At 48.8% G+C, this 69,522-nt stretch overlaps 1 protein-coding gene across 3 annotated transcripts; it reads left to right on the forward strand.

Annotated features, from left to right (window-relative positions):
- The first annotated feature begins 18,562 nt into the window (after window positions 1-18,562).
- Window positions 18,563-48,195, forward strand: USP18 (ubiquitin specific peptidase 18). Of its 3 annotated transcripts, XM_069762872.1 has the most exons (12): window positions 18,569-18,647; window positions 20,780-21,009; window positions 24,000-24,146; window positions 26,153-26,249; window positions 40,508-40,653; window positions 41,053-41,132; window positions 41,554-41,700; window positions 41,863-41,955; window positions 42,142-42,309; window positions 43,960-44,091; window positions 46,733-46,782; window positions 46,886-48,195. In XM_069762872.1, the coding sequence occupies exons 3-12, from the start codon at window positions 24,029-24,031 to the stop codon at window positions 46,962-46,964; spliced, it is 1,110 nt and encodes a 369-aa protein (XP_069618973.1). In that variant the 5' UTR covers window positions 18,569-18,647; window positions 20,780-21,009; window positions 24,000-24,028; the 3' UTR covers window positions 46,965-48,195. The 3 variants fall into 3 exon arrangements, with proteins under 3 accessions (XP_069618974.1, XP_069618973.1, XP_069618975.1); XM_069762873.1 differs by lacking the exon at window positions 20,780-21,009 and having other exon boundaries at window positions 18,563-18,647; XM_069762874.1 differs by lacking the exon at window positions 18,569-18,647 and having other exon boundaries at window positions 20,690-21,009.
- The last annotated feature ends 21,327 nt before the right edge of the window (window positions 48,196-69,522 follow it).

Below are 69,522 nucleotides of genomic sequence, written 5' to 3' on the forward strand. Positions count from 1 at the left end.
TGATGCAGCGCCATGTGTCAGGGCACAGTGATCCGGGTGATGCAGCGCCATGTGGCAGGGCACAGTGATCCGGGTGATGCAGCGCCATGTGGCAGGGCACAGTGATCCGGGTGATGCAGCGCCATGTAGCAGGGCACAGTGATCCGGGTGATGCAGCGCCATGTGGCAGGGCACAGTGATCCGGGTGATGCAGCGCCATGTGGCAGGGCACAGTGATCCGGGTGATGCAGCGCCATGTAACAGGACACAGTGATCCGGGTGATGCAGCGCCATGTAACAGGACACAGTGATCCGGGTGATGCAGCTCCATGTAGCAGGGCACAGTGATCCGGGTGATGCAGCGCCATGTGGCAGGGCACAGTGATCCGGGTGATGCAGCGCCATGTAGCAGGGCACAGTGATCCGGGTGATGCAGCGCCATGTAGCAGGGCACAGTGATCCGGGTGATGCAGCGCCATGTAGCAGGGCACAGTGATCCGGGTGATGCAGCGCCATGTGGCAGGGCACAGTGATCCGGGTGATGCAGCGCCATGTAGCAGGGCACAGTGATCCGGGTGATGCAGCGCCATGTAGCAGGACACAGTGATCCGGGTGATGCAGCGCCATGTGGCAGGGCACAGTGATCCGGGTGATGCAGCTCCATGTAGCAGGGCACAGTGATCCGGGTGATGCAGCGCCATGTAGCAGGGCACAGTGATCCGGGTGATGCAGCGCCATGTAGCAGGGCACAGTGATCCGGGTGATGCAGCGCCATGTGGCAGGACACAGTGATCCGGGTGATGCAGTGCCATGTGGCAGGGCACAGTGATCCGGGTGATGCAGCGCCATGTAGCAGGGCACAGTGATCCGGGTGATGCAGCGCCATGTAGCAGGGCACAGTGATCCGGGTGATGCAGCTCCATGTGGCAGGGCACAGTGATCCGGGTGATGCAGCGCCATGTGGCAGGGCACAGTGATCCGGGTGATGCAGCGCCATGTGGCAGGGCACAGTGATCCAGGTGATGCAGCGCCATGTAGCAGGGCACAGTGATCCTGGTGATGCAGCGCCATGTGGCAGGACACAGTGATCCGGGTGATGCAGCGCGATGTGGCAGGGCACAGTGATCCGGGTGATGCAGCGCCATGTAGCAGAGCACAGTGATCCGGGTGATGCAGCGCCATGTGGCAGGGCACAGTGATCCGGGTGATGCAGCGCCATGTGGCAGGGCACAGTGATCCGGGTGATGCAGCTCCATGTAGCAGGGCACAGTGATCCAGGTGATGCAGCGCCATGTAGCAGGGCACAGTGATCCGGGTGATGCAGCGCCATGTGGCAGGGCACAGTGATCCGGGTGATGCAGCTCCATGTAGCAGGGCACAGTGATCCAGGTGATGCAGCGCCATGTAGCAGGGCACAGTGATCCGGGTGATGCAGCGCCATGTAGCAGGGCACAGTGATCCGGGTGATGCAGCGCCATGTAGCAGGGCACAGTGATCCGGGTGATGCAGCGCCATGTAGCAGGGCACAGTGATCCGGGTGATGCAGCGCCATGTAGCAGGGCACAGTGATCCGGGTGATGCAGCGCCATGTAGCAGGGCACAGTGATCCGGGTGATGCAGCGCCATGTAGCAGGGCACAGTGATCCGGGTGATGCAGCTCCATGTAGCAGAGCACAGTGATCCGGGTGATGCAGCGCCATGTGGCAGGACACAGTGATCCGGGTGATGCAGCGCCATGTGGCAGGACACAGTGATCCGGGTGATGCAGCGCCATGTGGCAGGGCACAGTGATCCGGGTGATGCAGCGCCATGTGGCAGGGCACAGTGATCCGGGTGATGCAGCTCCATGTAGCAGGGCACAGTGATCCGGGTGATGCAGCGCCATGTGGCAGGGCACAGTGATCCGGGTGATGCAGCGCCATGTAGCAGGACACAGTGATCCGGGTGATGCAGCGCCATGTGGCAGGGCACAGTGATCCGGGTGATGCAGCTCCATGTAGCAGGGCACAGTGATCCGGGTGATGCAGCTCCATGTGGCAGGGCACAGTGATCCGAGTGATGCAGCTCCATGTGGCAGGGCACAGTGATCCGGGTGATGCAGCGCCATGTGGCAGGGCACAGTGATCCGGGTGATGCAGCGCCATGTAGCAGGGCACAGTGATTCGGGTGATGCAGCGCCATGTGGCAGGGCTCAGTGATCCGGGTGATGCAACGCCATGTGGCAGGGCTCAGTGATCCGGGTGATGCAGCGCCATGTGGCAGGGCACAGTGATCCGGGTGATGCAGCGCCATGTAGCAGGGCACAGTGATTCGGGTGATGCAGCGCCATGTAGCAGGGCACAGTGATCCGGGTGATGCAGCGCTATGTGGCAGGGCACAGTGATCCGGGTGATGCAGCTCCATGTAGCAGAGCACAGTGATCCGGGTGATGCAGCGCCATGTGGCAGGACACAGTGATCCGGGTGATGCAGCGCCATGTGGCAGGACACAGTGGTCCGGGTGATGCAATGCCATGTGGCAGGGCACAGTGATCCGGGTGATGCAGCGCCATGTGGCAGGGCACAGTGATCCGGGTGATGCAGCGCCATGTAGCAGGGCACAGTGATCCGGGTGATGCAGCTCCATGTAGCAGGGCACAGTGATCCGGGTGATGCAGCGCCATGTGGCAGGGCACAGTGATCCGGGTGATGCAGCTCCATGTAGCAGGGCACAGTGATCCGGGTGATGCAGCGCCATGTGGCAGGGCACAGTGATCCGGGTGATGCAGCGCCATGTAGCAGGGCACAGTGATCCGGGTGATGCAGCGCCATGTAGCAGGGCACAGTGATCCGGGTGATGCAGCGCCATGTAGCAGGACACAGTGATCCGGGTGATGCAGCGCCATGTGGCAGGACACAGTGATCCGGGTGATGCAGCGCCATGTGGCAGGGCACAGTGATCCGGGTGATGCAGCGCCATGTAGCAGAGCACAGTGATCCGGGTGATGCAGCGCCATGTGGCAGGGCACAGTGATCCGGGTGATGCAGCGCCATGTGGCAGGACACAGTGATCCGGGTGATGCAGCGCCATGTGGCAGGACACAGTGATCCGGGTGATGCAGCTCCATGTAGCAGGGCACAGTGATCCGGGTGATGCAGCGCCATGTGGCAGGACACAGTGATCCGGGTGATGCAGCGCCATGTGGCAGGGCACAGTGATCCGGGTGATGCAGCGCCATGTGGCAGGGCACAGTGATCCGGGTGATGCAGCTCCATGTAGCAGGGCACAGTGATCCGGGTGATGCAGCGCCATGTGGCAGGGCACAGTGATCCGGGTGATGCAGCTCCATGTAGCAGGGCACAGTGATCCGGGTGATGCAGCGCCATGTGGCAGGACACAGTGGTCCGGGTGATGCAGTGCCATGTGGCAGGGCACAGTGATCCGGGTGATGCAGCTCCATGTGGCAGGGCACAGTGATCCGGGTGATGCAGCGCCATGTAGCAGGGCACAGTGATCCGGGTGATGCAGCGCCATGTAGCAGGGCACAGTGATCCGGGTGATGCAGCGCCATGTAGCAGGGCACAGTGATCCGGGTGATGCAGCGCCATGTAGCAGGGCACAGTGATCCGGGTGATGCAGCGCCATGTAGCAGGGCACAGTGATCCGGGTGATGCAGCGCCATGTAGCAGGGCACAGTGATCCGGGTGATGCAGCGCCATGTGGCAGGGCACAGTGATCCGGGTGATGCAGCGCCATGTGGCAGGGCACAGTGATCCGGGTGATGCAGCGCCATGTAGCAGGACACAGTGATCCGGGTGATGCAGCGCCATGTAGCAGGGCACAGTGATCCGGGTGATGCAGCGCCATGTAGCAGGGCACAGTGATCCGGGTGATGCAGCTCCATGTAGCAGAGCACAGTGATCCGGGTGATGCAGCTCCATGTGGCAGGGCACAGTGATCCGGGTGATGCAGCTCCATGTAGCAGGGCACAGTGGTCCGGGTGATGCAGCGCCATGTGGCAGGGCTCAGTGATCCGGGTGATGCAATGCCATGTGGCAGGGCACAGTGATCCGGGTGATGCAGCTCCATGTGGCAGGGCACAGTGATCCGGGTGATGCAGCTCCATGTGGCAGGGCACAGTGATCCGGGTGATGCAGCTCCATGTAGCAGAGCACAGTGATCCGGGTGATGCAGCGCCATGTAGCAGGGCACAGTGATCCGGGTGATGCAGCGCCATGTAGCAGGGCACAGTGATCCGGGTGATGCAGCGCCATGTGGCAGGGCACAGTGATCCGGGTGATGCAGCGCCATGTGGCAGGGCACAGTGATCCGGGTGATGCAGCTCCATGTGGCAGGGCACAGTGATCCGGGTGATGCAGCTCCATGTAGCAGAGCACAGTGATCCGGGTGATGCAGCGCCATGTGTCAGGGCACAGTGATCCGGGTGATGCAGCTCCATGTAGCAGGGCACAGTGATCCGGGTGATGCAGCTCCATGTAGCAGGGCACAGTGATCCGGGTGATGCAGCGCCATGTAGCAGGGCACAGTGATCCGGGTGATGCAGCGCCATGTAGCAGGGCACAGTGATCCGGGTGATGCAGCGCCATGTGGCAGGGCACAGTGATCCGGGTGATGCAGCGCCATGTGGCAGGGCACAGTGATCCGGGTGATGCAGCTCCATGTGGCAGGGCACAGTGATCCGGGTGATGCAGCTCCATGTAGCAGAGCACAGTGATCCGGGTGATGCAGCGCCATGTAGCAGGGCACAGTGATCCGGGTGATGCAGCTCCATGTAGCAGGGCACAGTGATCCGGGTGATGCAGCGCCATGTAGCAGGGCACAGTGATCCGGGTGATGCAGCGCCATGTGGCAGGGCACAGTGATCCGGGTGATGCAGCGCCATGTGGCAGGGCACAGTGATCCGGGTGATGCAGCGCCATGTAGCAGGACACAGTGATCCGGGTGATGCAGCACCATGTGGCAGGACACAGTGATCCGGGTGATGCAGCGCCATGTAGCAGGGCACAGTGATCCGGGTGATGCAGCGCCATGTAGCAGGGCACAGTGATCCGGGTGATGCAGCGCCATGTGGCAGGGCACAGTGATCCGGGTGATGCAGCGCCATGTGGCAGGGCACAGTGATCCAGATTATACAACGCCATGTGGCAGGACACAGTGATCCGGGTGATGCAGCGCCATGTAGCAGGGCACAGTGATCCGGGTGATGCAGCGCCATGTGGCAGGGCACAGTGATCCGGGTGATGCAGCGCCATGTAGCAGGGCACAGTGATCCGGGTGATGCAGCGCCATGTAGCAGAGCACAGTGATCCGGGTGATGCAGCGCCATGTAGCAGGGCACAGTGATCCGGGTGATGCAGCTCCATGTAGCAGGGCACAGTGATCCGGGTGATGCAGCGTCATGTAGCAGGGCACAGTGATCCGGGTGATGCAGCGCCATGTGGCAGGGCACAGTGATCCGGGTGATGCAGCGCCATGTGGCAGGACACAGTGATCCGGGTGATGCAGCGCCATGTGGCAGGGCACAGTGATCCGGGTGATGCAGCGCCATGTAGCAGGGCACAGTGATCCGGGTGATGCAGCGCCATGTGGCAGGGCACAGTGATCCGGGTGATGCAGCTCCATGTGGCAGGACACAGTGATCCGGGTGATGCAGCTCCATGTAGCAGGGCACAGTGATCCGGGTGATGCAGCGCCATGTGGCAGGACACAGTGATCCGGGTGATGCAGCGCGATGTGGCAGGGCACAGTGATCCGGGTGATGCAGCGCCATGTAGCAGGACACAGTGATCCGGGTGATGCAGCGCCATGTAGCAGGGCACAGTGATCCGGGTGATGCAGCGCCATGTGGCAGGACACAGTGGTCCGGGTGATGCAGCGCCATGTAGCAGGACACAGTGGTCCGGGTGATGCAGCGCCATGTGGCAGGACACAGTGGTCCGGGTGATGCAGCGCCATGTAGCAGGACACAGTGATCCGGGTGATGCAGCGCCATGTGGCAGGACACAGTGGTCCGGGTGATGCAGCGCCATGTAGCAGGGCACAGTGATCCGGGTGATGCAGCGCCATGTGGCAGGACACAGTGGTCCGGGTGATGCAGCGCCATGTAGCAGGACACAGTGATCCGGGTGATGCAGCTCCATGTGGCAGGACACAGTGGTCCGGGTGATGCAGCGCCATGTGGCAGGACACAGTGATCCGGGTGATGCAGCGCGATGTGGCAGGGCACAGTGATCCGGGTGATGCAGCGCCATGTGGCAGGACACAGTGATCCGGGTGATGCAGCGCCATGTAGCAGGGCACAGTGATCCGGGTGATGCAGCGCCATGTGGCAGGACACAGTGGTCCGGGTGATGCAGCGCCATGTAGCAGGGCACAGTGATCCGGGTGATGCAGCGCCATGTGGCAGGACACAGTGGTCCGGGTGATGCAGCGCCATGTGGCAGGACACAGTGGTCCGGGTGATGCAGCGCCATGTAGCAGGACACAGTGATCCGGGTGATGCAGCGCCATGTGGCAGGACACAGTGGTCCGGGTGATGCAGCGCCATGTAGCAGGGCACAGTGATCCGGGTGATGCAGCGCCATGTGGCAGGACACAGTGGTCCGGGTGATGCAGCGCCATGTAGCAGGACACAGTGATCCGGGTGATGCAGCGCCATGTGGCAGGACACAGTGGTCCGGGTAATGCAGCGCCATGTAGCAGGACACAGTGGTCCGGGTGATGCAGCGCCATGTAGCAGGACACAGTGATCCGGGTGATGCAGCTCCATGTGGCAGGACACAGTGGTCCGGGTGATGCAGCGCCATGTGGCAGGACACAGTGATCCGGGTGATGCAGCGCCATGTGGCAGGGCTCAGTGATCCGGGTGATGCAGCGCCATGTGGCAGCGTCACCACGTTACCGTCATATAGGGCATCTCCGGTGGCTCATATGTTTGCAGGGTTTCATCACATGTAAGAAATGCAACAAAAATAATCATTCCAATTTCAAACAAAAATGACAAATGTTTTCTCCGCTTCCCTCCCGACTGATGGAGATGTTAACTCCTTAACGACCTGTATCAATCACTGACAGCGACATCTTAAGAAAGTCCGTCCAATCAACCTGCATGCCATCATTGTGTCAGAGATGTCCCATCCATCAACATAAGAATGTTTAACCCCTTAAGGACCGAGCCTCCTTTCACAATTCTGACCACTGTCACTGTGGTTATAACTCTACCGGATCTCGATGATTCTGACGTTGTTTATTCGTGACAGATTGTACTCTATGATAGTGATACATTTTGATCTATATCATTTATGAAAATTTTGAAAATTTGACAAAAACATTAGAAAATTTCTCAATCTCCAAACTTGTGGAAATGTGGAAGCCCCCTATATTTCTGTTAACAGGTGATGGACCTGAGTGGGGACTCTTTTGAGGATTGAGTTGAAGCTTTTATTGTGAACATTTTACATAGCGTTTTGGATCACAGTTATCCAGCACTCTACGCTGAGCACTTTGGGGTTTCCGTCTAAATCTCTGAGTGACGTGATTCAGATGAAACCGCCGAGGGATCCATTCACTATAATGAGGCAGCAGAGTTACTGTGGACTCCGTCTGGCCTCTGTTCAGCATTGCCCTTTTTTTCAGTGGAAAAAATTGTGGTAGACTGTGCTTTTATGCAATCCTAAAAAGATGGACACCGCTGGATCACAAGTCAGACGGAGTCCACAGTGCTTCCATCTGCCTCACTATAGGGAATCTTCCGCCAGAGGTTCCATCTGAATCACGTATTTCAGAGATTTACATGGAAACCCCGGTGTAAGCGCGCAGTGAAGAGCGCAGGATAAGTGTGAGCCGAGCCTTACTGGGATCTTTGGGAGGAAGAATGAACAAATCAACAGCAGGTGAAGAATTGTTTTTATTTTTTATGCCGTTCCTTGTGCGGTATAAGTGATTAGGTTACTTTATTCTTCGGGTAGGAGCGATTATAGCGATACCAGATTTATCTTTTTTTTTATTTTGGCTCACACAAAAAACTCTTTATTTAAAATATAGTTTTTGCATTGATTTATTCTGAGAGCTATAGGTATTATTTTATTTTTTCGCTGATGGAGCTGTATGGCGGATTGTTTTTTGCGGGGCAAGATGCCGTTTAAGTATTTACATGACGTCCGCTGTGCTGAGCTCCTACGGTGATCGTGCTGGGATCTGATGATATTTCAGCACTTCCCGGCCGATCACAGTGATCAACCAATCAGGTTGTCGGCACGGAACTGTCACTGTCATTATGGACATAGCACGTCATGCTGCCGGAACCTTCTCATGATTTTGCTATTTCCTTCATTGGTCACTAAGTGGTTAAATACCAAGATGAGTGCGAGAATGAAAAATCAAAATGTCTAAACTGACACTTCAATAAAGAAGGATCAAAATGTCGCATGTTCCCCAAAATGGTATCAATAAAAATGTCAGCTCTGCGTACAAGAAGCGCGTCCCCTCTACAGCGATGTGGACGGAAAAACGCAACAGCTCTTGGAAGCCGAGGAGGAAACAATGAAGAAAGTCTGAGCCCTGAAAGAGTTAACAAAGAAAAACTAATCTACAACAATAGTGCACAGAGCGCCCCCCAAACATAAGGGGTCACAGAATAAGGGTCTTCCCAACTGTGGGGTCCTGAAAGTTACAAGAATAAACACAACATAACTTCATTATAAGGACAGAAGAGATGGAAGAAAGCAGCCGAGAGAGAGTAGCAATGGCGGCACTGGGCATGAAGGGGCATCAGGAGACGCTCCTCTAGAAGACGTGTGGTGAAATATATATATATAAATATATATCTATATGTGTGTAGTGACATATGTCTAGGGTTATATGTGTGACTAGTGATAATGTAACATCTGTCCTGAAGACAAGTCGCACCTAGGTGTTAATAGGTACTTCTTTGGGACTAGTAGAAATTCTGTCTCCATATCTCACCAGGGGGTCTAGCTAGGGCCGAGAAGAAAAGCAACATTTGGCACCTTCTAGGTCTTGGAGGGGAGACACTAATTGCGGCCTGAGGGAAGCTATCCCTGGGAACCATCTCACACGTGTCTCCAGAGGAAAATAATATATATTCATTAGTAGAGCGGCCGTGCCCAGTGAAACAGACCGCAATTATGATATTAACCTGGGAGGCCGGTCTAGAAACCTGACCTCAGACCAAAGTTATAAATTTAGGCTGCAGACAGAGAATTGTGTTCACATGTAGGGGCAGCCTGAGAAGCTGATGTGTTCCACCAACTACATTTTTCCTTCCCTCAGGGAGCAGAAAGGAACTATCAGTTAGGTAATTTCTGTAAGTTTCTCCTGTTTATTTTGACACTGTTTTGCATAAGTTGTATCATATTTTTATACCTTTTTCTTATTGTAAGCATTGAACTTTTTGCTATTAAAGTATAAAACTAACAAGTTGAACCTTGAATGTTCTAAAAGAATCCATAGCCTAAAGGTGTGTGAGCCTTATGAGTGATAGACATATTTTTATTAGTATTATTAGTTCTGGGACTCATCGCCCGTGTATTCGGTGAGTGGTGGCAGCGTGTATGAGCGGGTGTGTGGTCTGGGTCGGTGTGTGATTTATGCTCCCATTACAGCATAGGACAGAGGTTGAATGCTGGACTGAGAGTGGGGAGATAGATTAACCCTTGCAGACACAACCCCAAGTCACGTGTGAGAGCAGGCACGTGACGAAAAAGTGACACCACGGAGAAGGGATCCGTGACAACATGCCTGTATGGACCTCGTGCGCTGGGCACAGTCATGGAGGGCAGATAAGGGTCTTCCCCTACCTGTTGCCTCAAAGCTGAAGCTATAAGAGTAAACATTGTCTCATGCTGAAGATGAAGATTTCCCATCACTGGAGCGGAGGGTCCAAGGCCGCCCCCTGATAACAGCCCATAGCATTATCTCCCTCCACCATCTGTAGAGGGGGCACAATGCAGTCAGGGGGCAACGTCCTCCTGGAATCACCAAACCCAGACCCCTCCATCAGAGGTATATAGAGAAGAGTGATCCGCAGTGGTGTAACTAGAGTCCGATGGGACCAGTGCAAAGTTTAGACCTGGGTCCTCACCTGCATGTTGATCTCCCATCCTGGTTTATATAGTTGTGTGAAAAAGTATTTGCCCCCTCCCTGATTTCTGATTCTTTAGCATGTTTGTCACACGGAAATGTTTCCGATCATCAAACAAATGTAAATATTAGGCAAAGATAACACAAGTTACACAAAATGTAGTTTATTAATGAAGGTCTTTTATTATTAAGGGAAAAGGAAATCCAAACCTACAGGGTGTGAGAAAGTGATTGCCCCCTAAACCTAATAACTGTTCGGACCACCCTGAGCAGCAATAACTGCAATCCAGCCTTTCCGATAACTGGCAATGAGTCTTTTACAACGCTCTGGAGGAATTTTAGCCGCTCATCTTTGCAGAATCTTTGTAATTCATCCACATTGGAGGTTTCTGGGCATGAACCGCCTTGTTAAGGCCACAGCATCGCAATCGTATTAAGGTCAGGACTTTGACTAGGCCGCTTCAAAGTCTTCATTTTGTTTTTCTTAAGCCATTCAGAGGTGGACTTGCTGGTGTGTTTTGGATCGTTGTCCTGCTGCATTAACCCAAGTGCGCTTCAGCTTGAGGTCAGGAACAGATGGCCGGACATTCTCCTTCAGGATTTTTTGATAGACAGCATAATTCATGACTCCATTTACCACAGCAAGTCTTCCAGGTCCTGAAGCAGCAAAACAGCCCCAGACCATCACACTACCACCACCATATTTTACTGTTGGTATGATGTTCCCTTTCTGAAATGCTGCGTTACTTCTACACCAGATGTAATGGGACATATAGACCTTCCCAAAAGTTTAACTTTTATCTTGTCAGTCCACAGAGTATTCTCTCCCAAAAGTCTAGGGGAACATCAAGATGTTTTCTGTCAAAACTGAGATGAGCCTTTATCTTCTTATTGCTCAGCACTGGTTTTCGTCTTGGAGCTCTGCCATGCTGGACATTTTTGCCCAGTCTTTCTTATTGTGCATAATAAAGAAAACTTGGCACTCAACTTCTAGAATATTTATTTGGATTCTTTAATGCAGCCAGAAAATAATATAGACGTTTCAGCCTTACTGGCCTTCATCAGTAACAGACTGCAGTATAGTAGTTAATCGTGTTCAATGTGATAAAAGAAGTGACACCATAGTCCCTGTATATGTGACTGGTCATGCTCTGGGCATGGAGCCTGTATCGGATAGGACCTGGGTGGGTGGGGGTGCTGACGGCAGTCACCAGCAACGCGGCGTCCACCGCTCACTACACCATTACTACCACACATTGGGTTTGGCTCCATGGTATGGTTCAGGCTTTTAGCAGCTCATGATGATATTTATGTTACTTGTTTGATTGACTAACGACAACTTAGAGCTTGGCAAGATCTGTGGGGATCTACATGGGATAAGGATCTGGTTCTGTGGCATCTCTGTAGCCTCGGAGGCTAATGGCAAATTGTTATATCGTCTGTTTAGCAGGATAAGATATATGGAGTTGATTGATAACGTTTATTTTTTCTTTGCATTTGGTGCCAATCATTGCTTCCTTACTTTATTGGATGAATGAGATGTAACACAGTTCCCAACCCACCCTGAACCACAATATTGTTTGTAAATGATCTCCTTCATGAACCCCCTGTAGCATTTCAGATGTTTAATATTTTGTAATATTACAGTCATATAAAGTATCTACAGGAGTTTGCTGGTATACCGTGGCTCCTGCGCTTTAAAAGGCAAATAATATGCCATGTTAAATGGTTTTAATTTTTATGTGTGTTGTTAAGTGTAATAATAAAAATGTTTTATTTATGGTGATCCCTTCTCTGTATGTATGTCTCTCTGTTCTTGGCTTACAGCAATCCTGGTATATATGTCTCCCATCCTGGTATATATGTCCCCCATCCTGGTATACATGTTCCCCATCCTGGTATGTACGTCCCCCTTCCTGGTATATACGTCTCCCATCCTGGTATATACGTCTCCCATCCTGGTATACATGTCTCCCATCCTGGTATACATGACTTCCATCCTGGTATATATGTCTCCCACCCTGGTATATGTCTCCCATCCTGGTATATATGACTCCCATTCTGGTATACATGTCCCCCATCCTGGTATACATGTTCCCCATCCTGGTATACATGTCTCCCATCCTGGTAAACATGTCCCCCATCCTGGTATACATGTCCCCCATCCTGGTATACATGTCCCCCATCCTGGTATACATGTTCCCCATCCTGGTATGTACGTCCCCCTTCCTGGTATATACGTCTCCCATCCTGGTATATATGTCCCCCATCCTGGTATACATGTTCCCCTTCCTGGTATATACGTCTCCCATCCTGGTATATATGTCTCCCATCCTGGTATACATGTCTCCCATCCTGGTATACATGTCCCCCATCCTGGTGTACATGTCCCCCATCCTGGTGTACATGTCCCCTATCCTGGTGTACATGTCCCCCATCTTGGTATACATGTCCCCCATCCTGGTATACATGTCCCCCATCCTGGTATACATGTCCCCCATCCTGGTGTACATGTCCCCCATCCTGGTGTACATGTCCCCCATCCTGGTATACATGTCCCCCATCCTGGTATACATGTCCCCCATCCTGGTATACATGTCCCCCATCCTGGTATACATGTCCCCCATCCTGGTATACATGTCCCCCATCCTGGTATGTACGTCTCCCATCCTGGTATATATGTCTCCCATCCTGGCATATATTTCCTCCATCCTGGTATGTACGTCCCCCATCCTGAGTCCATTGAGCTGAAGTATATTGCGGTGCAGGGACCCTCTGGCTCCCTGCACTGCAATTGCCACCACCGGCCAATCAGAGGCAGCTGACATCAGCGTGCCTGCTATGATGACGCATAATGTCACTGCAATGAGATGCCAAAGCCTCGCACTCGGAGTCCCTGCACAGGCATACACTTCAACTGAATTTGGGTCCTCAGACGCACCCCGAGCTGCAGTAAGCACAGGGATCGGAGGGCCCCCTGTAGCCTGGTTACAGTTGCACCCTCTGGCGATCGGTCACTGCACAGAACACGTCTCCTCCAGAGTCCAGTGATGGCGGCTTTACGCCACTACATCTGACGCTTGGCAATGTGCTTGGTGATGTGCGGCTGCTCGGCCATGAAGCTCCCAGCGGGGGGGCGCAGTGCTAATGGTCCGGACTCTGCAGTTATGGGGTCAACAAATATCTCAGCGCATTTGCAGCATTTCAAATAATATAAGTCACAATAATCTTATTATGAAGGTAAGGTTACTCATTATAATGCCGTAGATGATGGACTAAAATCATAGGCCAAATCGTTAACAAAATATGTGAGGAGCAGAGAAAAGGAAAAACCAACGATCAGTAAGACAAAAATATATTTACAAAGTAGAAAGAACTTTATTATAGACAAATACAAGGGACAAGTGTGACAGTGGGTATTCCCACAAAGCATATGTACAATAAACAAAGACAAGGGACAGGGGGAGACCGGCAAAAATAGATCAAAGTTTATTCAAATTCATATTGTTTGAAATACGGACAAATATAGTATTAGATAACTATATACCCCTACAGAAAGAAGGTGATCCTGGACAATAATGGTTCACCCATCATCATGTATAAACAACGTAATTGGTCACAAAAGGAACTATCAGTGGTGCAGAGGGAATAGACACTGCATTAGATGAAAAATATCAGCGATAGTACAGAGCGTCTAAGCATCTCATACCTAAGTGGACGACCAAGGGACCACCTGGATAATAAGGAGGGGAACTGCCGGTCCAACCCCCCTCACCCCGACGCGCGTTTCGGCAAAGCCTTCATCAGGGGGCATTATGGGGTCAGTAGCGTGGTGGGGACATTTCTGCCCTCATCTCCTCAGCACTCGGCGCCCCCCCTGCTCTGTAACGTTACGGGGTCTCCACTTTGGGGCTGGATGACCTGAATAAATGATCATCACACAAAAAAAAAAAAAAATGAGTCACTGATATGAAGAAAAGAAACCAGCGATCTGCGGCTTCTCCATCCCAGCCGGGGGAATAGTCTGCAGTGTAGATGTCTGGCGTCCAGATAACGTAAAGTTACCCTGCAAATAGCATGGAAGAGAACGATTCCCTCCACTTGTGCCCCCGGCAATAATCCCACCATCCGTGCTCCTGGGCTGGCAGGGGTTAACAGTGCCGGGCTCCAGGGCTGGCAGGGGTTAAGGCTCCTGGGCTGGCAGGGGTTAAGGGTCCTGGGCTGGCAGGGGTTAAGGGTCCTGGGCTGGCAGGGGTGAAGGCTCCTGGGCTGGCAGGGGTTAAGGCTCTAGGGCTGGCGGGGGTGAAGGCTCCTGGGCTGGCAGGGGTTAAGGCTCCTGGGCTGGCAGGGGTTAAGGCTCCTGGGCTGGCAGGGGTTAAGGCTCTAGGGCTGGCGGGGGTTAAGGCTCTAGGGCTGGCGGGGGATAAGGCTCTAGGGCTGGCAGGGGTTAAGGCTCTAGGGCTGGCAGGGGTTAAGGCTCCTAGGCTGGCAGGGGTGAAGGCTCCTGGGCTGGCGGGGGTTAAGGCTCCTGGGCTGGCGGGGCTGAAGGCTCCTGGGCTGGCGGGGGTTAAGGCTCCTGGGCTGGAGGGGGTGAAGGCTCCTGGGCTGGCGGGGGTGAAGGCTCCTGGGCTGGCAGGGGTGAAGGCTCCTTGGCTGGCGGGGCTTAAGGCTCCTGGGCTGGCGGGGGTGAAGGCTCCTGGGCTGGCGGGGGTTAAGGCTCCTGGGCTGGCGGGGGTGAAGGATCCTGGGCTGGTGGGGGTGAAGGCTCCTGGGCTGGCGGGGGTGAAGGCTCCTGGGCTGGCAGGGGTTAACAGCGCCGGGCTCCTGGGCTGGCAGGGGTGAAGGCTCCTGGGCTGGCGGTGGTTAAGGCTCCTGGGCTGGCGGGGGTGAAGGCTCCTGGGCTGGCGGGGGTGAAGGCTCCTGGGCTGGAGGGGGTGAAGGCTCCTGGGCTGGCGAGGGTTAAGGCTCCTGGGCTGGCAGGGGTGAAGGCTCCTGGGCTGGCGGGGGTTAAGGCTCCTGGGCTGGCGGGGGTGAAGTATCCTGGGCTGGCAGGGGTGAAGGCTCCTGGGCTGGCGGGGGTTAAGGCTCCTGGGCTGGAAGGGGTGAAGGCTCCTGGGCTGGAAGGGGTGAAGGCTCCTGGGCTGGCAGGGGGTGAAGGCTCCTGGGCTGGCAGGGGTGAAGGCTCCTGGGCTGGCAGGGGTGAAGGCTCCTGGGCTGGCAGGGGTGAAGGCTCCTGGGCTGGAAGGGGTGAAGGCTCCTGGGCTGGCAGGGGTGAAGGCTCCTGGGCTGGCGGGGGTTAAGGCTTCTGGGCTGGCGGGGGTGAAGGCTCCTGGGCTGGCGGGGGTTAAGGCTCTAGGGCTGGCAGGGGTGAAGGCTCCTGGGCTGGCAGGGGTGAAGGCTCCTGGGCTGGCAGGGGTGAAGGCTCCTGGGCTGGCAGGGGGTGAAGGCTCCTGGGCTGGCAGGGGTGAAGGCTCCTGGGCTGGCAGGGGGTGAAGGCTCCTGGGCTGGCGGGGGTGAAGGCTCCTGGGCTGGCGGGGGTGAAGGCTCCTGGGCTGGCAGGGGGTGAAGGCTCCTGGGCTGGCAGGGGTGAAGGCTCCTGGGCTGGAAGGGGTGAAGGCTCCTGGGCTGGCGGGGGTGAAGGCTCCTGGGCTGGCGGGGGTTAAGGCTCCTGGGCTGGCAGGGGTGAAGGCTCCTGGGCTGGCAGGGGGTGAAGGCTCCTGGGCTGGCGGGGGTGAAGGCTCCTGGGCTGGCGGGGGTGAAGGCTCCTGGGCTGGCGGGGGTGAAGGCTCCTGGGCTGGCGGGGGTGAAGGCTCCTGGGCTGGCAGGGGGTGAAGGCTCCTGGGCTGGCAGGGGGTGAAGGCTCCTGGGCTGGCGGGGGTTAAGGCTCCTGGGCTGGAAGGGGTGAAGGCTCCTGGGCTGGAGGGGTGAAGGCTCCTGGGCTGGCAGGGGGTGAAGGCTCCTGGGCTGGCAGGGGGTGAAGGCTCCTGGGCTGGCGGGGGTTAAGGCTCCTGGGCTGGAAGGGGTGAAGGCTCCTGGGCTGGAGGGGTGAAGGCTCCTGGGCTGGCAGGGGGTGAAGGCTCCTGGGCTGGCGGGGGTGAAGGCTCATGGGCTGGCGGGGGTGAAGGCTCCTGGGCTGGCAGGGGTTAAGGCTCCTGGGCTGGCAGGGGTTAAGGCTCCTGGGCTGGCAGGGGTGAAGGCTCCTGGGCTGGCGGGGATTAAGGCTCCTGGGCTGGCGGGGGTGAAGGCTCCTGGGCTGGCGGGGATTAAGGCTCCTGGGCTGGCGGGGGTGAAGCTCCTGGGCTGGCGGGGGTGAAGGCTCCTGGGCTGGCGGGGATTAAGGCTCCTGGGCTGGCGGGGGTGAAGGCTCCTGGGCTGGCGGGGATTAAGGCTCCTGGGCTGGCGGGGATTAAGGCTCTAGGGCTGGCAGGGGTGAAGGCTCCTGGGCTGGCAGGGGTGAAGGCTCCTGGGCTGGCAGGGGTGAAGGATCCTGGGCTGGCGGGGGTTAAGGCTCTAGGGCTGGCGGGGGTGAAGGCTCCTGGGCTGGCAGGGGGTGAAGGCTCCTGGGCTGGCGGGGGTGAAGGCTCCTGGGCTGGCGGGGATTAAGGCTCCTGGGCTGGCGGGGGTGAAGGCTCCTGGGCTGGCGGGGATTAAGGCTCTAGGGCTGGCAGGGGTGAAGGCTCCTGGGCTGGCAGGGGTGAAGGCTCCTGGGCTGGCAGGGGTGAAGGATCCTGGGCTGGCGGGGGTTAAGGCTCTAGGGCTGGCGGGGGTGAAGGCTCCTGGGCTGGCAGGGGGTGAAGGCTCCTGGGCTGGCGGGGGTGAAGGCTCCTGGGCTGGCAGGGGTGAAGGCTCCTGGGCTGGCAGGGGTGAAGGCTCCTGGGCTGGCAGGGGTGAAGGCTCCTGGGCTGGCAGGGGTGAAGGCTCCTGGGCTGGCGGGGATTAAGGCTCCTGGGCTGGCGGGGGTGAAGGCTCCTGGGCTGGCGGGGATTAAGGCTCCTGGGCTGGCGGGGGTGAAGCTCCTGGGCTGGCAGGGGTGAAGGCTCCTGGGCTGGCAGGGGTGAAGGCTCCTGGGCTGGCGGGGGTTAAGGCTCTAGGGCTGGCAGGGGTGAAGGCTCCTGGGCTGGCAGGGGTGAAAGCTCCTGGGCTGGCAGGGGTGAAGGGTCCTGGGCTGGCGGGGGTGAAGGCTCCTGGGCTGGCAGGGGTGAAGGGTCCTGGGCTGGCAGGGGTGAAGGCTCCTGGGCTGGCAGGGGTGAAGGCTCCTGGGCTGGCGGGGATTAAGGCTCCTGGGCTGGCGGGGGTGAAGGCTCCTGGGCTGGCGGGGATTAAGGCTCCTGGGCTGGCGGGGGTGAAGCTCCTGGGCTGGCGGGGGTGAAGGCTCCTGGGCTGGCGGGGGTGAAGGCTCCTGGGCTGGCAGGGGTGAAGGCTCCTGGGCTGGCGGGGATTAAGGCTCCTGGGCTGGCGGGGGTGAAGGCTCCTGGGCTGGCGGGGATTAAGGCTCCTGGGCTGGCGGGGGTGAAGCTCCTGGGCTGGCGGGGGTGAAGGCTCCTGGGCTGGCGGGGATTAAGGCTCCTGGGCTGGCGGGGGTGAAGGCTCCTGGGCTGGCGGGGATTAAGGCTCCTGGGCTGGCGGGGATTAAGGCTCTAGGGCTGGCAGGGGTGAAGGCTCCTGGGCTGGCAGGGGTGAAGGCTCCTGGGCTGGCGGGGGTGAAGGATCCTGGGCTGGCGGGGGTTAAGGCTCTAGGGCTGGCGGGGGTGAAGGCTCCTGGGCTGGCAGGGGGTGAAGGCTCCTGGGCTGGCGGGGGTGAAGGCTCCTGGGCTGGCAGGGGTGAAGGATCCTGGGCTGGCAGGGGTGAAGGCTCCTGGGCTGGCGGGGGTGAAGGCTCCTGGGCTGGCGGGGGTGAAGGCTCCTGGGCTGGCAGGGGTGAAGGATCCTGGGCTGGCAGGGGTGAAGGCTCCTGGGCTGGCGGGGGTGAAGTATCCTGGGCTGGCAGGGGTGAAGGCTCCTGGGCTGGCAGGGGTGAAGGATCCTGGGCTGGCAGGGGTGAAGGCTCCTGGGCTGGCGGGGGTGAAAGCTCCTGGGCTGGCGGGGGTGAAGGCTCCTGGGCTGGCAGGGGTGAAGGCTCCTGGGCTGGCAGGGGTGAAGGGTCCTGGGCTGGCGGGGGTGAAGGCTCCTGGGCTGGCAGGGGTGAAGGCTCCTGGGCTGGCAGGGGTGAAGGGTCCTGGGCTGGCAGGGGTGAAGGCTCCTGGGCTGGCAGGGGTGAAGGGTCCTGGGCTGGCGGGGGTGAAGGCTCCTGGGCTGGCGGGGGTGAAGGCTCCTGGGCTGGCAGGGGTGAAGGCTCCTGGGCTGGCAGGGGTTACTCCTGGTTTCCTCAGGGCTCCTCTCTCTCAGCTGCAGTTTTCTAGTTTCATTTTCCTGACTGAAGAGAGAGAAATGAAACTAGAGGGAGCGGAGTCCCGGATGTGAGCGAACGTGAGCGCGTGCATGTGAGAGTGTGAGCGCGTGCACGAGAGCCACAGCCGGTCTATAAGAGGCAGAGCGCACAGCGCGGTCCTGTGCACGGACCCTGCTCTGTAAGTATCTGTCTGTGTGTATTATTATTATTATTATTTATTGTTATAGCGCCATTTATTCCATGGCGCTTTACATGTGAGGAGGGGTATACATAATAATAACAAGTACAATAATCTTACACAATACAAGTCACAACTGGTACAGGAGGAGAGAGGACCACATATATATAGTGTATGTATATATGTGTGTGTATATAATCTGTATATATAGTATATAGTCTGTGTATATAGTGTCTGTATATAGTCTGTGTATATACTGTGTATATATAGTATATAGTCTGTATATATATGTGTGTGTATATAATCTGTATATATAGTATATAGTCTGTATATATAGTATATAGTCTGTGTATATACTGTGTATATAGTGTCTGTATATAGTCTGTGTATATAATCTGTATATATAGTATATAGTCTGTGTATATAGTGTCTGTATATAGTCTGTGTATATATAGTATATAGTCTGTGTATATAATCTGTATATATAGTATATAGTCTGTGTATATAGTGTCTGTATATAGTCTGTGTATATACTGTGTATATATAGTATATAGTCTGTATATATAGTATATAGTCTGTGTATATAGTCTGTGTATATACTGTGTATATAGTGTCTGTATATAGTCTGTGTATATAATCTGTATATATAGTATATAGTCTGTGTATATAGTGTATATATAGTATATAGTCTGTGTATATAGTCTGTGTATATACTGTGTATATAGTGTCTGTATATAGTGTCTGTATATAGTCTGTGTATATAATCTGTATATATAGTATATAGTCTGTGTATATAATCTGTATATATAGTATATAGTCTGTATATATAGTATATAGTCTGTGTATATACTGTGTATATAGTGTCTGTATATAGTCTGTGTATATAATCTGTATATATAGTATATAGTCTGTGTATATAGTGTCTGTATATAGTCTGTGTATATATAGTATATAGTGTCTGTATATAATCTGTATATATAGTCTGTGTATATAGTCTGTGTATATACTGTATATATAGTGTCTGTATCTCGGGCTCCCCGCGGACTCTTCTTCTTACACATTTTCCTTCTTTTCACTCTTCAATGGTTTCACTTTAATTCTTTATTGGAGGAAATGAACGATATCAGTGTGTGGAGAAGCGACACCGATATATAGAATTATCCAGGGACGGAGACATTATAGGGAGATTATTACACACAATCATCACTCACATAGGACGGCAGATACGACACCAACAGCTCTGTACGTCTGTGTCCTCTAGACTATACACTGTGGGGTTTTACATATAGAAATATATAGAACTTTGTAAAGCTGAAAATATTTCACCTCATAGTTTTTGATCTTTTCCCTTTTAAACTGAAGAGTGACCTGGAGAGCGGGCAGAGAAAGCAGACAAAAGTCAGAGAAACAGAGAGATAGATAATAGACTGATAGATGATAGATACATATTAGATAATAGAGAGATGATAGATAAATATATAATAGATGATTGATAGATGATATATAGATAAATATAGATAATAGATAAATATATATTAGATAGATATTAGATGATAGATAAATATATAATAGATAGATAATATATATATAATAGATAGATATTAGATAATAGATGATAGATCATAGATAAATATAATAGATAGATAAATAATAGATATATAATAGATAGATAGATAATAGATAAATATATAATAGATAGATGTTAGATAATAGATGATAAATAGATGATAGACGATATACAAATAATAGATAACTATAGATAATAGATGAGATAGATGATAGATAATAGAGAGATGATAGATAGATAATAAATATATAATAGATATTAGATAGATGATAAATAGATATATGATTGATAGATGATATATAGATACATATATATAATAGATAAATATATATTAGATAGATATTAGATGATAGATAAATATATAATAGATAGATATTAGATAATAGATGATAGATCATAGATAAATATAATAGATAGATAATAGATATATAATAGTTAGATGGATGATAGATAAATATGTATAATAGATAAATGATAGATAATATATAGATAGATAGATAATACATTGCTTCTTGCTCAGCTCCCAGCAATCTTCGCTTGTGCTGCTGCTATTTTTCCATTGTAGATATTTGCGCCCTTTGACACGAGAAGACATCAGATATTAGACACCAAGAAAATTTCCACCAAAGTATTAAAGAATAAAGTATCTATATTTCTGCTTCCAATCTGCTGACGACAGATGAATATATAGACGGACACACGGCCCAATGACGGGCGTCAGATTCTACCGCTCCCACCGGTGTAACCTGCTCTCATCACTCAGGAACACAGAGTGGAAAACACCGAAATATTTCTGTATGTACAAAGTCTATAAGACGGCAAATAAACAGGTTCTCACTATCACTCCCATCATCTGTGGAAACAAAACTAGGAAATCTCAGAGCAATGTGTGTCCTCTCCTGCCACCAATATAGTCACTAAGGAGGATGCCAGGAAATCACCTGTACTACACCGTGCACTGCTCTACTTCCATCACAGGAGCAAAAACTATGTGATATGCAAATAAGGAAGAATCAATGTTTTCTCAGACTGCCTTAATTTGCATTCTGATTACTGTAATTTCTAAATTGACAGCACAGCCTGCACTCAGGACACTGCAAGAGCCATCACATAGTGTTCATGCAGTATTATAATAGTTATATTCTTGTACATAGGGGGCAGTATTATAGTAGTTATATTCTTGTACATAGAGGCAGTATTATAGTAGTTATATTCTTGTACATAGGGGCAGTATTATAGTAGTTATATTCTTGTACATAGGGGCAGTATTATAGTAGTTATATTCTTGTACATAGAAGGCAGTATTATAGTAGTTATATTCTTGTACATAGGGGCAGTATTATAGTAGTTATATTCTTGTATATAGGTGCAGTATTATAGTAGTTATATTCTTGTATATAGGGGCAGTATTATAGTAGTTATATTCTTGTATATAGGAGCAGTATTATAGTAGTTATATTCTTGTACATAGGGGCAGTATTATAGTAGTTATATTCTTGTACATAGGAGCAGTATTATAGTAGTTATATTCTTGTACATAGAAGCAGTATTATAGTAGTTATATTCTTGTACATAGAAGCAGTATTATAGTAGTTATATTCTTGTACATAGGGGCAGTATTATAGTAGTTATATTCTTGTACATAGGGGCAGTATTATAGTAGTTATATTCTTGTACATAGGGGCAGTATTATAGTAGTTATATTCTTGTACATAGGGGGCAGTATTATAGTAGTTATATTCTTGTACATAGGGGGCAGTATTATAGTACTTATATTCTTGTACATAGGGGCAGTATTATAGTAGTTATATTCTTGTACATAGGAGCAGTATTATAGTAGTTATATTCTTGTACATAGGGGCAGTATTATAGTAGTTATATTCTTGTACATAGGAGGCAGTATTATAGTAGTTATATTCTTGTACATAGGGGGCAGTATTATAGTACTTATATTCTTGTACATAGGGGCAGTATTATAGTAGTTATATTCTTGTACATAGGAGCAGTATTATAGTAGTTATATTCTTGTACATAGGGGCAGTATTATAGTAGTTATATTCTTGTACATAGGGGGCAGTATTATAGTAGTTATATTCTTGTACATAGAAGCAGTATTATAGTAGTTATATTCTTGTACATAGGAGCAGTATTATAGTAGTTATATTCTTGTACATAGGAGCAGTATTATAGTAGTTATATTCTTGTACATAGGAGCAGTATTATAGTAGTTATATTCTTGTATATAGGGGCAGTATTATAGTAGTTATATTCTTGTACATAGGGGCAGTACTATAGTAGTTATATTCTTGTACATAGGAGCAGTATTATAGTAGTTATATTCTTATACATAGGGGGCAGTATTATAGTAGTTATATTCTTGTACATAAGAGCAGTATTATAGTAGTTATATTCTTGTACATAGGGGCCAGTATTATAGTAGTTATATTCTTGTACATAGGGGCAGTATTATAGTAGTTATATTCTTGTACATAGGGGCAGTATTATAGTAGTTATATTCTTGTACATAGGGGGCAGTATTATAGTAGTTATATTCTTGTACATAAGAGCAGTATTATAGTAGTTATATTCTTGTACATAGGGGCCAGTATTATAGTAGTTATATTCTTGTACATAGGGGCAGTATTATAGTAGTTATATTCTTGTACATAGGAGCAGTATTATAGTATTTATATTCTTGTACATAGGAGCAGTATTATAGTAGTTATATTCTTGTACATAGGAGCAGTATTATAGTAGTTATATTCTTGTACATAGGGGGCAGTATTATAGTAGTTATATTCTTGTACATAGGGGCAGTATTATAGTAGTTATATTCTTGTACATAGCAGCAGTATTATAGTAGTTATATTCTTGTACATAGGGGGCAGTATTATAGTAGTTATATTCTTGTACATAGGGGCAGTATTATAGTAGTTATATTCTTGTACATAGGGGCAGTATTATAGTAGTTATATTATTGTACACAGGAGCAGTATTATAGTAGTTATATTCTTGTACATAGGAGCAGTATTATAGTAGTTATATTCTTGTACATAGGGGCAGTATTATAGTAGTTATATTCTTGTACATAGGGGCAGTATTATAGTAGTTATATTATTGTACACAGGAGCAGTATTATAGTAGTTATATTCTTGTACATAGGAGCAGTATTATAGTAGTTATATTCTTGTACATAGGGGGCAGTATTATAGTAGTTATATTCTTGTACATAGGGGCAGTATTATAGTAGTTATATTCTTGTACATAGGGGCAGTATTATAGTAGTTATATTATTGTACACAGGAGCAGTATTATAGTAGTTATATTCTTGTACATAGGAGCAGTATTATAGTAGTTATATTCTTGTACATAGGGGCAGTATTATAGTAGTTATATTCTTGTACATAGGGGCAGTATTATAGTAGTTATATTATTGTACACAGGAGCAGTATTATAGTAGTTATATTCTTGTACATAGGAGCAGTATTATAGTAGTTATATTCTTGTACATAGGGGCAGTATTATAGTAGTTATATTATTGTACACAGGAGCAGTATTATAGTAGTTATATTATTGTACACAGGAGCAGTATTATAGTAGTTATATTCTTGTATATAGGGGCAGTATTATAGCAGTTATATTCTTGTACATAGGAGCAGTATTATAGTAGTTATATTCTTGTACATAGGAGCAGTATTATAGTAGTTATATTCTTGTACATAGGGGCAGTATTATAGTACTTATTGCATACAGGGGGTGTTTTGATGTCGTGTTATATATTGTAGGTTGCTCTTACAATGACTTTTGAGGCAGGATGTCCGATGACGGTTATGCAGATATACAACTGCTGGAAGGCGATGTTTCTCCTCAGGATGTCAGTGCGTCTCAGCCCCTAAAAAGTTTATCGTACTGCACAGGAAAATTTAAAAATGGTGAGTTTTATTCCAGGTGATATTTTTTGCTCTTTTTAGGTTTCTTTGATTTTGAGTGATCTAATATATTATCCCTTAAATTCCATTTTACAATTTTATCGTTACATTTAGTGTTCTTATACTAAGAACAATTTACAACATGTTGCTGCCTTTGGTCTTTTCTTTGCCTTCAGAGCTGCGTTCACAATTTCTCCAGGTTTTTCTTGACTCAGACTTCACATCTCACTTAGGATTGAATGGGATGTGTTATTACATAGGGTAGATATACAGTGGGGCAAAAAAGTATTTAGTCAGTCAGCAATAGTGCAAGTTCCACCACTTAAAAAGAGAGAGGCGTCTGTAATTTACATCATAGGTAGACCTCAACTATGGGAGACAAACTGAGAAAAAAAAATCCAGAAAATCACATTGTCTGTTTTTTTGACATTTTATTTGCATATTATGGTGGAAAATAAGTATTTGGTCAGAAACAAAATTTCATCTCAATACTTTGTAATATATCCTTTGTTGGCAATGACAGAGGTCAAACGTTTTCTGTAAGTCTTCACAAGGTTGCCACACACTGTTGTTGGTATGTTGGCCCATTCCTCCATGCAGATCTCCTCTAGAGCAGTGATGTTTTTGGCTTTTCGCTTGGCAACACGGACTTTCAACTCCCTCCAAAGGTTTTCTATAGGGTTGAGATCTGGAGACTGGCTAGGCCACTCCAGGACCTTGAAATGCTTCTTACGAAGCCACTCCTTCGTTGCCCTGGCGGTGTGCTTTGGATCATTGTCATGTTGAAAGACCCAGCCACATTTCATCTTCAATGCCCTTGCTGATGGAAGGAGGTTTGCACTCAAAATCTCACGATACATGGCCCCATTCATTCTTTCATGTACCCGGATCAGTCGTCCTGGCCCCTTTGCAGAGAAACAGCCCCAAAGCATGATGTTTCCACCACCATGCTTTACAGTAGGTATGGTGTTTGATGGATGCAACTCAATATTCTTTTTCCTCCAAACACGACAAGTTGTGTTTCTACCAAACAGTTCCAGTTTGGTTTCATCAGACCATAGGACATTCTCCCAAAACTCCTCTGGATCATCCAAATGCTCTCTAGCAAACTTCAGACGGGCCCGGACATGTACTGGCTTAAACAGTGGGACACGTCTGGCACTGCAGGATCTGAGTCCATGGTGGCGTAGTGTGTTACTTATGGTAGGCCTTGTTACATTTGTCCCAGCTCTCTGCAGTTCATTCACTAGGTCCCCCCGCGTGGTTCTGGGATTTTTGCTCACCGTTCTTGTGATCATTCTGACCCCACGGGGTGGGATTTTGCGTGGAGCCCCAGATTGAGGGAGATTATCAGTGGTCTTGTATGTCTTCCATTTTCTAATTATTGCTCCCACTGTTGATTTCTTCACTCCAAGCTGGTTGGCTATTGCAGATTCAGTCTTCCCAGCCTGGTGCAGGGCTACAATTTTGTTTCTGGTGTCCTTTGACAGCTCTTTGGTCTTCACCATAGTGGAGTTTGTAGTCAGACTGTTTGAGGGTGTGCACAGGTGTCTTTTTATACTGATAACAAGTTTAAACAGGTGCCATTACTACAGGTAATGAGTGGAGGAAAGAGGAGACTCTTAAAGAAGAAGTTACAGGTCTGTGAGAGCCAGAAATCTTGATTGTTTGTTTCTGACCAAATACTTATTTTCCACCATAATATGCAAATAAATTGTTAAAAAAAACAGACAATGTGATTTTCTGGATTTTTTTTTCTCAGTTTTTCTCCCATAGTTGAGGTCTACCTATGATGTAAATTACAGACGCCTCTCATCTTTTTAAGTGGTGGAACTTGCACTATTGCTGACTGACTAAATACTTTTTTTCCCCACTGTATATCCTTTATGGTGCCACTTTACATGCAGGTGAAGTCTCCATCTTTGTTAGTGTTGTGACTGTGAACACTTTTCCTTCTGCTGAATCGTCTGGTCTCTGCCTGACGTCTTCTGTTGTTCTCTGTTCCTCAGGGGCGGTCGGACTCTGTAGTGTCGGAGTGACGAGCTGCCTGAATCCGCTGCTACAGACACTTTACATGTACAAGGAATTCACCGATTTACTGTGCCGGTGAGAAACGAGTTCTGGCAGTTCTGCAGCTGAAGCCCCCAGTGTTCCCTGCTTGTTCAGTGTCTGCGCGGAGCATGCTCACCTACATATCAGGCACGGCGTGCAGGAAAGTATGTGCCCCCCTGTATTATAGGAGGACAGTTTACAGAGAGCGATGTTCAGGAATGTCTCCTCCGCTTGGACACATTCTTACCCCCCACTTCGTGCTCCCCCGTTATTATAGCAATGAAGGGATCATTGTCGTGCGCCCCCAGATCCCTTATCCAACCACAGGCGAGAACAGCGCGTATTACTGTGCGTACACTATATACAGTGGGTACGGAAAGTATTCACACCCCTTTACATTTTTCACTCTTTGTTACATTGCAGCCATTTGGTAAATTCAGTAAAGTTCTTTGTTTTCTCATTAATGTGCACTCTGCCCCATCTTTTCCGGAAAAAAAACAGAAATGTAGAAATTTTTGCAAATTTATTAAAGAAATACTGAACTCTCCCATGGTCATAAGTCTTCAGGCCCTTTGCTCAGTATTGGGTAGAAGCCCCTTTTGAGCTCGTACAGTCATGAGTCTTCTTGGGAATGATGCCACAAGTTTTTCACCCCTGGATTTGGGGATCCTCAGCCATTCTTCCTTGCAGATCCTCCAGTTCCCGTCAGGTTGGATGGTGAACGTTGGTGGACGCCATTTTCAGGTCTCTCCAGAGATGCTCCATTGGGTTTAGGTCAGGGCTCTGGCTGGGCCGGTCAGGAATGGTCACAGAGTTGTTCTGAAGCCGCTCCTTTGTTATTTTAGCTGTGTGCTTAGGGTCATTGTCTTGTTGGAAGGTGAACCTTCGGCCAAGTCTGAGGTCCAGAGCCCCTGGAAGAGGTTTTCATCCAGGATATCTCTGTACTTGGCCGCATTCATGTTTCCTTCAATGGCAACCAGTCGTCCTGTCCCTGCAGCTGAAAAAAACCACTATAGCATTATGCTGCCACCATGTTTCACTGTGGGGATTGTATTGGGCAGGTGATGAGCAGTGCCTGGTTTTCTCCACCCATACCACTTAGAATTACCGTATATACTCGAGTGTAAGACGAGATTTTCAGCCCATTTTTTAGGCTAAAGTGCCCCTCTCGGCTTATACTCGAGTCATTGTCCCAGGGGGTCGGCAGGGGAGGGGGTGCGGCGGCTGTGACATACTCACCTGCTCCTGGCGCGGTCCCTGCATCTCTAATGGTCTCTGGGCGCTGACAGCTTCTTCCAGCGTTGAGCGGTCACATGGTACCGTTCATTACAGTAGTGAATATGGACTACTATAGGGGTGGAGCCGCATATTCATTACTGTAATGAGCGGTACCGGTGACAGCTCAATGCTGGAAGAAGCTGTCAGCGCCTGGAGAAGACCATCAGGGAAGCTGCCATGGACCGCACCGGGAGCAGGTGAGTATAATGGGGAGAGCAGCACTGCGCGATATTCACCTCTCCTCGTTCCACCGCCGGGCGCCGCTCCGTCTTTCGCATCCTCTGCTGTGACGTTCAGGTCAGAGGGCGCGGTGACGTGGTTAGTGCGCGGCCTCTGCCTGAGCGTCAGTGAAGAGGATGCTGAAGACGGAGCCTGGCGGTGGAACGAGGACAGGTGAATATTGCAAGTGCCGGGGGCCTGAGCGACGAGAGGTGAGTATGTCATTTTTTTTATTTTTTTTTAATCACAGCAACAGCGTATGGGGCAAATATCTCTATGGAGCATCTTATGAGGCCATAATCAGCATTTGTGCAGCATTATATGGGGCAAGTGTCTGTATGGAGCATCTTATGGGGCCATTATTAACCTTTGTGCAGCATTATTTGGGGAATATTTTAATATGGAGCATCTTATGGGGCCCATCATAAATTTTATGGAGCATTAAATGGGGCGTATTTTGTATGAAACATCTTATGGGGCCCATCATGAGCAGTATGGAGCATTATATGGGGCTCCTGATTCAATGTGGATATTCAAATACAACCTACTGATGTCTCAATTAATTTTACTTTTATTGGTATCTATTTTTATTTTGAAATTTACCGGTAGCTGCTGCATTTTCCACCCTAGGCTTATAATCGAGTCATTAACCCCTTTCTGACATCGGACGTACTATCCCGTCCATGTGGGGTGGGCCCCTATGACCACGGACGGGATAGTACGTCCAGCGCGATCGGCGGCGCTCACGGGGGGAGCGCCGCCGATCGCGGCCGGGTGTCAGCTGCCTATCGCAGCTGACATCCGGCACTATGTGCCAGGAGCGGTCATGGACCGCCCCCGGCACATTAACCCCTGGCACACCGCGATCAAAGATGATCGCGATGTGCCGGCGGTGCAGGGAAGCACCGCGCAGGGAGGGGGCTCCCTGCGGGCTTCCCTGAGCTCCCCGCAGCAACGCGATGTGATCGCGTTGCTGCGAGGGTCTTACCTCCCTCCCTGCTCCCTCCAGCCCCGGATCCAAGATGGCCGCGGATCCGGGTCCTGCAGGGAGGGAGGTGGCTTCACAGAGCCTGCTCAGAGCAGGCACTGTGAAGCCTGCAGCGCTGCATGTCAGATCAGTGATCTGTGATGTCCCCCCCTGGGACAAAGTAAAAAAGTTAAAAAAAAAATTTTTCAAATGTGTAAAAAAAAAAAAAAAATTCCAAAATAATGAAAAAAATATATATATATTATTCCCATAAATACATTTCTTTATCTAAATAAAAAAAAACAAAACAATAAAAGTACACATATTTAGCATCGCCGCGTCCGTAACGGCCCGACCTATAAAACTGGCCCACTAGTTAACCCCTTCAGTAAACACCGTAAGAAAAAAAAAAAAAAAAAACGAGGCAAAAAACAACGCTTTATTATCATACCGCCGAACAAAAAGTGGAATAACACGCGATCAAAAAGACAGATATAAATAACCATGGTACCGCTGAAAACGTCATCTTGTCCCGCAAAAAACGAGCCGCCATACAGCATCATCAGCAAAAAAATAAAAAAGTTATAGTCCTGAGAAAGCGATGCAAAAATAATTATTTTTTCTGTAAAATAGTTTTTATCGTATAAAAGTGCCAAAACATAAAAAAATGATATAAATGAGGTGTCGCTGTAATCGTACTGACCCGACGAATAAAACTGCTTTATCAATTTTACCAAACGCGGAACAGTATAAACGCCTCCCCCAATAGAAATTCATGAATAGCTGGTTTTTGGTCATTCTGCCTCACAAAAATCGGAATAAAAAGCGATCAAAAAATGTCACGTGCCCGAAAATGTTACCAATAAAAACGTCAACTCGTCCCGCAAAAAACAAGACCTCACATGACTCTGTGGACCAAAATATAGAAAAATTATAGCTCTCAAAATGTGGTAACGCAAAAAATATTTTTTGCAATAAAAAGCGTCTTTCAGTGTGTGACGGCTGCCAATCATAAAAATCCGCTAAAAAACCCGCTATAAAAGTAAATCAAACCCCCCTTCATCACCCCCTTAGTTAGGGAAAAATTAATAAAATGTATTTATTTCCATTTTCCCATTAGGGTTAGGGTTAGGGTTAGGGCTAGGGTTAGGGTTAGGGTTAGGGCTAGGGTTAGGGCTAGCGTTAGGGTTAGGGCTAGGGCTAGGGTTAGGGCTAGGGTTAGGGCTAGGGCTACAGTTTGGGTTGGGGCTAAAGTTACAGTTAGGGTTTAGATTACATTTACGGTTGGGAATAGGGTTGGGATTAGGGTTAGGGGTGTGTCAGGGTTAGAGGGGTGGTTAGGGTTACCGTTGGAATTAGGGTTAGGGGTGTGTTTGGATTAGGGTTTCAGTTATAATTGGGGGGTTTCCACTGTTTAGGCACATCAGGGGCTCTCCAAACGCGACATGGCGTCCGATCTCAATTCCAGCCAATTCTGCGTTGAAAAAGTAAAACAGTGCTCCTTCCCTTCCGAGCTCTCCCGTGTGCCCAAACAGGGGTTTACCCCAACATATGGGGTATCAGCGTACTCAGGACAAATAGGACAACAACTTTTGGGGTCCAATTTCTCCTGTTACCCTTGGGAAAATACAAAACTCGGGGCTAAAACATATTTTTTGTGGGAAAAAAAAAGATTTTTTATTTTCACGGCTCTGCGTTATAAACTGTAGTGAAACACTTGGGGGTTCAAAGTTCTCACAACACATCTAGATTAGTTCCCTGGGGGGTCTAGTTTCCAATATGGGGTCACTTGTGGGGGGTTTCTACTGTTTAGGTACATTAGGGGTTCTGCAAACGCAATGTGACGTCTGCAGACCATTCCATCTAAGTCTGCATTCCAAATGGCGCTCCTTCCCTTCCGATCTGTGCCATGCGCTCAAACGGTGGTTTCCCCCAACATACGGGGTATCAGCGTACTCAGGACAAATTGGACAACAACTTTTGGGGTCGAATTTCTCCTCTTACCCTCGGGAAAATACAAAACTGGGGGCTAAAAAATAATTTTGGGGGGAAAGATTTTTTTTTTAATTTTCACGGCTCTGCGTTACAAACTGTAGTGAAACACTTGGGGGTTCAAAGCTATCACAACACATCTAGATGAGTTCCTTAGGGGGTCTAGTTTCCAAAATGGTGTCACTTGTGGGAGGTTTCTACTGTTTAGGTACATTAGGGGCTCTGCAAATGCAATGTGACACCTGCAGACCATTCCATCTAAGTCCTCATTCCAAATGGAGCTCCTTCCCTTCCGAGCTCTCCCATGCGCCCAAACAGTGGTTCCCCCCCACATATGGGGTATCAGCGCACTCAGGACAAATTAGTCAACAAATTGTGGGGTCGAATTTCTCCTGTTACCCTCGGGAAAATACAAAACTGGGGGCTAAAAAATAATTTTTGTGGGAAAAAATTTTTGTTTTATTTTTACGGCTCTCCATTATAAACTTCTGTGAAGCCCTTGGTGGGTCAAAGTGCTCACCACACCTCTAGATAAGTTCCTTAGGGGGTCTACTTTCCAAATGGTGTCACTTGTGGGGGGTTTCAATGTTTAGGCACATCAGTGGCTCTCCAAACGCAACATGGCGTCCCATCTCAATTCCTGTCAATTTTGCATTGAAAAGTCAAACGGCGCTCCTTCCCTTCCGAGCTCTGCCATGCGCCCAAACAGTGGTTTACCCCCACATGTGGGGTATTGGCATACTCAGGACAAATTGTACAACAATGTTTGGGGTCCATTTTCTCCTGTTACCCTTGGTAAAATAAAACAAATTGGAGCTGAATTAAATTTTTTGTGAAAAAAAGTTAAATGTTCATTTTTATTTAAACATTCAAAAAATTCCTGTGAAGCACCAGAAGGGTTAATAAACTTCTTGAATATGGTTTTGAGCACCTTGAGGGGTGTAGTTTTTAGAATGGTGTCACACTTGGGTATTTTCTATCATATAGACCCCTCAAAATGACTTCAAATGAGATGTGGTCCCTAAAATAAAATGGTGTTGTAGAAATGAGAAATTGCTGGTCAACTTTTAACCCTTATAAATCCCTAACAAAAAAAAATTTTGGTTCCAAAATTGTGCTGATGTAAAGTAGACATGTGGGAAATGTTACTTATTAAGTATTTTGTGTGACATATCTCTGTGATTTAATTGCATAAAAATTCAAAGTTGGAAAATTGCGAAATTTTCATAATTTTCGCCAAATTTCCGTTTTTTTCACAAATAAACGCAGGTACTATCAAAGAATTTTTACCATTGTCATGAAGTACAATATGTCACGAGAAAACAATGTCAGAATCACCAGGATCCATTGAAGCGTTCCAGAGTTATAACCTCATAAAGGGACAGTGGTCAGAATTGTAAAAATTGACCCGGTCATTAACGTGCAAACCACCCTTGGGGGTAAAGGGGTTAAGTTTTCCCAGTTTTTTGTGGCAAAATTAGGGGTCTCGGCTTATACTCAAGTATATACGGTATCACCAAAAATGTCTATCTTCATCTCATCAGACCAGAGAATCTTATTTCTCATAGTCTGGGAGTCCTTCATGTGTTTTTTAGTAAACTCTATGCGGCTTTCATATGTCTTGCACTGAGGAGAGGCTTCCGTCGGGCCACTCTGCCATAAAGGCCTGACTGGTGGAGGTGATAGGTGACTTTGTGGAACTTTCTCCCATCTCCCTACTGCATCTCTGGAGCTCAGCCACAGTGATCTTGGGGTTCTTCTTTACCTCTCACCAAGGCTCTTCTCCTACGATTGCTCAGTTTGGCTGGACGGCCAGGTCTAGGAAGACTTCTGGTGGTCACAAACTTCCTCCATTTAAGGATTATGGAGGCCACTGTGCTCTTGGGAACCTTGAGTCCTGCAGAAATTCTGTTGTAACCTTGGCCAGATCTGTGCCGTGCCACAATTCTGTCTCTGAGCTCCTTGGCCGGTTCCTTTGGCCTCATGATTCTCATTTGGTCCGACATGCACTGTGAGCTGTGAGGTCTAAGGCCTGTCCCACACGTCCAGATAATTCCGGTACCGGAAAAATCGGTACCGGAATTATCCGTGTCCGTGTGCTTACCGTGAACATCAGTGTGGCACACGTGCGACAGCCGTGTACCGTCCGTGTGCCGACTGGGTACCACACGGAGCGTGCAGGAGACAGCGCTAGAGATAAGCGCTGTCCCCTGCATCTGGTGCTGAAGCCGCCATTCATACCTTCTTTCCAGCAGCGTTCGTTGGCTAGAAGATATGAAAAATTCCTTTTTTTTTTTTGTTTTTTTCCGTGTTTAAAATAAAGATCCCTGTCGCCACCCCCCTCCCACTCCCTGTGCGCCACCCCCCCAACTGTTACTAAAATACTCACCCGGCTCCCTCGCAGCGTCCTGTCCTCGCCGCACTTTCTCCTGTATGAGCGGTCACGTGGTTCCGCCGATTACAGTCATGAGTATGCGGCTCCACCCCTATGGGAGGTGGAGCCGCATATTCATGACTGTAATCGGCGGAACCACGTGACCGCTCATACAGGAGAAGCTGGTGCTGAGAGGGGGCCGGGTGAGTATTTTATTAACAGCGGGCGGGCGCACTGGGGGTGGGAGGGGGGTTGGGACAGGGATCTTTATTTTAAACACGGAAAAAAACAAAAAAAAAGGATTTTTCATATCTTCTCTCTAGCGAACGCTGCTGGAGAGAAGATATGAATGGCGGCTTCAGCACCACGCTGGGGGGACAGCGCTTACTGTAGCGCTGTCTCCTGCACGGCACACGGACTGCACATGGACAGCGTCTGTGTGCGGTACGTCGTGTTTTACACGGACCCATTGACTTTAATGAGTCCGTGTAATCCGTGCGCTCCCACGAACACTGACATGTCTCCGTGTTTTGCACACGGACACACGGTCTGTGAAAACACGCTGACATGTGCAGAGACACATTGATTTTAATGTGTCTGCGTCAGTCAGTGTCTCCGATACGTGAGGGACCGGCCTTGTATAGACAGGTGTGCGCCTTTCCAAATCACGTCCTATCAGTGTAATTACACAGCTGGACTCCAATGAAGGAGTAGAACCATCTCAAGGAGGATCACAAGGAAATGGACAGCATGGGACTTACATATGAGAGTCTGAGCAAAGGGGCTGAAGACTTATGACCATGTGATATTTCAGCTTTTCTTTTTTAATAAATTTGCAAAAATGTCTATATTTGTTTTTTTATGAGTCAAGATGGGGAGCAGAGTGCACATTAATGAGAAAAAATGAACTTTATAGAATTTACCAAATGGCTGCAATGAAACAAAGACTGGAAAATTTAATGGGGTCTGAATACTTTTCGCACCCGCTGTACTTATAGATCGGCGAGCCATGATGTGTGAGCAGCAGACGAGCGGCAGCGAATTCTCATAATATACTACTGTGCAAATGTTTTAGGCAAATGCTGTAAAGTGAGAAACTTCGAAAACTAAAATTGTTAGTAATTTATATTTATCAACAAAATGACCAAAGAAAAGAGAAATATAGATCTCATCAGTATCTGGTGACCTCCCGCCACCTCCAACAGGGGTACAGGATAATGACACTGACACTCGGGGTACAGGATGGTGACACTGACACTCGGGGTACAGGATGATGACACTGACACTCGGGGTACAGGATAATGACACTGATACTCGGGGTACAGGATAATGACACTGACGCTCGGGGTACAGGATGGTGACACTGACACTCGGGGTACAGGATAATGACACTGACACTCGGGGTACAGGATGATGACACTGACACTCGGGGTACAGGATGATGACACTGATACTCGGGGTACAGGATAATGACACTGACGCTCGGGGTACAGGATGGTGACACTGACACTCGGGGTGCAGGATAATGACACTGACACTCGGGGTACAGGATAATGACACTGACACTCGGGGTGCAGGATAATGGCACTGACGCTCGGGGTACAGGATAATGACCCTGACACTCGGGGTACAGGAGAATGACACTGACACTCGGGGTACAGGATGATGACTCTGATACTCGGGGTACAGGATGACGACACTGACACTCGGGGTACAGAATGATGACACTGACACTCGGGGTACAGGATAATGACACTGACACTCGGGGTACAGGATGGTGACACTGACACTCGGGGTACAGGATGGTGACACTGACACTCGGGGTACAGGATGGTGACACTGATACTCGGGGTACAGGATAATGACACTGACACTCGGGGTGCAGGATAATGACACTGACACTCGGGGTACAGGATGATGACACTGACGCTCGGGGTACAGGATAATGACCCTGACACTCGGGGTACAGGATGATGACCCTGACACTCGGGGTACAGGATGATGACACTGACGCTCGGGGTATAGGATAATGACACTGACGCTCGGGGTACAGGATGATGACACTGACACTCGGGGTACAGGATGATGACACTGACACTCGGGGTACAGGATAATGACCCTGACACTCGGGGTACAGGATGATGACACTGACGCTCGGGGTATAGGATAATGACACTGACGCTCGGGGTACAGGATGATGACACTGACACTCGGGGTACAGGATAATGACACTGACACTCGGGGTACAGGATAATGACACTGACACTCGGGGTACAGGATAATGACACTGACACTCGGGGTACAGGATAATGACACTGACACTCGGGGTACAGGATGGTGACACTGACACTCGGGGTACAGGATAATGACACTGACACTCGGGGTACAGGATGATGACACTGACACTCGGGGTACAGGATGATGACACTGACACTCGGGGTACAGGATAATGACACTGACGCTCGGGGTACAGGATGATGACACTGACACTCGGGGTACAGGATGGTGACACTGACACTCGGGGTACAGGATGGTGACACTGACACTCGGGGTACAGGATGGTGACACTGATACTCGGGGTACAGGATAATGACACTGACACTCGGGGTGCAGGATAATGACACTGACACTCGGGGTACTGGATGATGACACTGACACTCGGGGTACAGGATAATGACCCTGACACTCGGGGTACAGGATGATGACACTGACGCACGGGGTACAGGATAATGACACTGACACTCGGGGTATAGGATGATGACACCGACGCTCGGGGTATAGGATAATGACACTGACGCTCGGGGTATAGGATGATGACACTGATGCTCGTGGTACAGGAGGGTGACACTGATTCTCGGGGTACAGGATGATGACACTGACACTCGGGGTACAGGATGATGACACTGACACTCGGGGTACAGGATGATGACACTGACAATCGGGGTACAGGATGGTGACACTGATACTCGGGGTACAGGATGATGACACTGACACTCGGGGTACAGGATGATGACACTGACAATCGGGGTACAGGATGATGACACTGATACTCGGGGTACAGGATGATGACACTGATACTCGGGGTACAGGATGATGACACTGATGCTCGGGGTACAAAATGATTACACTGATGCTCGGGGTACAGGATGATGACACTGACGCTCGGGGTACAAAATGATTACACTGATGCTCGGGGTACAGGATGATGACACTGACGCTCGGGGTACAAAATGATTACACTGACGCTCGGAGTACAGGATGATGACACTGACGCTCGGGCTACAAAATGATTACACTGATGCTCGGGGTACAGGATGATGACACTGACGCTCGGAGTACAGGATGATGACACTGACGCTCGGAGTACAGGATGGTGACACTGAAGCTAGGGGTACAGTATGATGACACTGACACTCGGGGTACAGAATGATGACACTGACGCTCCGGGTACAGGATGGTGACACTGACGCTCAGGGTACAGGATGATGACACTGACACTCGGAGTACAGGATGATGACACTGGCGCTCGGGGTATAGGATGATGACACTGATACTCGGGGTACAGGATGGTGACACTGATGCTCGGGGTACAGGATGGTGACACTGATACTCGGGGTACAGGATAATGACACTGACAATCGGGGTATAGGATGATGACACTGACACTGGGGGTACAGGATAATGACCCTGACACTCGGGGTACAGGATAATGACCCTGACACTCGGGGTACAGGATGATGACACTGACACTCGGGGTACAGGATAATGACACTGACACTCGGGGTACAGGATAATGACCCTGACACTCGGGGTACAGGATAATGACCCTGACACTCGGGGTACAGGATGATGACTCTGATGCTCGGGGTACAGGATGGTGACACTGATGCTCGGGGTACAGGATGATGACACTGATACTCGGGGTACAGGATGATGACACTGATACTCGGGGTACAGGATGATGACACTGATACTCGGGGTACAGGATGATGACACTGATGCTCAGGGTACAGGATGGTGGCACTGACGCTCGGAGTACAAGATGGTGACACTGAAGCTCAGGGTACAGTATGATGACACTGACGCTCGGGGTACAGGATAATGACACTGACGCTCCGGGTACAGGATGGTGACACTGACGCTTGGGGTACAGGATAATGACACTGATACTCGGGGTACAGGATGATGACTCTGATGCTCGGGGTACAGGATGGTGACACTGATGCTCGGGGTACAGGATGATGACACTGATACTCGGGGTACAGGATGATGACACTGATACTCGGGGTACAGGATGATGACACTGATACTCGGGGTACAGGATGATGACTCTGATGCTCGGGGTACAGGATGATGACACTGACACTCGGGGTACAGGATGATGACACTGATGCTCGGGGTACAGGATGATGACATTGATGCTCAGGGTACAGGATGGTGGCACTGACGCTCGGAGTACAGGATGATGACACTGACGCTCGGGGTACAGAATGATGACACTGATGCTCGGGGTACAGGATGATGACACTGACGCTCGGAGTACAGGATGATGACACTGACGCTCGGGGTACAGGATGGTGACACTGAAGCTCAGGGTACAGGATGGTGACACTGACGCTCCGGGTACAGGATGATGACACTGACGCTCGGGGTACAGGATGATGACACTGACGCTCGGGGTACAGGATGATGACACTGACGCTCCGGGTACAGGATGGTGACACTGACGCTTGGGGTACAGGATAATGACACTGATACTCGGGGTACAGGATGATGACTCTGATGCTCGGGGTACAGGATGGTGACACTGATACTCGGGGTACAGGATGATGACACTGACAATCGGGGTATAGGATGATGACACTGATACTCGGGGTACAGGATGATGACACTGATGCTCGGGGTACAGGATGATGACACTGATGCTTGGGGTACAGGATGGTGACACTGATGCTCGGTGTACAGGATGATGACACTGATACTCGGGGTACAGGATGGTGACACTGATGCTCGGTGTACAGGATGGTGACACTGATACTCGGGGTACAGGATGGTGACACTGATGCTCGGTGTACAGGATGATGACACTGATACTCGGGGTACAGGATGGTGACACTGATGCTCGGTGTACAGGATGGTGACACTGATACTCGGGGTACAGGATGATGACACTGACACTCGGGGTACAGGATGGTGACACTGACGCTCGGGGTACAGGATGGTGACACTGATACTCGTGGTGCAGGATGATGACACTGACGCTCGGGGTACAGGATGATGACACTGACGCTCGGGGTACAGGATGGTGGCACTGACGCTCAGGGTACAGAATGATGACACTGATGCTCGGGGTACAGGATGATGACAGTGACGCTCGGAGTACAGGATGATGACACTTACGCTCGGGGTACAGGATGGTGACACTGACGCTCCGGGTATAGGATGGTGACACTGACGCTCAGGGTACAGGATGATGACACTGAAGCTCGGGCTACAGGATGATGACACTGACGCTCGGGGTACAGGATGATGACAATGACGCTCGGGGTACAGGATGGTGACACTGTCGCTCCGGGTACAGGATAATGACACTGACGCTCGTGGTACAGGATGATGACACTGACTCTCGGGGTACAGGATGATGACACTGATTCTCGGGGTACAGGATGATGACACTGATACTCGGGGTACAGGATAATGACACTGACACTCGGGGTACAGGATGATGATACTGATACTCGGGGTACAGGATAATGACACTGACACTCGGGTTACAGGATAATGACACTGACACTCGGGGTACAGGATAATGACACTGACACTCGGGGTACAGGATGATGACACTGATACTCGGGGTACAGGATGATGACACTGATACTCGAGGTACAGGATGATGACACTGATACTCGGGGTACAGGATAATGACACTGATACTCGGGGTACAGGATAATGACACTGACACTCGGGGTACAGGAGAATGACACTGACACTCGGGGTACAGGATGGTGACACTGACGCTCGGGGTACAGGAGAATGACACTGCTTCTTGGGGTACAGGATGGTGACACTGATACTCGGGGTACAGGATGATGACACTGACACTCGGGGTACAGGATGATGACACTGATGCTTGGGGTACAGGATGGTGACACTGATGCTCGGGGTACAGGATGATGACACTGATGCTTGGGGTACAGGATGGTGACACTGATACTCGGGGTACAGGATGGTGACACTGATACTCGGGGTACAGGATGGTGACACTGATGCTCGGGGTACAGGATGATGACACTGATACTCGGGGTACAGGATGGTGACACTGATGCTCGGGGTACAGGATGGTGACACTGATACTCGGGGTACAGGATGGTGACACTGACACTCGGGGTACAGGATGGTGACACTGACGCTCGGGGTACAGGATGGTGACACTGATACTCGTGGTGCAGGATGATGACACTGACGCTCGGGGTACAGGATGATGACACTGACGCTCGGGGTACAGGATGGTGGCACTGACGCTCAGGGTACAGAATGATGACACTGATGCTCGGGGTACAGGATGATGACAGTGACGCTCGGAGTACAGGATGATGACACTTACGCTCGGGGTACAGGATGATGACACTGACGCTCCGGGTACAGGATGATGACACTGAAGCTCGGGGTACAGGATGATGACACTGACGCTCGGGGTACAGGATGATGACAATGACGCTCGGGGTACAGGATGGTGACACTGACGCTCCGGGTACAGGATAATGACACTGACGCTCGTGGTACAGGATGATGACACTGACTCTCGGGGTACAGGATGATGACACTGATTCTCGGGGTACAGGATGATGACACTGCCGCTCGGGGTACAGGATGATGACACTGACACTCGGGGTACAGGATGATGATACTGATACTCGGGGTACAGGATAATGACACTGACACTCGGGGTACAGGAGAATGACACTGACACTCGGGTTACAGGATGGTGACACTGATGCTCGGGGTACAGGATAATGACACTGACACTCGGGGTACAGGATGATGACACTGATACTCGGGGTACAGGAGAATGACACTGACACTCGGGGTACAGGAGAATGACACTGACACTCGGGGTACAGGATGGTGACACTGACGCTCGGGGTACAGGAGAATGACACTGCTTCTTGGGGTACAGGATGGTGACACTGATGCTCGGGGTACAGGATAATGGCACTGATGCTCGGGGTACAGGATGATGACACTGATGCTTGGGGTACAGGATGGTGACACTGATGCTCGGGGTACAGGATGATGACACTGATGCTTGGGGTACAGGATGGTGACACTGATACTCGGGGTACAGGATGGTGACACTGATACTCGGGGTACAGGATGGTGACACTGATGCTCGGGGTACAGGATGATGACACTGACGCTCGGGGTACAGGATGATGACACTGACGCTCGGGGTACAGGATGATGACCTCATGTCTCCTGCAGGATCGGGGAGGCAGATGACAATGTTCCCGCAGAGCGGAGGTTTCCCTACGAGCTTGTTGCTCTCTTTATGGACATGCAGGACAGCAGAGGTGACGCTGTGCCCCCTCACCGCCTCCTCCGATGTCTCCTGATGGCCAAACTGACCTGTGAGTGTTCTGGTAACAGAAATTTAGAGAAAATTAATAAAAATAACAATTGGGATGAAAATGGGGTACACAGCACTATAGAGGGGTCCCTGAATTATAGGGGAGTACACAGCACGGTAGAGGGGTCCCTGTATTATGGGGGTACACTTCAATATACGGGTGCCTGTATTATAGGGGGTACACGGTACTATAGAGGGGTCCCTGAATTATAGGGGAGTACACAGCACTATAGAGGGGTCCCTGTATTATGGGGGTACACAGCACTATAGAGGGGTCCCTGTATTATGGGGGTACACAGCACTATAGAGGGGTCCCTGTATCATGGGGGTACACAGCACTATAGAGGGGTACGGGAGGAGCACATTTTTAGGGTTACACGCTGTGGTTTTGTCTCCTCAGTATTCGCCGAGGTCGATGTTGCCGACGTCTTCTCCTCCTTCTGGAACCATCTTCTCCAGAACATGCCGGATCGTCCCCTGGTAAACCCTCAGTTTTGGGCTGCGGCTTTGATATGGGGGTCTGTGGACTGAATCCCATTAAATGCTCCATTGCTTCCCCATCACATGAGCCCCCCTATATCTAACCAAGTCTCCTCAGCACTGCCCCCCGAGATCAGACACCCCAGAACTGACACACCTAGGCCTTATTTATCACAACAGTCTTGGTTGTCCGTAGCAACCAATCAAAACCCAGCTTTCATTTTTAAAACCGCTCTGGTGACATGAAAGCTGTGCAGTGATTGGTTGTTACCAGCAGCAGAGACATTTGTGATGAACTAAAGTGTGTAATCATACCCTGATAATTTCAAATAATCAGTCCCCCCCAAACCAGCCCGATCCCCCCACATCCTCGCGCCTTGTGACTAGATCTGTTCACTTCTGTCCTTCGGTGTTTGTCCAGGAGGAGGCGCTGCGCTCGCTGTTTACCATCTCGCTGGAGGAGCGTCTCACCTGTGACAGGTGCCACCGCCAAAGCTCCGCCCACCGCGACCTCTTGTTCCTCCCACTCCGGGTTTCTCACTCCAAATATCACAGAAAGTTGACTCTGGTGAGTGAGACGTAAAATCCGCTGTAAATGGCGCAGACAGAAGTGGAGTCGTTGCCAATAGCAACCTATAATCAGCCCGCCTTCTTCTGTTGCTATAGCGACAGCTCCGTTTCGCTGTGTGACAATGACGCTCTCCCCGTCCTTCTGTCTCCGTGCTGTCAGGAGCGAGCGCTCTGGAGATATTTCCGCTACCAGGACTCGTATGAAGAAGAGAACGTCTGCCCGAAGTGCGGAGAGGACAGCCGGGCGACAAAGGTAACCGCGAGATGTCTGCAGCTGTCAGGACATGCTGGGAGGTGTAGTTCCACGACAATTGGAGACGGAGGCTATGGAGGCGGTTAGTGTGACCGGCCCGTCCTCACATTGTCGGACACATCTCGGTCACTGACAGCCAGCAGAGGTCCCGCCGTGGTGAGGAATGGCTGTCTCATTGTTCGGCAGGTCACGCTCCTCCGCTCTCTGCCGCGTACCTTCACCGTCCACCTGACGCGGCTCTGTAAGACCAGATCCCAGATCCAGAAGATCAACAGGACGGTCACCTTCCCCCCGACACTAGATCTGATGGAGATCCTGGGCCCCGAACATCTCCCCGAAGACGAGCAGCCAACGGTGAGGGGCCACAGCGACCGCCAGCAGACAGCCATAGTACCGCCGGAGGGCGACACTCCACTGTATCTAATCAGTGTGATACTGACTGCTGAGCCATGTATCTAATCTAAGTGTGATACTGACTGCTGAGCTGCATCTAATCCAGTGTGATACTGATTGCTCAGCAGTATCTAATCCTATCCTGTGTGATACTGTCTGCTGAGCCGTGTATCTAATCCTATTCTGTGTAATACTGTCTGCTGAGCCGTGTATCTAATCCTGTGTGATACTGACTGCTGAGCTGTATCTAATCAGTGTGATGCTGACTGCTCAGCAGTATCTAATCCTATCCTGTGTGATACTGACTACTGAGCCATGTATCTAATCCTATCCTGTGTGATACTGACTACTGAGCCGTGTATCTAATCCTATCCTGTGTGATACTGTCTGCTGAGCCGTGTATCTAATCCTCTCCTGTGTGATACTGTCTGCTGAGCCATGTATCTAATCCTCTCCTGTGTGATACTGTCTGCTGAGCTGCATCTAATCCAGTATGATACTGACTGCTGAGCAGTATCTAATCTAACTGTGGTGCTGACTGCTGAGCTGTATCTAATCTAAGTGTGATACTGACTGCTGAGCTGTATCTAATCTAATTGTGATACTGACTGCTGAGCTGCATCTAATCCAGTGTGATGCTGACTGCTCAGCAGTATCTAATCCTATCCTGTGTAATACTGTCTGCTGAGCCATGTATCTAATCCTATTCTGTGTAATACTGTCTGCTGAGCCGTGTATCTAATCCTCTCCTGTGTCATACTGTCTGCTGAGCCGTGTATCTAATCTAAGTGTGATACTGACTGCTGAGCTGTATCTAATCCTCTGTGATACTGACTGCTGAGCCGTGTATCTAATCTAAGTGTGATATTGACTGCTGAGCCGCGTATCTAATCCTCTCCTGTGTAATACTGTCTGCTGAGCTGCATCTAATCCAGTGTGATACTGACTGCTGCGCTGTATCTAATCTAACTGTGATACTGACTGCTGAGCTGTATCTAATCCTGTGTGATACTGACTGCGGATCTGTATCTAATCCTGTGTGATACTGACTGCTGAGCTGTATGTAATCCAGTGTGATACTGACTGCTGAGCTGTATCTAATCCAGTGTGATACTGACTGCTGAGCAGTATCTAATCTAACTGTGGTACTGACTGCTGAGCTGTATTTAATCCTGTGTGATGCTGACTGCTGAGCCGTGTATCTAATCCCCTCCTGTGTGATACTGACTGTTGAGCCGTGTATCTAATCCCAACCTGTGTGATACCATCTGCTGAGCCGTGTATCTAATCCCTTCCTGTGATACTGTCTGCTGAGCCGTGTATCTAATCCCCTCCTGTGTGATACTGACTGCTGAGCCGTGTATCTAATCCCAACCTGTGTGATACCATCTGCTGAGCCGTGTATCTAATCCCTTCCTGTGATACTGTCTGCTGAGCCATGTATCTAATCCCCTCCTGTGTGATACTGACTGCTGAGCCGTGTATCTAATCCCAACCTGTGTGATACCATCTGCTGAGCCGTGTATCTAATCCCTTCCTGTGATACTGTCTGCTGAGCCGTGTATCTAATCCCCTCCTGTGTGATACCTACTCTCCGGTTTCCTCTCGCAGACACACTGTACCTATCGCCTCTTCGCGGTGATCTCACACTCCGGGACGGCGACTTTCGGTCACTTCAGTTCTTACATTCGGAGCTGCAGGGACGGAGGATGGTATTTCTTCAATGACTCCTGTGTGTGTAAGGTGAGCTCTGCCCGCATCTTGTCCTCCATATCATCAGTGTGCACTATGTGGTGGTATTATGTGTGTAAGGTGAGCTCTGCCCGCATCCTGTCCTCCATATCATCAGTGTACACTACGTGGCGGTATTATGTTTGTAAGGTGAGCTCTCCCCGCAGCCTGTCCTCCGTATCATCAGTGTGCACTATGTGGCGGTATTATGTGTGTAAGGTGAGCTCTGCCCAGCAGCCTGTCCTCCGTATCATCACTTTGCACCATGTGGTGGTATTATGTGTGTAAGGTGAGCTATGCACAGCAGCCAGTCCTCCATATCATCAGTGTGTACTATGTGGCAGTATTATGTGTGTAAGGTGAGCTTTGCTTAGCAGCCTGTCCTCCATGTCTTCAGTGTGCACTATGAGGTGGTATTACGTGTGTAAGGTGAGCTCTGCCCAGCAGCCTGTCCTCCGTATCAGTGTGCACTATGTGGCGGTATTATTTGTGTCTGGTGAGCTGCTCCCGCAGCCAGTCCTCCATATCATCAGTGTGCACTATGTGGTGGTATTATGTGTGTAAGGTGAGCTCTGCCCAGCAGCCTGTCCTCCGTATCATCAGCGTGCCCTATGTGGCGGTATTATGTGTGTAAGGTGAGCTGTACCCGCAGCCTGTCCTCCGTATCATCAGTGTGCACTATGTGGTGGTATTATTTATGTAAGGTGAGCTGTTTCTACAGCCCGTCCTCCGTATCTTCCGTGTGCACTATGTGGCAGTATTATGTGTGTAAGGTGAGCTCTGCCCAGCAGCCTGTCCTCCGTATCATCAGTGTGCACTATGTGGTGGTATTATTTGTGTAAGGTGAGCTGTTCCTACAGCCTGTCCTCCGTATCTTCCGTGTGCACTATGTGGTGGTATTATGTGTGTAAAGTGAGCTGTTCCCACAGCCAGTCCTCCATATCATCAGTGTGCACTATGTTGTGGTATTATGTGTGTAAGGTGAGCTGTTACCGCAGCCAGTCCTCCATATCATCAGTGTGCACTATGTGGTGGTATTATGTGTGCAAGGTGAGCTCTGCCCAGCAGCCTGTCCTCCGTATCATCAGTGTGCACTATGTGGTGGTATTATTTGTGTAAGGTGAGCTGTTCCTACAGCCTGTCCTCCGTATCTTCCGTGTGCTCTATGTGGCGGTATTATGTGTGTAAGGTAAGCTGTGCGCAGCAGCCTGTCTTCCATATCATCAGTGTGCACTATGTGGTGGTATTATTTGTGTAAGATGAGTTGTTCCTACAGCCTGTCCACCATATCTTCCGTGTGCACTGTGTGGCGGTATTATGTGTGTAAGGTGAGCTCTGCCCGCAGCCTGTCCTCCATATCATCAGTGTGCACTATGTGGTGGTATTATTTGTGTAAGGTGAGCTGTCCCTACAGCCTGTCCTCCGTATCTTCCGTGTGCACTATGTGGCAGTATTATGTGTGTAAGGTGAGCTGTTCCTGCAGCCTGTCTTCCATATCATCAGTGTGCACTATGTGGTGGTATTATTTGTGTAAGGTGAGTTGTTCCTACAGCCTGTCCACCATATCTTCCGTGTGCACTGTGTGGCGGTATTATGTGTGTAAGGTGAGCTCTGCCCGCAGCCTGTCCTCCATATCATCAGTGTGCACTATGTGGTGGTATTATTTGTGTAAGGTGAGCTGTCCCTACAGCCTGTCCTCCGTATCTTCCGTGTGCACTATGTGGCAGTATTATGTGTGTAAGGTGAGCTGTGCGCAGCAGCCTGCCCTCCATATCATCAGTGTGCACTATGTGGTGGTATTATTTGTGTAAGGTGAGCTGTTCCTGCAGCCTGTCCTCCGTATCTTCCGTGTGCACTATGTGGTGGTATTATTTGTGTAAGGTGAGTTGTTCCTACAGCCTGTCCTCCGTATCATCACTGTGCACTATGTGGTGGTATTATTTGTGTAAGGTGAGCTGTCCCTACAGCCTGTCCTCCATATCTTCCGTGTGCACTGTGTGGCGGTATTATGTGTGTAAGGTGAGCTCTGCCCGCAGCCTGTCCTCCATATCATCAGTGTGCACTATGTGGTGGTATTATTTGTGTAAGGTGAGCTGTCCCTACAGCCTGTCCTCCGTATCTTCCGTGTGCACTATGTGGCAGTATTATGTGTGTAAGGTGAGCTGTGCGCAGCAGCCTGCCCTCCATATCATCAGTGTGCACTATGTGGTGGTATTATTTGTGTAAGGTGAGCTGTCCCTACAGCCTGTCCTCCGTATCTTCCGTGTGCACTATGTGGCGGTATTATGTGTGTAAGGTGAGCTGTGCGCAGCAGCCTGCCCTCCATATCATCAGTGTGCACTATGTGGTGGTATTATTTGTGTAAGGTGAGCTGTTCCTGCAGCCTGTCCTCCGTATCTTCCGTGTGCACTATGTGGTGGTATTATTTGTGTAAGGTGAGCTGTTCCTGCAGCCTGTCCTCCGTATCTTCCGTGTGCACTATGTGGTGGTATTATTTGTGTAAGGTGAGTTGTTCCTACAGCCTGTCCTCCGTATCATCACTGTGCACTATGTGGTGGTATTATTTGTGTAAGGTGAGCTGTCCCTACAGCCTGTCCTCCATATCTTCCGTGTGCACTGTGTGGCGGTTTTACATGTGATCTCTGTATTCTAGGTGTCCTGGGATGATGTAAAATCTACATACGGAAACACAGCTTTTCACTGGTGAGTATCTGAGGCTGTGAGGAACCGATGTAAAGAGGTTCTGCAGCAGCTGATTGCGTGTTATGAAGCCATTCTGGATTGTGCCACCGTTCTTGTATTTCAGGGGGAGCACGGCCAGCCTGCTGATCTATGTGCATTCAGACGTGAACCCTGTGACCTCGGGCTCCGGGGCTCCGCCATAAAACCAATCCGTTATCATCGTATACACCGTGTGCACCTGATCTGGGAGTGAAGGGGTGTTTATACCATTCAGCCGGGGTAATCACTACATTTCCCATCATCCAGCGGTGAAACTTCAGGCCTGGAGATCTTACAGACTTTTATGCGCAGCTTTGGATGTGACTAGAGGATACAGCTGTGCGGTTTTGCACAATTTTACTGTAATTTGGGGCGTTCTCGGCTCCATTGTCTTGTTGTAGCAGTTCCACCTTATCACCAGCAGGTGGAGCAGTGGCCACTCAGATATTTGCACGCTTACAGGACTGGCTCATCCTTGGGATTCGGGTGGGTGGGTCAGTCATTAATAACTTATAGGATGGGTGTCACCTGATATTATTATATGACTTATTATATTATTATTATTATTATTATTTGTGATTTACCTTGTAATTACATATCTATCTGCAGACAGTACGAGCAGCAGTAATTAGCACATCAACCACAAGCAGCGCTGCAGCAGCACGGCAGTACTATGGTAACATCTAGCCCATTACTGGGGGTCTCCGCTGCGCTACAGTCAGATGTGCGGCCATAGGACGTATTAGAGTGAATGTCACTATGTGGCGGCATTTCAATATTGTGCCAAATGTTATCAGCGCACACGGAAGCGATATCGTAAAATCACGGCCTGCAGCTCACACCCATCACACGGTGCCAGTATGAGTCTGCGGCAGTGAGGTAGCAAATCCCAGATAACAGGGGCAGCGCGAGAGGAGACCTGTCGGTGAGGAGGATGGAGTAAGGAGGGGTCTGGATAAGAAATGTTTATAGAAACGTCCCGCCACTTTCTAACACAAGATCTCTGCTTGCTGTCAGCGTCTATTGAGGCTAAAACCTGTCCTAACTTTATTCTGCTCGCAGCTGAGGGTTTGTTACAATGTATCAGTGCAGGTAAGAGATTGAGATTCTGACACATTGTAACGAACCGTCAGTCTACGTTGTATCTATCTGGATGAAAGGTGGAATCTCTGGGATTATATGGGGGATAACAGCACAGTCTGTGGGTGTGGGGGAGTCAGTCCCACAGTGGGGTCCGGCCTGCACCCCCTTCTCCAGCTGGAGGATCATGGTGTAGAACGGCCCCCGCAGCGGTCCCCTGTCTGCAGTATTATAGCCGCGAGTTATAACGGATGTTTACATTGGATTTATCGTCTGTGTCATTATTAATGTGAATAAAGGTTTCACCTTCCGTCACTTCTCGAGTCGCCGTTCAGATGTAAAAAAAACATTGGAAAGTGGAAAAAAAGTTGTGAGACGCGAAGTCATGGGGGTACGAGCACTCGGCACATGCGGACCCTCGGGGGGGAAAGTGGACGACTGTTAATGTATTTAGTTATGTTCAGTCAGAAGTGAATTAAAAAAAAAATAGAAGCAAAATCTTTTCTGTAGAATTTCCCTCATTAAGATGGAAAATGTCACCGGGGGGGTCTCCGAAAAACAGCAAAATCCGATCGTCAGAAAGCAGCAATCACAAAAGATCACGAAGAAAACCGCAACTAAAAACGGATCCCCCTCTGGTGCGGACGAGGGGCTTCAGTATCCGGGGACGACTGTAGCCGTATTAATAGTATGTGTTGTATATGTATTTGTGTAATATTGTATCTCTGGAACTATCAGAAACAGAGGGGGGACGTCACATCAATAGGGCAGGGAAAAAAGAACAAAATAGGCGCGGGCATTAAGGTGTTAATCTCTACCCAGATCTGGGGAAAATGATGGAATCGATGTTTCCACCAGAACAAGTCTGATGGTGCCGCATTCACGCGTCGCTATGACCCGTCCTTGCGGTGTCCGGGATTTATCTCAGATCCAACAGTTATAAAGAATCAATCACACATCAGTTATAGAAATGTATCCGGATTCCAATCATTGAGCATCAGAGACACTAAAGTCGTGTAAAACGGACGGAACGCGGAAGACGACTTGTAACTCCGGAGATCCGAAACAATGAGAATCCACCGGGCGCCGCTGACCGTCACACGAGCAGCAAATAATCAGCAAAAACCACCAATAATAAAAGAATAATTAACGCTGAGTGATGATGGAGGGTGACGAGGAAGCAAACATTATTGCACCGTGTCTGATTCTGCCCTTAGTTTTCCATTATATATAATATATGAAGCGTTCAGAGATGGATCGAGGTCCCGATAATTGTGATTCCGGGCAGATTAATGCAGCTACACAAGGTGTAAACGAGGGGACAATCATTAATAAAGGAGATGTGCGACCGCCGGGAAATATCCGCAGCTACCTGACAACAAGGGGATTAATGATGGAAACGCATCACCTGGGGATATTGGGGATCAGGAAACACTGAGGGAAATGTATAAATGTTCCTAGGCTTCTGTGTTATGTATCGTAGAGAAACGGAGAATACAACTGATTCATTGTAGCAATAAAATATCTCATTTAGAACCATCCGGATATTGTGTCGTTATCTGACAACAGAAGAATACAGACTAAAGAAAAAAACGTTCCAAATTCGGAAGGGTGCGATAACCGAAAGTGAACACCCAAGTGGGGGACGAGATTTGAGCAGAGGACAGACTGATTTATTGATGACATTGGTGGTGGTGTACACCCCGACACCATTAACTCCCACAATATATGGATGGAAACTCCAAAAAGCAAATCAGTTGGAAAAAAATCATTTTAAATGTTTTGCTTTTATTTGTAAAAAAAAAAGTATATAGCACAGCCCACGAAGTATATAACAGCCCACGCAGTATATAACACAGTCCACGTAGTATATAGCACAGCCACGTAGTATATAGCACAGCCCACGCAGTATATAACAGTCCTCGTAGTATATAGCGCAGCCACGCAGTATATAACACAGTCCACGTAGTATATAGCACAGCCACGTAGTATATAACACAGCCCACGCAGTATATAACACAGCCCACGCAGTATATAACAGCCCACGCAGTATATAACAGTCCACGTAGTATATAGCGCAGCCACGTAGTATATAGCACAGTTCACGTAGTATATAGCACAGTCCACGTAGTATATAGCACAGCCACGTAGTATATAGCACAACCACGTAGCATATAGCATAGCCACGTAGTATATAGCACAGCCACGTAGTATATAGCACAACCACGTAGCATATAGCACAGCCACGTAGTATATAACAGCCCACGCAGTATATAACAGCCACCTAGTATATAACAGCCCATGTAGTATATAGCACAGCCCACGTAGTATATAGCACAGCCCACATAGTATATAGCACAGCCCACGCAGTATATAATAGCCACGTAGTATATAACAGCCCACTAGTATATAACACAGCCCACGTAGTATATAGTAATGTGGGCACCATATCCCTGTTAAAAAAAAAGAATTAAAATAAATAGCTATATACTCACATTCCGGCGGCCCCCGGATCCAGCCCAGGCATTTAGCGATGCTCCGTTCCTTGCGGCAATAACAGGTGATGTAGCGGTCTCGCAAGACCGCTACGTCATCTGGGGTCATTGCCACAATGCATTCTTGGGACCGGAGTGTCGCGAGGAGCGGGAAAGGCTGCAGCGGACACCAGAAGGTGAGAATAATGATTTTTTATTATTATTTTTAACATGTTTTTACTGCATAGGCAGCATCAATAGTAAAAGGTTGGTCACACTTACAGGGGTAACGGCAGCGTTAACGGACTGCTAAAATGCTATGTGGGCGCTGACTGGAGGGGCCAATTCGCGGCCGGACTGTGCCTGTCGCTGATTGGTGTCGCCCAGCTGGCCGCGACCGATCAGCGATGTGGGATTTCCGTACCAGATGGAAGTGGACCTTAGACAATTATATATATAGATATATGGATTTATTTTATTTTTTCATTTTTTTGTGATTTTTTTTTTTACAAATATTTTTATAGGATTTTACAACATTCTTTTTTTACCTTTTTACCTTATCCCTGGATGGGACGTCATGTTTCCCTGCCCTGATCGCTGATCTAATACTCCGCAGGGCTTTTGGACTGCAGGGCATTATCTCAGAGTATGGCACACAGGGAGGAGGCGTCATGTGCTGCTCTGAGCAGGAACTTACAGGCCATCATCCCTGGGTGACCCCGCGGCAATCTTTCGGCCCAGGGTCACTATGGAGACCATCGATGCAATCTCGTTGTGCCGATCGGAGCAGAGAGGCAGCTCCCTCCCTCTGCTATGACAATGCTGCTGTCGCTGTTGACAGGGGAATCAGGTTAAATGTCCGCCATCAGTGGTAGCACCAATCACGGGCGTTGCCGCAGGGTGTCAGCTCTCACATAGTATTGACACCCGCTTTTGATCATGCTGGCGCTGGGAGTGAGCCCATGTGATCGTCACGTGTTGTGAATTCCGTGGTCAGGCTCCCTCCTGTGGTCACGAGTGGTACTGCGGCTTCTGGGTTTCCTTCCTCAGGTGATGAGGTGAGGTCGTTAAGTGCTGTTCTATTTAACTCCACCTAGTGCCTTGCTTATTGCCTCCAGTCAATGTTCCTGTGTTGGTCTTGTTCCCTCCTGGATTGTTCCTGTGGCCTGTCTTACCTGCATAAGTTAAGTTTTGCTGGTTTCACTTTTGTTTACTATTTTCTGTCCAGCTTGTGTTTTGTCATTTTTGCTTGCTGGAAGCTCTGGGACGCAGAGGGGGTACCTCCGTACCGTTAGTCGGTACGGAGGGTCTTTTTGCCCCCTCTGCGTGGTTGTTTGTAGGGTTTTGTGTTGACCGCAAAGCTATCTTTCCTATCTTCAGTCTGTATAGTCAGTCGGGCCTCACTTTGCTAAAATCTATTTCATCTCTGTGTTTGTATTTTCATCTCAACTCATTATATGTGGGGGGCTGCCTTTTCCTTTCGGGAATTTCTCTGAGGCAAGGTAGGCTTATTTTCCTCTCTTAGGGCTAGCTAGTTTCTCAGGCTGTGCTCGAGGCGCCTAGGCCTTGGATAGGAGCGCTCCACGGCTGCCTTTAGTGTGGTACGATAGGATTAGGGATTGCGGTCAGCAGAGTTCCCACTTCTCAGAGCTCGTCCTATGTTATTGGTAACTGTCAGGTCACCTTGTGTGCTCTTAACCACTAGACCCATTGTGGTTTTGAATCACCAGATCATAACAGTACTGGAGGCCAAAGTACTAATGTACGTTTTTTTCCATTTTGATGTTCACTCCTCGGCAGTTCATATTCAAATGAATGTAGCTCCCGGGAGTCGTGGTCTATTTAAGTAATTTTTTTTTCCTGGACTAGTGGGTACCTAAGAGAGAAGAAAACATTTTATTTTAATTTCTGTGTGCAATAGAAATAACCGTTTATCATTACTTTTGGATCGCCCCTCGTAATTGCAAGGTGTTGCGTAAATTAAAGACTAAAAAAAGAGAAAAGATTTCACCAAAGGGAACATTTGTTTTACAATTCAGGACTTTATAACACACAACACAAAGGATATTATTTATTGAATAGAAAGGCAATGCAACAAGTATAAAGAAACATTAAAACAATAGGTGAAAACATGCGGGACATAAGTTGTAAGGAGCCCCAGGCGGACGCTGTGGGCGAGCTGCTGCCCCTTCACACCCTGGCACCATACCGGGCCCCATTCCATTAGTGTTGTGCTGTGTACATTGCAGTGCTCTCACTTTCAGGCCAGAGGCCTCCGCTGCCTCCACGGCCTCAGGTCCAGGACCAGCCGCACACATCAGGGGACCCCCGCTTCATTGTAACAAGTTCATCTTTATTGGACGGTTCAGATACAACAGTCTTTAACACACAGTATCGGGCACCGCACCCTCCAGTTCCAGTTTTATCAACGCAGCACATTTCAAGCTCATGTTCAGTTCGGACTATCCCTACGTTTTATTTTCCTGTCAGCCCCTGGGATTTTTCATCCGGCACCACAGCATTCCCGAGATCCATTACATTTCCCTTACGCATTTCCCCATCTGACTTCTTCTGTATGGAAGGGAATAAGGCACACTTCCCAGTACCTAGTTCGGGCCGTAGGTCCCAAATGTTACAGGAATGTCCGCATGAAATCTGGTATGGCTTCATGCTGTCAGAACGCTATGTGCTCCACGTGCATCCAGCCCACTTCCACCTGAACTCGAACTTCCCACACTAATTCAGACTGACTAAAACTAGGAAGTTTTTCAATTATTTTGCTTGACCTCACCCTCTCCCATGCTGGACTGGCCCCAAACATTTAACTGTATCCTGTTCTGTTCCTATACTGTAAACTAATTAGGGCCCACCACTGCCTGTCTGCCCTATTGTGACCATCACCAACTAAACATCAAACCATGTTTTATACTGTCACTACCTCTGAAATAATGTACCAGGTCACCTAAGGCATTACTAATACCGCACTGTTGTGAGTTCTGTTTTTGGGCTCCCTCTGGTGGTTACTGATGGTACCTGGTGACTTGTCTTTCCTGGGTTTCTGGGTTCCACCTGTTCCATCAGCATATGGGAGTTTCCTATTTAACCTGGCTTTGCTGGCATTTCCTCGCCGGTTATCAATGTATCCAGTGTGTCTTGTTACCTCTGCTCCCTGCTCCTAGAACCTTCTGGTCAAGCTAAGTTTGGATTTTCCTGTTTTGGTGTTTTGCTTTATTTGGTTTTTAGTCCAGCCTGCAGATATGTGATTCTTGCTGCTGGTTGCTCTAGTGGGCTGAAATTGCTCCTCATGTACCATGAGTTGGCACATGAGTTCAAGTAATTTCAGGATGGGTTTTTGAAGGGTTTTTCGCTGACCGCGCAGTTCACTTTTGTATCCTCTGCTATCTAGCTTTAGCGGGCCTCATTTTGCTGAAACTGTTTTCATACTGCGTATGTGCTTTCCTCTCATTTCACCGTCATTATATGTGGGGGGCTGCTATTTCTGTGGGGGATTTCTCTGGAGGCAAGAGAGGTCTGTGTTTCTTCTAATAGGGGAAGTTAGATCTTCGGCTGGAGCGAGACGTCTAGGATCATCGTAGGCACGTTCCCCGGCTACTTTTATTTGTGTGTTAGGTTCAGGGTCGCGGTCAGCTCAGGTTCCATCGCCCTAGAGCTTGTTTGTATCTGTGCTTGTCCTTTAGTGATCCCCTGCCATTGGGATCATGACAGTATAACCGGCCCACAAAGTGTTAATTGTATTGGCTGAAGTAGGAGGATAAGTAGTCTGAGGAAGTTTTTTTTTTTTTTTTTTCTCTTTCTCTTTCTCTTTCCCTCAGAGTTTGCTGCCTAGCCTTATTGCAGCGTGGCTACTTCCTCCTCCTCTTAATCTTTGAATGGCTCTGATCCCAGCTGTTTATCATGGAAGTCCAGAGTTTGGCTTCCAGCCTGAATAATCTTGCCACTAAGGTTCAAAATATACAGGATTTTGTTGTACATGCTCCTATGTCTGAACCTAGAATTCCTGGCCCAGAGTTTTTTTCTGGAGATAGATCTCGTTTTCTGAATTTTAGGAACAATTGCAAGTTGTTTCTTTCTTTGAAATCTCGCTCCTCTGGAGACCCTGCTCAGCAAGTCAAGATAATTATATCTTTCCTGCGGGGTGACCCTCAGGATTGGGCATTTGCATTGGCACCAGGGGACCCTGCGTTGCTTAATGCGGATGCGTTTTTTCTGGCATTAGGTTTGCTCTATGAGGAACCTAACCAAGAGATTCAGGCTGAAAAATCTTTGTTGGCCCTCTCTCAGGGGCAAGATGAAGCAGAAATTTATTGTCAAAAATTTCGGAAGTGGTCGGTACTTACTCAGTGGAATGAGTGCGCTCTGGCTGCAAAGTTTAGAGATGGCCTTTCTGAGGCCATTAAAGATGTTATGGTGGGGTTCCCTGCGCCTACTGGTCTGAATGAGTCTATGACTATGGCTGTTCAGATTGATCGGCGTTTACGGGAGCGCAAACCTGTGCATCATTTGGCGGTGTCGTCTGAACCGTCACCTGAGATAATGCAATGTGATAGAATTCAGTCCAGAAGTGAACGGCAAAAGTATAGGCGGAAAAAAGGGTTGTGCTTTTATTGTGGTGATTCAGCTCATGTTATATCAGCATGCTCTAAACGCACAAAAAAGGTTGATAAGTCTGTTGCCATTAGTACTTTACAGTCTAAGTTCATTCTGTCTGTGACTCTGATTTGTTCATTATCATCCATTTCCGTCGATGCCTATGTGGATTCAGGCGCCGCCCTGAGTCTTATGGATTGGTCATTTGCCAATCGCTGTGGGTTTAGTCTGGAGCCTCTGGAAGTCCCTATTCCTTTGAAGGGAATTGACTCTACACCTTTGGCTATGAATAAACCTCAGTACTGGACACAAGTGACCATGCGTATGACTCCCGTTCATCAGGAGGTGATTCGCTTCCTGGTACTGTATAATTTGCATGATGTTCTAGTACTTGGTCTGCCATGGTTACAAACTCATAATCCAGTCCTTGACTGGAAATCAATGTCTGTGTTAAGCTGGGGTTGTCAGGGGGTTCATGATGATGCACCTCCGATTTCTATCGCTTCATCTACTCCTTCTGAGATTCCTGTGTTTTTGTCTGACTATCGGGATGTTTTTGAGGAGCCTAAGCTCAGTTCGCTTCCTCCTCACAGGGATTGCGATTGTGCTATAAATTTAATTCCAGGCAGTAAATTTCCTAAAGGACGTTTGTTCAATCTGTCAGTGCCAGAGCATACTGCTATGCGGGATTATGTTAAGGAGTCCTTGGAAAAGGGATATATCCGTCCATCTTTGTCCCCTTTGGGAGCAGGTTTTTTTTTCGTGGCCAAAAAAGATGGTTCCTTGAGGCCTTGTATAGATTATCGTCTTTTGAATAAGATTACCGTAAAATATCAGTATCCTTTGCCATTGTTGACTGATTTGTTTGCTCGCATTAAGGGGGCTAAATGGTTCACTAAGATTGATCTTCGGGGTGCGTATAATCTTATACGAATAAAGCAAGGTGATGAGTGGAAAACCGCATTTAATACGCCTGAGGGCCATTTTGAGTATTTGGTAATGCCTTTTGGACTTTCTAATGCTCCTTCAGTCTTCCAGTCCTTTATGCACGATATTTTCCGTGAATATCTGGATAAATTTATGATTGTGTATTTGGATGATATTTTGGTTTTTTCTGATGACTGGGAGTCTCATGTTCAGCAGGTCAGGAAGGTGTTTCAGGTCCTGCGGGCCAATTCCTTGTTTGTAAAAGGCTCAAAGTGTCTCTTTGGAGTCCAGAAGATTTCTTTCTTGGGGTATATTTTTTCCCCTTCTACTATTGAGATGGATCCCGTCAAGGTTCAGGCTATTTGTGACTGGACGCAGCCTACATCTCTTAAGAGTCTACAGAAGTTCTTGGGCTTTGCTAATTTCTATCGTCGTTTTATAACTAATTTTTCTAGGGTTGTTAAGCCTTTGACGGATTTGACTAAGAAGGGTGCTGATGTTGCTAATTGGTCTCCTGCGGCTGTGGAGGCCTTTCAGGAACTTAAGCGCCGGTTTTCTTCTGCTCCTGTGTTGCGTCAGCCAGATGTTTCGCTCCCTTTTCAGGTTGAGGTTGATGCTTCCGAGATTGGAGCGGGGGCGGTTTTGTCACAGAGAAGCTCCGATGGCTCAGTGATGAAGCCATGCGCGTTTTTTTCTAGAAAGTTTTCGCCGGCTGAGCGGAATTATGATGTTGGTAATCGGGAACTTTTGGCCATGAAGTGGGCATTTGAGGAGTGGCGTCATTGGCTAGAGGGTGCTAGACATCGTGTGGTGGTCTTGACTGATCACAAAAATTTGATTTACCTTGAGTCTGCCAGGCGTCTGAATCCTAGACAGGCTCGTTGGTCACTGTTTTTCTCTCGTTTCAATTTTGTGGTTTCATACCTGCCAGGTTCAAAGAATGTGAAGGCGGATGCTCTTTCTAGGAGTTTTGTGCCTGACTCCCTTGGAAATTCTGAGCCCTCTGGTATCCTTAGGGATGGGGTGATTTTGTCTGCTGTCTCCCCAGACTTGCGACGTGCTTTGCAGGAGTTTCAGGCGGGTAAACCTGATCGTTGTCCGCCTGAGAGACTGTTTGTTCCGGATAATTGGACCAGTAGAGTCATCTCCGAGGTCCATTCTTCTGCGTTGGCAGGTCATCCTGGAATATTTGGTACTAGAGACTTGGTGGCCAGGTCTTTTTGGTGGCCTTCCTTGTCGAGGGATGTGCGTTCTTTTGTGCAGTCTTGTGAGGTTTGTGCTCGGGCTAAGCCTTGCTGTTCTCGGGCCAGTGGATTGTTGTCACCTTTGCCTATCCCGAAGAGGCCTTGGACGCACATTTCCATGGACTTTATTTCGGATCTCCCTGTCTCTCAAAAAATGTCCGTCATCTGGGTTGTGTGTGATCGCTTTTCTAAAATGGTTCATCTGGTACCCTTGCCTAAGTTGCCTTCCTCCTCTGAGTTGGTCCCTCTGTTTTTTCAGAATGTGGTTCGTTTGCATGGGATTCCTGAGAACATCGTTTCTGACAGGGGATCCCAGTTTGTGTCTAGATTTTGGCGGACGTTCTGTGCTAAGATGGGCATTGATTTGTCCTTTTCGTCTGCATTCCATCCTCAGACGAATGGCCAGACTGAATGAACTAATCAGACCTTGGAAACTTATTTAAGGTGTTTTGTTTCTGCTGATCAGGATGACTGGGTTACCTTTTTGCCGTTGGCCGAGTTTGCCCTTAATAATCGGGCTAGTTCTGCTACCTTGGTTTCTCCTTTCTTTTGTAATTCGGGGTTTCATCCTCGTTTTTCCTCTGGTCAGGTGGAACCTTCTGATTGTCCTGGAGTGGACATGGTGGTGGATAGGTTGCATCGGATTTGGAGTCATGTGGTGGACAATTTGAAGTTGTCCCAGGAGAAGGCTCAGCAGTTTGCTAATCGCCGTCGCCGCGTGGGTCCTCGACTTCTTGTTGGTGACTTGGTGTGGTTGTCTTCTCGTTTTGTTCCTATGAAGGTCTCTTCTCCTAAGTTCAAGCCTCGGTTCATCGGTCCCTATAGGATCTTGGAAATTCTTAACCCTGTGTCGTTTCGTTTGGATCTCCCGGCATCGTTTGCTATTCATAATGTGTTTCATCGGTCGTTGTTGCGGAAGTATGAGGTACCTGTTGTTCCTTCGCTTGAGCCTCCTGCTCCAGTGCTGGTGGAGGGAGAATTGGAGTATGTTGTGGAGAAGATCTTGGATTCTCGTGTTTCCAGACGGAAACTCCAGTATTTGGTCAAGTGGAAGGGTTATGGTCAGGAGGATAATTCTTGGGTGGTTGCCTCGGATGTTCATGCTGATGATTTGGTTCGCGCTTTTCATAGGGCTCATCCTGGTCGCCCTGGTGGTTCTCGTGAGGGTTCGGTGACCCCTCCTCAAGGGGGGGGTACTGTTGTGAGTTCTGTTTTTGGGCTCCCTCTGGTGGTTACTGATGGTACTGGGTGACTTGTCTTTCCTGGGTTTCTGGGTTCCACCTGTTCCATCAGCATATGGGAGTTTCCTATTTAACCTGGCTTTGCTGGCATTTCCTCGCCGGTTATCAATGTATCCAGTGTGTCTTGTTACCTCTGCTCCCTGCTCCTAGAACCTTCTGGTCAAGCTAAGTTTGGATTTTCCTGTTTTGGTGTTTTGCTTTATTTGGTTTTTAGTCCAGCCTGCAGATATGTGATTCTTGCTGCTGGTTGCTCTAGTGGGCTGAAATTGCTCCTCATGTACCATGAGTTGGCACATGAGTTCAAGTAATTTCAGGATGGGTTTTTGAAGGGTTTTTCGCTGACCGCGCAGTTCACTTTTGTATCCTCTGCTATCTAGCTTTAGCGGGCCTCATTTTGCTGAAACTGTTTTCATACTGCGTATGTGCTTTCCTCTCATTTCACCGTCATTATATGTGGGGGGCTGCTATTTCTGTGGGGGATTTCTCTGGAGGCAAGAGAGGTCTGTGTTTCTTCTAATAGGGGAAGTTAGATCTTCGGCTGGAGCGAGACGTCTAGGATCATCGTAGGCACGTTCCCCGGCTACTTTTATTTGTGTGTTAGGTTCAGGGTCGCGGTCAGCTCAGGTTCCATCGCCCTAGAGCTTGTTTGTATCTGTGCTTGTCCTTTAGTGATCCCCTGCCATTGGGATCATGACACCGCACCCACACAGCTGCGCCAGTGCTTATAACAGTCTATGCTGTTACATTACACCATAATAACACAATACAACCGCATAGTAGTATATTTATATATACACTTTATATACATTATGCATTTTATGTATTTTATGCACTTTATGTATTTTATGCACTTTATGTACTGTATGTACTTTATGCACTTTGTGTTTATTGGTCTAATTGTGACTCTTGTGACAGAATCCCAGTGCGCTGTAATTACCATTGGACATCAAGACATATAGTGGAGATGGCATCTATGCTGTAACATGTGGCTGCTGCGGCTTGGACCCTGCAGATGTACAGTGTCCAACCCGCAGCGTTTACTGACCGTGAGAACATACCCTAAGGGTTCGCTCACATCCAGGGCTGCCACTAGACATTTCGGGGACCCATACTTGCAAATTTTTTGGGGCCCCTTGAGACTCCGCCCAGGCTCCACCCCTCGAACTGTCCACAGTCCCACCACTTTCTCTTGGAAAAACTCCACTTCTCACCTATCACACATTAACAGTTCCCATCACCAGATCACACATACAGCCGGCAGCTTTTGTTTTGGCCAAAAAAAATTTTAAGCCGCCACCATAACACGGTAGACACTTTTGGCCGGGCCCTACTCTACTGTAACCTATTAAATATTTGTTAAAATATGCAATACAATTTAGGTATATTTTTAGTAATTTTTCAATTTTTAAAATGACCAATAATATCACATTCAAAGAACAAATACCTCTACACCATGTCAAGACCACATATTACTGCCACAGTGATCGAATAATATCAAATACAAGGAACAAATACCGCAACACCATGACCAGATGACATATTACCACATAGTGACCAAATAGCACATACAAGGGACAAATGCCACCACACCATGACCAGACCACATATTACCACCACATAGTGACCGAATACTACAATACTGATCAGTAATAAAAAAAACAATACCATCCCCATAAGTGCCATTATACACAGGAGATCTGTACTTAGTATGCAGTGTCTGTGTAGAGGTAATACAGTGATCACTGGTGACATTAAACACAGGAGCTCTGTATATAGTATACAGTGTATAGTGTCAGTGTATAGGTAACACTGACTGACCAGTGATGTCTCTAGGTGAAGTCTTTCAATTTTCATCCAGCACAGACCACCATCACTTCATCCAGCCAGGGCTCTTCTCTGCAGGAAATAGCACAGTTATCTCGAGCTCTGCTTGCAGAACACATTACTTAATTTTTCCCAACTTCTACATTACACCACATGAAGAGAAAGAGGCAACATAGGGTCACTCTACACAGTAACAGGACCGCCCCCCATTTAAAACAGTATACTCCAAAAATAAAATAAATACATCACTGCAGTAATAATATCCCTTAATTAGCCCCTATGGTAATAATATTCCCCACCCTGGCCACCGTGTGTCTCATTCCTGGCGTCAGCCATATGTTCTCCCATCCTGCCCTCATGAGTATCCACTCTGCCCCATATGATCTCCTCACCCTGCCCCATCTGTCTCCATCGTATCCAATTTGCCCCATGATCCTGCACAATCTGTCTCCAATCCTGCCCCCAGTGTCACCAATCATGCCCGTATCTCCATTCTGCCCCCAGTGTCTCCAGCATCTCTGCCCCCCATGTCTCCAGCATTTCTGCCCCAGTGTCTCCAGCATTTCTGCCCCCAATGTCTCCAGCATTTCTGCCCCCAGTGTCTACAGCATTTCTGCCCCCAGTGTCTCCAGCATTTCTGCCCCCAGTGTCTCCAGCATCTCTGCCCCCAGTGTCTCCAGTATCTCTGCCCCAGTGTCTCCAGCATTTCTGCTCCCAGTGTCTCCAGCATTTCTGCCCCCAGTGTCTCCAGCATCTCTGCCCCCAGTGTCTCCAGCATCTCTGCCCCAGTGTCTCCAGCATTTCTGCCCCCAGTGTGTCCAGCATTTCTGCCCCCAGTTTCTCCAGCATCTCTGCCCCCAGTGTCTCCAGTATCTCTGCCCCCAGTGTGTCCAGCATATTGCCCCCAGTGTCTCCAGTCCTGCCCCCAGTGTCTCCAGCATCTCTGCCCCCAGTGTCTCCAGCATCTCTGCCCCCAGTGTCTCCAGCATTTCTGCCCCCAGTGTGTCCAGCATTTCTGCCCCCAGTGTCTCCAGCATCTCTGCCCCCAGTGTCTCCAGCATCTCTGCCCCCAGTGTCTCCAGTATCTCTGCCCCCAGTGTGTCCAGCATATTGCCCCCAGTGTCTCCAGTCCTGCCCCCAGTGTCTCCAGCATCTCTGCCCCCAGTGTCTCCAGCATCTCTGCCCCCAGTGTCTCCAGCATTTCTGCCCCCAGTGTGTCCAGCATTTCTGCCCCCAGTGTCTCCAGCATCTCTGCCCCCAGTGTCTCCAGCATTTCTGCCCCCAGTGTCTCCAGCATCTCTGCCCCCAGTGTCTCCAGCATCTCTGCCCCCAGTGTCTCCAGCATTTCTGCCGGCAGTGTCTCCAGCATCTCTGCCCCCTATCTCTCCAGCATCTCTGCCCCCAGTGTCTCCAGCATTTCTGCCCCCAGTGTCTCCAGCATCTCTGCCCCCAGTGTCTCCAGCATCTCTGCCCCCAGTGTCTCCAGCATCTCTGCCCCAGTGTCTCCAGCCTCTCTGCCCCCAGTGTCTCCAGCATCTCTGCCCCAGTGTCTCCAGCATTTCTGCCCCCAGTGTCTCCAGCATCTCTGCCCCAGTGTCTCCAGCATTTCTGCCCCCAGTGTCTCCAGCATCTCTGCCCCCAGTGTCTCCAGCATCTCTGCCCCCAGTGTCTCCAGCATCTCTGCCCCCAGTGTCTCCAGCATCTCTGCCCCCAGTGTTTCCAGCATCTCTGCCCCCAGTGTCTCCAGCATCTCTGCCCCAGTGTCTCCAGCATCTCTGCCCCCAGTGTGTCCAGCATTTCTGCCCCAGTGTCTCCAGCATCTCTGCCCCCAGTGTCTCCAGCATCTCTGCCCCCAGTGTCTCCAGCATCTCTGCCCCCAGTGTCTCCAGCATTTCTGCCCCAGTGTCTCCAGCATCTCTGCCCGCAGTGTCTCCAGCATCTCTTCCTCAGTGTCTCCAGCATTTCTGCCCCAGTGTCTCCAGCATCTCTGCCCCCAGTGTCTCCAGCATCTCTGCCCCCAGTGTCTCCAGCATCTCTGCCCCCAGTGTCTCCAGCATCTCTGCCCCCAGTGTCTCCAGCATTTCTGCCCCCAGTGTCTCCAGCATCTCTGCCCCAGTGTCTCCAGCATTTCTGCCCCCTATCTCTCCAGCATCTCTGCCCCCAGTGTCTCCAGCATCTCTGCCCCCAGTGTGTCCAGCATCTCTGCCCCCAGTGTCTCCAGCATTTCTGCCCCCAGTGTCTCCAGCATCTCTGCCCCCAGTGTCTCCAGCATCTCTGCCCCCTATCTCTCCAGTATCTCTGCCCCCAGTGTCTCCAGCATTTCTGCCCCCAGTGTCTCCAGCATCTCTGCCCCAGTGTCTCCAGCATCTCTGCCCCCTATCTCTCCAGTATCTCTGCCCCCAGTGTCTCCAGCATTTCTGCCCCCAGTGTCTCCAGCATCTCTGCCCCAGTGTCTCCAGCATCTCTGCCCCAGTGTCTCCAGCATCTCTGCCCCCAGTGTCTCCAGCATCTCTGCCCCCAGTGTCTCCAGCATCTCTGCCCCCAGTGTCTCCAGCATCTCTGCCCCCAGTGTGTCCAGCATCTCTGCCCCCAGTGTCTCCAGCATTTCTGCCCCCAGTGTCTCCAGCATCTCTGCCCCCAGTGTCTCCAGCATTTCTGCCCCCAGTGTCTCCAGCATCTCTGCCCCCAGTGTCTCCAGCATTTCTGACCCCAGTGTCTCCAGCATCTCTGCCCCCAGTGTGTCCAGCATCTCTGCCCCCAGTGTGTCCAGCATCTCTGCCCCCAGTGTGTCCAGCATCTCTGCCCCCAGTGTCTCCAGCATCTCTGCCCCCAGTGTGTCCAGCATCTCTGCCCCCAGTGTGTCCAGCATCTCTGCCCCCAGTGTGTCCAGCATCTCTGCCCCTAGTGTCTCCAGCATTTCTGACCCCAGTGTCTCCAGCATCTCTGCCCCCAGTGTGTCCAGCATCTCTGCCCCCAGTGTCTCCAGCATTTCTGACCCCAGTGTCTCCAGCATCTCTGCCCCCAGTGTGTCCAGCATCTCTGCCCCCAGTGTGTCCAGCATCTCTGCCCCCAGTGTGTCCAGCATCTCTGCCCCCAGTGTCTCCAGCATTTCTGACCCCAGTGTCTCCAGCATTTCTGCCCCCAGTGTCTCCAGCATCTCTGCTCCCAGTGTCTCCAGCATCTCTGCCCCCAGTGTGTCCAGCATCTCTGCCCCTAGTGTCTCCAGCATTTCTGACCCCAGTGTCTCCAGCATCTCTGCCCCCAGTGTGTCCAGCATCTCTGCCCCCAGTGTCTCCAGCATCTCTGCCCCCAGTGTCTCCAGCATTTCTGCCCCCAGTGTCTCCAGCATCTCTGCTCCCAGTGTCTCCAGCATCTCTGCCCCCAGTTTGTCCAGCATCTCTGCCCCCTCTTTCACCGGGTCCCATACGCCAGTCGGGGCAGTAATGCTCTGATGGCGGCCCTGCGTCACATCTGCGTATGTAAACTAGCTAAGAGTCTCAGTCTGAAAAGTTGGAGAGAGTCACACATTTTTTTCTCACCTAACATCCATATACAATGCGTTTTTAACATCATCTTTGACATATAGGAATATTCTGTCATTTGAAGCTAGTTTTCTAACTAATAAAGCAATCTTATATACCGAGATAGATAATAGATAATAGATAAGATAATAGATAGATGATAGATAACACTGGTCAACAGCATTTTTGGTGCCAAAGATATTTCATCGAATTTAGGGTAACTTTGGGCTGCTGATTCTGAATATGTCATCAGTTTTGCCAGATTGGCTCAAGTTTTTGAGATTTTTGGTATCTTATTTATAGCACTTGTTGGTAAATGCGACGCATCATCTCATTAATTTCTTTGGATTAGTACTTGAACTGAGCAGTTCTCAATATAGTTTTGTGTTAATTAGTGTTCTAAAAGTTTGTTCATAGCTTGATTTTTGCACTAACTTTATGTTGTTGTCTGTTTTCCAGTGAAAAGCATGAACTCATCAAGAAGAAGTTGTCTTAACGATCCAGACTCATTCTGTTACATTTGTGGTGAATACACACTTCATCATCATCAGGTAACATGGTAACCACAGGTACAGGCACATCTTCACAATGAGGGACAGGCCTTCTTGCAGATTCCATGTTAGGTTGCTCCCATTTTCGTTTCTTATGCTTATTGAATCCTTGCACTTGCACTGCACAGAAATAACAGTCATCATGATGATTTTTTTGCTCTCTCCACACCATTGGAACACCAAATTTGAAGCTTTTTCTTTGTCCTTTGCTCCATTTTCGTAATAATTCGATACATGCTTTACACACTATGTGTGGTGCCCAAAACTTGTCTTGGTCCCCAAGCATAACCCCAAAATAGGCAAAATACACTTTTTTTACGAAGTCTGTTATGTTTCTTCTATGTTTTGGCAGTGTGTATTCACCACAAATGTAACAGAATGAGTCTGGATCGTTAAGACAACTTCTTCTTGATGAGTTCATGCTTTTCACTGGAAAACAGACAACAACATAAAGTTAGTGCAAAAATCAAGCTATGAACAAACTTTTAGAACACTAATTAACACAAAACTATATTGAGAACTGCTCAGTTCAAGTACTAATCCAAAGAAATTAATGAGATGATGCGTCGCATTTACCAACAAGTGCTATAAATAAGATACCAAAAATCTCAAAAACTTGAGCCAATCTGGCAAAACTGATAGCATATTCAGAATCAGCAGCCCAAAAATACCCCAAATTCATTAAAATATTTTGGACACCAGAAAAAAAATTTTTTTTTTGTTGACCTGTGTAATAGATAGATGATAGATAGATAATAGATAGATAGATAATAGATAGATAGATAGATGGATAATAGATAATAGATGGATAGATAGATAGAGAGATGATAGATAGATAGATAGATAGATAGATAGATAGATAGATGGATAATAGATAATAGATAGATAGATAGATGATAGATAGATAATATATAGATAGATGGATAATAGATAATAGATAATAGATAGATAGATAATACCGTAGATAGATAATAGATAGATAATAGATAATAGATAGAATAAACAGAGCAGAGAGCAGCACCTGAACAATGACAGTGTCTGGGTGGCTTCACACCAGTCCTTATACTAGAAAAAAATCAAAGAAGCGGCACACATCATTTTAGTGCAAAAAAAAGCCCATTTGTGAGCGACGTTTTGGCTCTGTGTGTTTGAGCCTTTTTCAGGCAGTATGCAAGTGCACATTCAGAGTATTTAAAGTTTGCAATGAAGTGAATACAATTTGCATACATTAGTATCAAAATAGTACAATTTCATATCTGTTATTCCATATTTATATATAAAGTGCAGAAGGATTTTATTTGTAACACTATAAAGTGAAATACAACAGTGGCTATAGTGCGATATACTGTAAAAATTGGCTATGAAAATAGCTTTTTTTGCACTATATGATAAATTGATAATAGATAGATATGTGATAGATAGTAGATAGAGGGATAAATAGATGGATAGATAAATAGATAGATGTCAGTGATATATGTAATCGGTGCAGTGCATGTGTGGCTTACTGTACTTGTTTTTAGCTAATCAAAAACAAATGTAATCAATAACAAACTTGATTAAAAAAAATGGCATGGGATCTTCCCTTAGTTTTAATTACCAGCTGAGAGTCTGGGAAGGGACCAATGGCCATGCATCTTCCCAGCCTAACAATATCTTTGCTCAGCTGTCTGCCTGGCCTTTACTGGTTATTAAAAAATGGGGACCTCCCAAAAAATGATGTGCCGTCCTCCCTATTTTTAATAACCAGCAATGGCTAAGCAAGCAGCTGTGGGCTGATATTAATAGCCAAGGAAAGGGCCATGGATATTGGCCCCCCTCTCAGACTAATAACACCTGCCCTCAGCCGCCCCTGAAATGGAGCGTCCATTGGATGTGCCAATTCTGACACTTAGCCTCCGCTCTTCCTGATTGCCCTGGTGCGCTGGCAAGCGAGGTTATGGTTTTGGGGTTGATGTCTGCTTTGTAACGTCCGCTGACATCGAGCCCTGGGGTTGGTAATGGAGAAGCGTCTGTCAGACACTCACATTACTAACCCTGGGGTGAAAAGAAAGAAACACACAGAAAAGTCTTTTATGTGTAGAAAGCACTCTCTGACTATTACCCTTTTTTACCCATTTAATACCATAAAAAAAAGTAATCCAGAGGGTCCGCCATAATCCATAATATGGACGTCACACAATGATTTCTGACTCTACTACACTCAGAGGCGGTGACAGGCGCTGACATCAGTATCGGCTGTGAACTGCGTTAACCTTAATGATGTCACCGCTCGTCACTGCAGCCGGGTTCTCGCACTACTGTCAGTGAGTTGCCGGGTTCTCGCACTACTGTCAGTGAGTTGCCGGGTTCTCGCACTACTGTCAGTGAGTTGCCGGGTTCTCGCACTACTGTCAGTGAGTTGCCGGGTTCTCGCACTACTGTCAGTGAGTTGCCGGGTTCTCGCACTACTGTCAGTGAGTTGCCGGGTTCTCGCACTACTGTCAGTGAGTTGCCGGGTTCTCGCACTACTGTCAGTGAGTTGCCGGGTTCTCGCACTACTGTCAGTGAGTTGCCGGGTTCTCGCACTACTGTCAGTGAGTTGCCGGGTTCTCGCACTACTGTCAGTGAGTTGCCGGGTTCTCGCACTACTGTCAGTGAGTTGCCGGGTTCTCGCACTACTGTCAGTGAGTTGCCGGGTTCTCGCACTACTGTCAGTGAGTTGCCGGGTTCTCGCACTACTGTCAGTGAGTTACAGCAGCTGCGCTGAGAGGTCACATTACTGATGTCACTGCAGACCGGTGCTCACGCTGCTCTTAGTGTGTTCTGCCAGCCATGGCGAGTGGTATTGTTACTGATGTAATGGGGTGCCTCTCAATTACTAACCCCTAGGCTTCATGTCAGCTGAGGGCTGGTGTTAGTTGTCTGTGAAGGGGCCAATATCCACGGTCCCTTCCCAGCCTGTCAATATCAGCCCGTAGTTGTCTGTTTAGCCTTTGCTGGTCATTAAAAATAGGGGGTGCCCCACGCCACTTTTTTTTAACAACCAGTAAAAGCTAAGCAGATAGCTGTGAGGTGATATTAATGGGCTGGGCAGATGCATGGATACTGGCCCCTTCCCAGAATAATAACACCAGCTCTCCGCTGTCTGCTTTCCCTCATTTGGTTATTATTAGTGATGAGCGAATATACTCATAATTCGAGATTTCCCAGCATGCTCGGGGGTCCTCCAAGTATTTTTTTAGTACTCAGAGTTTTAGTTTTTATTGCTGCAGCTGAATGATTTACATATGTTAGCCAGCATAAGTACATGTGGGGGTTGCCCGGTTGCTAGTGAATCCCCACATATACATATGCTGGCTAACAGATGTAAGTCATTCAGCTGCGGGTCTAAAAACTAAAACTCCGAGCACTAAAAAATACTCGGAGGACCCCCGAGCATGCTGGGAAATCTCGAGTAACGAGTATATTCGCTCATCACTAGTTATTATATATAAGGGGACCCCATGCCGTATTTTTCATTTACTTTTATATTTATTAGCTAGATACATGTACAGCAAACTACACGCGCTGCACTAATTATATATCTCACTGACATATTTATGTTTCCCTAGTCTGACGGTTCACCCCGTGAATTTACTCTACCCAGCTGACGACATGTGGGCATAAAAATAGGCCGGCATGTGTATGGTCCGTGTGCCGTGCGATTTGTTTTCTCGCACCCACTGGCTTGCATTGGTGAGTCTCGGACGTTTTACACGGCCATCCGCAGCATGCCATGATTAATTCCCTCATACCAGTTCTAGGTGAGGAAAAACTCCTAGACGATCACTGTCTCATTGAATATCATTGTTGTGAGTGCAATGCGATTTTTTTCTCACATTTTATATGCAGATGTGAGCGAACCTTAACGCATACACGCATGCATACCCTCCAGTCCCGGATCAGAAATCAGTGGATCCCCACAGAGCACAGTGCGTCCACTGGGGGGATTCATATGTCTGCAGTCAGACTTATCGATTAGGATCGGACAACCCCTTTAAGGCTGCATTCACACATCTGTGATGTTCATGGGCGAGGTAGTCATGGGCGAGCTGCTGATTCTGATCACTCTGGTACCCTACAGGAAAATCCTGTCACGGTCCCGATGTGCTGCTGAGTATGGGGTGCATCACACCTACTTGTGGCCCATAGGTTTCCACTGGCTCCAGGCTTTCATCTTCCAGAACCTTCACAGCACACAATCCACGGGACACTGAATATGTTAGAACAGTCAAACTTTTACTTGGCAGCTTACGGTCATTACAATCAGGCATATGGGATCGGGCCCAAAGGGTTACAGTCTTACCCACAGGTACGGGACACAACTTCAGCCCTGGTTCTCGGGATGGGTAGAGCATCCCTCTTGCTAACTTCTCTAGCACTAAGAATTCTTCTCCACCACAAGCAGTGCACCCGGAATCCATAACCTCCCGCCTTCGTGGCCATCTTTCCCTGCAGCTCCACAGGCTTAGTGCCCCCAAAGGCCCCAACGTTCATTTCGAGGTCCCCAGGCCGACAGACAGATTTGCACGGAACGGTTCTATGGCAATCCACTGCAGTAACAGGCTCATGCTGGCCCTAGCAGCCTACTGTCTATGACCACTGCTGTCACGTCACCACACTTTATCTAACTGAACTGGGCACTCCCTGAACTTGGCACTAACTCTGTTCCCCCTCCACAAACTGGGCCAGCCGTCACAGTTTACCCTGTCTAGGCTTTCCTACAGCCTCAGGGGGCTTTGCCTTTAGATAACATACATTACTATCAAATACATTTAACCATTTGGGATGCCAACTCTCCACCATTCCTCCATGTGGACCGGCCGCAGGTCTCTAGACCCAAACGCAACAGCCTGAGGAAACCTGCGGCGGCTCCCTGCATCGCGGTCTGTACTCGGACCTTGACTGTTATGAATTCTGTTGTCAAGCTCCCTCCTGTGGTAATGAATGGTACTTCGGCTGGTTCTGTCCATGGACTTTGTCTGGTGACTGTGAGTGGAGCTGCTGCTTCTGAGTTTCCTTCCACAGGTGACGAGGTTAATTCGTTAGCTGCTGCTCTATTTAACTCCACTTAGATCATTGCTCCATGCCACCTGTCAATGTTCTAGTATTGGTCTAGTTCGCTCCTGGATCGTTCTGGTGACCTGTCTTCTCCAGCAGAAGCTAAGTTCCTGCTTGTTTTTATCTTGTTTGCTTTTTTTCTGTCCAGCTTGCTATTTTGATTTTTGTCTTCC

The sequence above is a fragment of the Ranitomeya imitator genome, chromosome 4 (genome assembly GCF_032444005.1).
Source record: "Ranitomeya imitator isolate aRanImi1 chromosome 4, aRanImi1.pri, whole genome shotgun sequence".
In the NCBI taxonomy this organism is placed as follows: domain Eukaryota; kingdom Metazoa; phylum Chordata; class Amphibia; order Anura; family Dendrobatidae; genus Ranitomeya; species Ranitomeya imitator.

Bases quoted from the DNA above. Each gene is read 5' to 3' on its own strand.
- USP18 (XM_069762873.1), top strand. From the start codon at position 24,029: ATGTCCGATGACGGTTATGCAGATATACAACTGCTGGAAGGCGATGTT. The intron at 41,133-41,553 runs GTAAACCCTCAG...GTGTTTGTCCAG, and splicing joins ACATGCCGGATCGTCCCCTG to GAGGAGGCGCTGCGCTCGCT. The intron at 41,701-41,862 runs GTGAGTGAGACG...CCGTGCTGTCAG, and splicing joins ATCACAGAAAGTTGACTCTG to GAGCGAGCGCTCTGGAGATA.